Below are 72,089 nucleotides of genomic sequence, written 5' to 3' on the forward strand. Positions count from 1 at the left end.
TAAAACTTTGCTTGACATATAGGCCTCTTCATAACTATAAATCTTTTTTCAACTGTTTAGATAACTTATGCTTAAGTTCAAGGAAAGACCTCTACGAACAAATATTTAAAAAATCTATTTATTATGCAATAGTAATACATATGAACTACATGGGAAATACTGAGAAAAAAAAAAAAAAAAAAAAAGAACACAAACACAAAATAATCTACATTCAGATTACTTACCACTTCATGCTTTTATAGGGATACGGCTATTATGAAAATAAAATAAAAATTCTGTGTCAAGTATCTGCTTTATTAAAAGGTTTAAGAGGTCTAACTGAATAAAGCTGTTATTACAGTTAACATCAAACATATAAATGTTACTCTTCAGATCTGATTTGTCACTTGTAACCCGGAACCACTGTAAAGATTGTAAATGTACTTCATAAAAGTGAGCTCATCAGAGAGAAGACAAAAGTTTTCAGACTTTATAATTCCAAAATAAAGTACAGTCTGTAATACCGTGCTACAGAGCTTGATCTTGCTCTCATGAAGTCAATTTTAAAATCCCAGTGATGCTGAATCAGAGTCATATACAGAAATAATTTGGATGTTTCATTTATTTTACCTCAAAATAATAGTGTTGGCTTTGATAATGTTTGTTTGTTGTTTTTAAATTATTTTCTGTTGTTTCATATGAGAAAGTGTTCTTTCTCTTAGTGTATAGATATAAAAGTTTATTATATATATCAAATCAGCCTTCTACAGAATACTTTTTTTTTCCTTCACTATTTTTACCTTGACTGAAATTTAGGATGTGTTAGCATACAGAGTAAAACAACTGGTTTTAACAACAGTGCATATGCATATACTCAGCCAGCTTCTTTAGCAAGAAATTGATTTGTAGAAAAAAAATTTTGGATGTTTCATTAAAATACTGTTTTGCACTCCATGTTTCCAAGTTATTTTTTTCCCACAAATCAGTTTGCTTGCACATCAAAGGTCATTTTCATTTTTGAAACAAATTTCCATCTTAGTGCTGTCTTCATCACGTCAGTTTGGAAGGGGTTTGTGTATGCTCTGTGGCCTCAGGATTTTCTTGTAAATTGTTCAACTACAGAACTAAAGCTATGGTGAAAGGCCGGAATAGTACAGGAAGCACAAGTCTCGTTTGGGTATATCAAAGTCAGAAAAGAAGGATGTAAATCTGCAAATCTAGATGAAATGTTACTTTTTCAAGTCACCTTATTGTTTCCTTTTCATAGCAAAACAATCACAATTTCAAATCACAGCAGTTTGTGTATCTGAGAAAACCAGAAATACCACACCTTTAGCCTCCAAAAGAAAGCAAAGCAACTGATTTTTCCAAAATATTTCTTTCTTTTCCTTGTCCTTTTGAGGACCCTTTCCCCCATGCAGCACACGGAGGCAGCTCCAGCAGCCCCATGCAGCACCGTGTCACTTGGAGAATGGCAGATTCCAGCATTGATTGGGCTGCATGCACCCTGCTTTTACTCAGGTTCATATATTTTATTAATATAAAAATATTAATGGTTTGGGCCTCGCTGAGAGGAATAATAAGTCAATATACACCTCTCCAAGAAATAATGCCAGCAGTCAGTAAGCTTAAACAAACAAGTTATGTTTTGATTAAATTATCTATAGCAGGCTCATTTTAATATTACTTACAGACTTTGCGTGCCTTTGCAACAGGCTCCCAACACATCTCTAAATTCTCCAGTACCACAATAAATAATTTTTTATATTACTTCCTAAAAGTTGACCCAGATGGATTGTTTAATTACCTATATTGCTGATATCTGACAGAATAAGCAATTTTCCAAGTTATTTATGGTCTTATATTTCACCAAACTATGTAACACAATGTCTCTTTAAATGCTGTCAGGTGCTGTGAAAATTATCAGCCTCCAGCAGTGATGCCTTTGGAACAAGACGAGGTATAAAGCTGTCCCAAGAGTAAGTTTCAGTTACTGATAGCATCTTACCAAAATAAGAGATTTACCTTTAATAAATATATTCCAGGACATTCTGTGATGGGACTCAACAAGCCAATTAGCTGTTATATTCAGATGCTTTTTTTTTTTTTTTTTTTTTTTTTTTTTTTTTTTTAATCTGCAGAGAAACTCCTGGGCCAGGCTCCCTTCTGGCACAAGTCTGCTTAAGTCAACAAATGGAGTTACACCCGAGATGAATTTGCCATGCTATGTTTTTCTAAATAGATTAGGGGTCATTTGAAAAGCTGTAAATAAACCTTTCAAATTCTTTAAGGCAAAAAGAAACAAATCTCCAAGAGGAAGAGAAAGGGAAAAAAAAAAAAAAAAAGTAAGAAAGAAAGAAAAAAAGATTTATTCTGCTTTCCCAGAACTGCAAGTTTCCAGGTGTTCACCTTTTGATCTGGCTACAGGCAATGATTTTCTGAAGTGGTTTCTGATGGTGCCTGACATCATTTATGGCACTCTTGAACAATCTTGTAATGTGCTAAACTACACAAAATTAAGTGAGTTAGTGGCTAGCTAAGAGCAGCAAAAGGGCCGAGGGTATCGCAAGTGCTTTGCTACTTGCAACAGCATATGTTAGTTGCTTCGAAGCAGTGTTATTTCTTTGATTTGGTAACGGGAATAAGATAATGACTGTTCCTAATTGTTAATAGGACAGTAGGGTGAGAGGCCCTTGGAGTCTCGCTGTGCTTGATGCTGTACAAACACAGAGCAAAAAAACAGCCTGTCCTAATAACTTACAGCCCAACCGAAGTCAAAGCACGGTGATGCAGGCAGCAACCCATGGGGAGGAGAAGGAAAAGCAGGGTGAACTTGCATTAAGTCAGCACAGCTGTGTGTGTGGTTGTACAGCCCACGTTACTCGTGTTTGATCATTTTTTTAACATATTCTTCATAGTTTATAATTAAAAGACAGAACAAGCCTTCCTGTGAGATAGAGGCACATCAAAGCAGGACTAAGCTGAGCCAGTGGGAATATTGCTATTTATTTGCATGGTAAAAGGCCAGGCCCATGCAGTAGAAGCAATGTTGAGTTTCACTTTTCTCTTATCTTACAACACCCTTCAGATAGATACCTGTTAGATACTTTAAGAAGCACGATGACCTACAGCTTGAACAAGCCTAGAAAAATCTGGTCTTGACAATGTGTTCAAGATGCATGGTAAGCAACAATGCCTGGATTTTGGTGCCCAGGTCTGGGAGATCCCAAGTACCACTTTCTCATCATCCACTTCATGCATTTCAGTAACCCAGTGCTTCTCAGGATCAAACTCAAAGTGGCTCCAGGGTCAGAACTGGCACATCAGTCACCCGTGGCAAATCATACACATTCACTGAGCTTCACTGCCTTCCATGTGAATTGGAGTTCATGAGATTTTTCTTGGCTGAACTGCTGTCAGAAGTTCTCTACTGATCCCAAGGAGGGGATCTGTTGGTGGCAGTCTTCATCTCAAGTTCTCTTCAATTTTTTAACTCCACTGGGCTCAGCTTAGTGAACTCTTTAAATAAGGGAGCTGCACACCTGAACAGTGTTCTGCAATGAAGCAGAGGGCAGATCTGATGCGGGAAAAACAGGGCCTTGGGAAAACAGGAACTACAACATTTATTAGCTGGCATTTCCTAAGATCTAAAGGCTTCTTGTGAATATGAGCTCTACGTGCTGCTGTCTAGGAAAAAAATTTTATGGTCATTCAGAAATGGGATTATCGCATCATCACCCGGTGTGGTCACCAACACACCAGAGGTTCTTCTTGTGAATATTTTAGTGGGACAGAAATCCATGCAAGGTATAAGTTCCCAGTGCAGAAATGAGTGAAATGCTGCAGTTCTGTCATTTACAAAATATTTAATCTATAAATAAATAATTAGGAGCCTTGCAGAATTTGTCAGTAGAAATGTTGATTCCAGAGGTTGAATTTGTTAATAGCATTTTAAATTCTCATTTCCTATTAACAAAGACTGTGAATGCTTAGCCAAATTAATAGAATTTTGCATTGTCTGAAATCTCTTCTCCCACTGAAAAAGTATAAGAAGAGAAATATATCTTTGAGATTTTAAAGTGATTTTGGGAAGTCTTTTCCAAGTGCTTATTCTGCAAATCACTAGATTAATACCATTTAGAAAGATCAGGCAAATGAAGCTGCAATTAAAAGAATTAGTTAAATCCATTATAGGCTGCTGGCCTTACTCTCCAACTCAGGAAGGATTAAGCACCACACCCAAAGTCTGTTTGATCCTATCTTCAGGGCACTATTTATTAATTGCACTTAATTATTCATGGCAAACCCCAAAATGAAGCAGTTGAACATTAATCCAGCTGTTACCTTTCCCTTAATTCAGGGGCTACTTTGACATGCTTTTCTCATCTTATGTCTCTTCCACCCAGAACTTTGCAGCAGTTTTGCCTGAGAACTCCTTGCTGGTAAAGCAGCATTATTTTCTGAAAGATAATGGGTCACTTTTTGTCACTTATTGGTGTTAAATCATCATTCCCCATAAAGTGACTTGGAGCCAACGTTAATCATTACAGAATCCAAATATTTACGCCGATTAACAGGCTCTATGACCTGTGCAACTTTTTTTTTTTTTTTTTTTTTTTCCTGTGGACTGTTAGCATCTTAAAAAGAGGATTAACAGCAGCCAAAGTGAGCAAAAAGAGCAATTAGAAAATAAAACTGATAAGAAATTCCATTCTGTAGGTTTTATTTCTAACCCTACTTTTTATTTCAAAGAACAGCTCTTCTCCTTTCTCCCATAGTCCAATGGCCAGCATATTTAGCTGGTACCCATTTAACATAGGTAGACTGTGATTGAAATCCTCTGTCTTATTTTGAGCAGAATATGAAACCACTGATATCTCCAAGAACTAAATCTGAGATGCCCCACACGTAATTTTACCTCTCCTGGTCCTCCACAAGGCTTGTGTTACTCAAGTTCAAAGCAAACACAGGGTAGGTCACCCACTGCAACCATTACTTCGTTACCAATATTATATCCATTACAGTTATAGAGTAACTATAGTTAGACTCTATAACTACAGTTATATCATATAGAGTATATAATATATTTACATGGTGTTATGACTCAGATTCTTTTACCTTAAAGAGATAATTAACCACCCAGGTTTTGTAGGTTGTCCATAACAAGGATGGTTTAGTGGTTCATTTCTGCAGAGAGGGTCCTTCTGTACAAAGAACGGCGATGATAGAAACATTATACAAGTGTAACCAAAAAATTCAGCAAACAATGACTTAAAATTGCAGTGGTCCATGTCTGAGGGCAAAACAATAAAGGGAAATGCTACACATTTATCTGCTTCCTATTCTCACTCCATGATCAAAGCTTTTAACTTGAGTTTGTTCAATTCTTAAAGGTTTTAAGGCTGTTTGTGTAGTATGGAGTACCAACACAGAAGTGGCACAAAGTACCTGATGTTGAACGCCAAGTCTCCTTTTCAAAATTGAGTTCTTCTGCAATGAGATTTAGAGCTGATTTAAAAAAAAATAAAATAAAATAATGAAAAGAATAATAACATTCCTCCACCTAAAACCATAATAATCTCTATTCTTGCCTCTGGATTTGCTGATGTGCCATGGCTTTTAAGTATTTACCTTCTAGATATGAAGCTCCTTAGGACTACATAATGCCTTATTATTATTATTACCAGTCCCTGAAGTCATAATGAAGTCTGGATTATAGCATATTTTATCTTTAAGTTTCCAGGACCAACAATTATTATATTTTCCTCGTTCTGAAATTAAAAAAAAAAAAAAAAAAGTCATATAAAAAATAAAAAGTCACATAATTAGTTCTTTTCTGCACTACACACCAAGAATAGTTTAGCAATTTCATCACTGCAAATGCTTGGGGAAGCCTAAAAACTTTTTTTTTTCTTTCTTTCTTTTTCCTGTTGATGGTGGGAAAATAGTTATTTTGTTTTACTAATCCAGTGAACTGGTACAAGTTAAAACCATTAAATGGTGTGAGTGTGAATTTTAAAATGAGGGTGTGAAGGAAGGAAGGAAGGAAGGAAGGAAGGAAGGAAGGAAGGAAGGAAGGAAGGAAGGAAGGAAGGAAGGAAGGAAGGAAGGGAGAAGGAGAGAGAGAAGAAGAAAGAAAGAAGAAGAAAGAAAGAAAGAAAGAAAGAAAGAAAGAAAGAAAGAAAGAAAGAAAGAAAGAAAGAAAGAAAGAAAGAAAGAAAGAAAGAAAAGAAAGAAAGAAAGAAAGAAAGAGAAAGAAAGAAAGAAAGAAAGAAAGAAAGAAAGAAAGAAGAAAGAAGAAAAGAAAGAAAGAAAGAAAGAAAGAAAAGAAAGAAAGAAAGAAAGAAGAAAGAAAGAAAGAAAGAGAAAGAAAGAGAGAAAGAGAGAAAGAGAGAAGAGAGAAGAGAGAGAAAGAGAGAAAGAGAGAAAGAGAGAAAGAGAGAAAGAGAGAAAGAGAGAAAGGAGAAGGAAGGAAGGAAGGAAGGAAGGAAGGAAGGAAGGAAAGGGACTAGTAGCCACCCAGATTTCCAGCAACAGGGAAATGTTATCTGAATAGAAAGTTTTTAGTCATCTGCACAGATTTCTGTGTCCAGACATCCCAGACAAACTGTCCATGGGTGAAGGCACGATGCAGGACTTCAGCCACAGTCAAAAAGTGTCAGGCTTGTGTGGGGAACTGTGGACAAAAACATGCCAGCCCAACAAAGAACTGCCTAAATAAGAGCTGGGCTGCTTTGGTTCCACCTGGTCTTTGCTAGGCCAGAGATGCTGAAATTGCTTTTCATACAGAGGTTTGAGTCATTCTTGATAGAAATTTGGCAGCAGATGTTTCCTTGATGGTCTCTTTGAGCCAGTTTGTCAAGCCTGGTCAGCTCCCAAAGTTTTAACAATGTGAGTGGCTTACAATAGTTTTGCCGTTATGAGCACCTAGAAAAATATGTGTGATAAAATGGTATTTTTTACTCCTCAGCTGAATTTAATAAAGACATAAATTCAAATTATACCTTTGTATGCACCTGTTCAGCCCCAGTGCTATGAAAAAGTTCTACGCTGATGAAACAGCTTTTGGAATCAGCTAATGTGATTTGTGATGATCAGATAATGGCTATAACAAATTTTAAATAAATTTCAAAACCAGAAGGGTTTCTTTCGGACAAATACCATTATGGCATGCATTGTCATTGTCTTGTGTGCTGTTACCATTGCTTTTGCTAAACTCGTTTTTGCTACTTTCCTGTTTCTTGAAGTGCACCCTGATAGGGATTGAATCTTCCTTAGTACATAGTTTCTTACTAATAATGCACATTTATGTAAGCATACAAGGCTTCTGGCCAGTTTGTTCCCTTGATTCATATTTGGGTGGGTGGAGGTTTTGGTTTTTTTTTTTGCCTTTTTTTTTTTTTTTTTAATAATATTCCACAAACTTCCCATTATGTTTCTACAGCACAACATCTTTTCATGGCAGGCAGGAGTTGTTCACCAGTCTTTTGTTTTTCAGGAACTCGGCATTTGACACATATTGTGAAGGCTGACAAATATAAGTGGGTATAAGGAGGCATTTGGTTTCGGAGTTACAGTTCTAGTGTAAGTAAAATATACTCAGGGAAGAAGAAGCTAAGATTTTGTGTTCCATGCAAGTAAAAAGCCTGGTTTTCTCTTGAATATAAGAAATAGGAAGATTCTCATGTGTATATATTGCAAGAGCAGTTATCTTGCCAATGTAACTCCTAATAGAGTTTAAGTCTCCCTGACAGGAGCTGAACTATATGACATCCTTATACATCAAATTCAGGGAATATCGGGGGGAAATGCAATGAATTGAAATCCTCATCCCACATCCTCTTCTCCTCTTGCTCATCTCACCTCAAAGACAAACCACCAGCTTGTGGCTGTGCATACCTGGAAGCACAGAACACTCTCACCTGTCCTTCTGGGAGCCCGCTGTTCAGACAACATCAGATGTGCTCACCCCACTCATTTTCCAGTGAGCTGAAGCAGACTGAGGGCAGGGAGCGGAGCCACTTCTCTGGTGCTGGTACTAAAGTGCAGAGATGGGGTGAATGGATTTTGGGTAAGGATGCTCAAGGTTGACTTCTGCGCAGCAGTAGGCATGGCAGCGCTGCTCCGTCTGCAAGCAGCACGTGGGTCAGTAGGCATGGCAGCGCTGCTCCGTCTGCAAGCAGCACGTGGGTGTTCGCATAATAGCGTTCAGTCATCAGAGCTGAGCTACACACCTACACCAAAGGCTGTGTGATATAACAGATTATGCGGGGGTGGATTAGAGTATGGAGAATATGGGGAATTCGGAGCCAGGGTTTTAGGTTTGCTTGATGTTACAGCTAATTGTTGTCCAAAGAATCATTTAATGGAAGCACAAAGGAACTCCGCCTGAAATCACCTCATCCAGGTTTGCTGGATTTTAGGTGTTGAAAGCCAGGATCTGGGATGTAATTGTGTAACATTACATGACACATCAGGTGTCCTAAATCCCCTTGAATTACAGGCACGTAATTCAGGATGTGCCTCAGGTGCCCTGGGAGAAAAAGACGGAGACATCCAGGGAGCAGTTGGGCTCTCAGCGGCGATGCTGTGGGAACAGGCACAGCGGCCAGGTGCCTGTGAAGGCAAGGAAAGAGGGCCCGAGGTGCTCCAAAGCAGCAGGAGGTGTGAACCCAGCCATTCATCTGCACCAGAAAATGAAAGCCTGGGGCAGGGCTCACACGTAGAACTTGTCTCCATGAAAGCTTGTCCATTTTTTTCCAGTGATATCAGCTTTCCTTATAAAACGCACTACCTCTCCCTACAAAACCTTGCTCTCAAATAGGTGAGTAATCCTGCTGACTTCCAAGCTCATGACTTGGAAATGCTCATGAGCTTTTGCTGGTTGGAGTCCAAATGCCCTTCTAACCTGCACGCAACTATGGAAAAAAAGTGCTGGCTGAATGGGAAAAAACGTGGTCCTAAAATACATTTAAGTCCTCTCCTCTCCAAACCTCAGCTGGCAAACACAGTGAGGCAGATGCTCCATCCTGAACCACAGCTGTTCAGTCTCCCTGGTTTGTAGCCTCCATCAGCTGGTTTGTAGCCAGCTCTGAAGATGGGAGGAGGTCACTTGGGAGTGGACTTGTTAGCTATTAGAGCAAAGCTCCAGCACTAGCTAGTGCTCCAGCACGAGCAATGCCCTAAAAACCAGGCAGCTCTGCAGAATGAAATAGGGCATTTTTATATGTGGCTGTGGTACGGTTGGGTTATGGCAGGTCATACTTGTCATATCAGTCCGATATTCTCTCCTTCTAATAAACCCTATCTATCTGCAAAGTAATGGATTCTGCAACCCTTGTTCAGTCAATTACTTTTTAATTTTAGTTCTCAAGGATTTGTATTCAGACTTCTTGGGCAGATGCAGAGTCTGGCCTGCCTGTTCCTTGGAGGACATGTGTTTTGTCCCAGCCAGGTGTGTTCAGGGCCACTAATTTTCCCTCTGGGACTCTCTCATGGAAGTCTTCATTTCACTGTGGCAGGTCAAGTCACTTTAGATGCTTCTCAACAGGCAATTATGTACAACATCTCTGTTTCATAGAGAGCAAAGCACTTCCATTAGCAAGGGATAGCCTTTGGGAATCCACAGACCTTGACCTGCTGCAGCACAAGCTCATTTCTTTCTCCTTTCCCGTTTTCAGTGTATTGTATTCTAGACCCTGCCTAATGAAGTTTTCCTGCCTCAAAGTTGCTCTTTACAAAGGTGGGAGAGATATTGCTTTATTTTTCAGTTTCAGCACTTTCTACCTCCATGAGAAGAAAGGTTTGAGTTTCCCCTAGAGTTACCACGTACTGTTATTATGGTCTTTACTCAGGGTAACACCAGTCTGACAGCTTCCAGTGTATTAACATTGTTAAATACGTTAATAAACATGCCATTTATTATTAACATAACATTCTTCAATTACATTGGCGCAGTCTTATCCAGCAAAAGCAAACCTGGGCCAAATATACCTTTAAAACATCTGCACACATGGCAGTGCCAACCAAGGGTGTGACATTGTGGGTTTTTTTATTTTTACAGTTTTTAAGAACACTTCACACTGGCAAAAGCTTTCAGGGAAACACAGCTTATACTGGCATCAAGTGATTTTTGCTCATACTGGTCGCCTTGTTTGCAGAACCGTTTTAGGCTGTAGCAGAAAAGAGCACTCTGGCCAGCACAAGCTGAGCCTGTGCCAGGGCATACACAGCCCAGCCTTGCTGGGCAGCTGCAACTGTGTCACACTGTGTACAAACCAGGACTTCATTGAGTAGTGCTAATGGGGAACCTTTGTCCCTTTGTCTGACCCTTATTTACCCCCACTAAACCCTTTCTTGCTTCTCATTAGGAAGGTTCACTGGTGTAGCGAGGTATTGGCATGCTTTTGCTGCCTTCAGTTTTTAAAATTTTTATAAAGTTCAGGTCCCCAAAATATGGGCCAGCATATGCTCTCCCTGATAGAGAGAATGCACAGAAACGAAAACAATTGCTTATACACCAGGTTGGATTGCATGATCTGGTCCTAGCTTCATAAATAAGGAAACTCCTTGCTTTTCTTGGTATTCACTTGGTGCCACCTGACAAGCCCAGAGTAAACAGAGGAGACCAAAGGCTTTAGATCCAGAAGAAAAGTCTTTGGGTTGGGAGGAGACCAAAAGTACCTAAACAAGGATTTTCCTTTTGATGTGGGTTACTGGATAAATTCCTTCTTTTGGATTTGTAGCAAGACTTTCTTTGTGTAATATTTCTACCTGTTGTGATGGAGAAGGATTACCATATTCTCAGTCTTGAAAATGTGCCATTTTTTCTTTTGTGTGAAAACATTTTTTCCCCATTTTCTGCACGGTTTGGGGGTGAAAGGTCAGCTGATAGAAGGATCATCCCTTTTCTGAAACCCTTTACAAATTGGTAAATATTCTAACTAAAACAAACAAACAAACAAACAAACAAAAAACTAACTCTGAAGTATACCTGAAACAATTTCTTTTTAATCCAAGAATGTTGTGTTAAGTCTCTGCACAAGTATTGGACAAGGAGGCTGTGAGGGCTTGCCAATGGTAAGAATTGCATCTTTCTAAAAACATGTAAATCTGTGCCTCCTGTCCTACTGTAACCAGCTGTGGTGCTGCCCACACGTTCCTATGGGAAGCTACCAACCCATGTCATAGGCCCCAGAAAGAACCTGCCTAAACTTTTGTGTTTCACATACCCATCTTTCATGGTGAGGTACTGAGTCGTGACATCAAGGAGTTAATGTGGACAAAAACGTTTGATCTCATTCTACTTGAACTGATTACATTTTGAATTCTGATACTGCTACAGCAAAGCTGTAGATTTATCTTGAAGTAATCCAGCAGAAAGGCACTATTTTCCTGTAACTAGCAGCCATTCTGTTCCTTAAAAGAAATTTGGGACAGATGTGTGTGTCTTCTTATTTCAGTGAACGCAGGGAGAAAATGTATTTTATTTCTTATTAAATAAATTTGCCCTGTTCATCTCAGTATGTGGGACTGTCAAAGTTTATAAATTTGGCAGTATTTTAACATGATCATTCTGTTTTTCTTTAAACCGAGTTATTAATTTGATACCTTTTTTATAAAAAGCAGAGCCTGATGGAAATTTATTTTCTCATCTTTTGACATTTAGCTGACTGTTAAGGGGTTTTAAGTAACACTGTATCTTAAATCAGAGTGGCGGGAAGATAAAAGGACTCCCAAAGCCTGTTGAAAACCACCCAAATGGTAGGGATGCACTGGGAAACTGCATATTTTGTTGAAACATTGGTAAAGTACTTTTTTATTATTTATTTTATTATTTTTTATTATTTTATTTTTTTTATTTGCCAATGCTTCTCTCCCATCTCCTTTCCCCTGATTATGGGTAACTAGAGACAAACAATTCAGGTCAGATTTGATGTGAATGCAACTCAGGTGAAGGCCAGACCATGCAATGCTGACTCTGGAAAGCTCTCTTACCTTTCTTTTGAAGAAAACACTTGTTTTTTAGTTGTATCATGAGAAGCTGCTATGACTGGTTGAGTAGGTACTAAAGCAAAATTCCAGACCAAGAGTTTAAGAAGAAATTGAGTTTTTTTCTAGTCTTTGCAATCCCTATGAAAACCATTTACTTCCTAACAAACAAAATCAGGCATTTCTATGGCAAAGGGGGAAAAGTGAAAGCAAAGAAACATTAAGACACAGAAACAATGAAGTCAGTTTGCACTCAGGAATAGGTCAACCTTTACTTAAGGAAAAGTGATTGCTACTTACTTTTTTGTGCAGTACTGTGCACACTACCTGAAGAAGAATGGAAACAACATTCAGAAGTTAAACCAGTGTACCAAGATTTACATTTGTTCCACTGCCAGATGACAAAGCTCTTTCATTATACCCTGAACTACGTTGTGTGCTTTGTTCTCCTCTAGCTTATTGTGGTTCTACCCATAGCAAAGACTGCTCATATCAGTGGAATTACTTAATGTCTCCATTTGCATGACTGGGAACGGAGTCAGAGCCACAATTCACTCATTTTTAGAATTACATGTTGCTAAGAGCTTGCTCGAAAGAGGTCTCTCTTCCCATTTCTCAAAGCTGAGCAAGTTGGAGCTTAGATAAAATTTTGGAAGGAATTTCAATCTGATGGGCAAGTTTGATGTTCCAGGAATCGCTATAATCCCCAAACAGGACATTGTTTGCAAGTGTAGAAACATTCCATGGAACAAAATGCTTCAAGATTTATTGATCCTCAGGGTCAGGAAAATGCTTCTTTGGACATCTTTAATCAAAGAAAGGTATTTTGTATGGAGAGAAAGAAAGTTCTCCTTGCATTGTGGGAGACATAGTCTGGGCAAAGAACAGATACCTCAGTTACAGCTGGGCACAAAAGGGAAGTGCAGTTCTGTTTCTTGAGTAGTAACTCGGGAAAATATAAATTAATGTTAACTTGGTCCAAAACAAAGCTTCACAGCCAGACTCCAGAAATAACCATGAGGTTGCTTCCCACTCAAAGTCCACCACTGATTTGCTCTGTGGCTGGATACAATTTAGGATCAAGTATAAAATCTAGTATTGGGAAGAACACGATAACGGTATGGACAAGTGCTGGGGTCATGCAAATCAGCGTTACCTGTGAAAGTCAATGTGTTTGAGAGCAAATCTCTGATCAGGTTTTAGCCACTAAATGCCTTTTCCTCTCTTTGCTGTCTTGCAATGGAAAAACATCTTCCAGGAGTCACTGGTCAAAGTTAATCCCAACACAGGTCGTGCTTTTTAAATATTTATCCCATACTAATCCTCCGTTTATTCAGATTTGGCATCCTAACGTGAAAGATTTCATGGAAAGTACACTTTCTTGTAGCAAAGCATTTGCCTTTTTTTATTTTTATTTTTTATTTTTATTTTTTATTGTAAATGAGATGTCTCATTTGCTTTGTTTCTCTTTCTTTCCTGCAGCAGAGCAGGAAGCAAACACAAAAAAAAAAAAAAAAAAAAAAAAAAAAAGCAAGGACATTCATGCATCTGCCTCAGCTGAATGCCTCATGTCCTCCTGGGCCAGAAAAGGGGAACTAAGTATCAGGTCTATAAAGTATGAAATGGAGAATTTATGAGCTTCCTCATGCCATGTGCGGTAATGATCGTTAACCGCTGTCCTGAGCAGGAAAGTGGTGTAAAGCACGGTGGCTGCTGACTTCCAGCTCAGTATAAATGCAGCACCTTGTTGATGGGTGATACCCAGCGCAAAACGGAGAAGCAGCAATCCCTGCCTTCAGCTTTGATCCTTGCTAGGAAGGTAGAGAAGGGAACAAAACCTCCTTCACAAGGTGTTGAGTTGAAGTCCTCACCAGGAAGCTGGCTGCGGGTGCTGAGGAGTGTTTATTGAGCCAGGGCTTCAGGAGCCCCTTCCCCTCGGTGCTCCATGGAGCAGGGAGCTCGGGTCAGGCCAGGAGGAGCTCCTGCAGAGCTGAGGCACCCTGCCACATTCACTTCATGCCACATGTATCTGCAACCAGCTTTTGTTCAACCAACAAAAGCAGACAGCATCTCAGTGAAGAAGAGCCCCAACTACTACAGGCGCACTTCACTCTTGAGTGGCTGGCCATTAAATGTGGCTGGCAAATTAAACAGAGAAAAAGCGATAATGGTTTAGCAGGGAGAAGAACAGTTTTTCCACCTCTTATCTGGAGATAATGGTGGAACGTTGCAGGGTGGGTTTTATATATATTTTTTTAGCCTCTTCCCAGCACCTGTGCTTATTTGTTGAACAATTTATAGCTCCATCTGAAGTATTATCCAACTGACGGTAGGAGGCATTTGCAGCGCAGCACAACATAATCCTCCCCTCGGAGATTAAGACTATTACCTCATTGATGCTCCCAGTCCCTGCCAGCCTTGGCATACCAACGTACGGCGTGAATGCAGGTCTGCAGCACAATAGCTCACTATGCTACCAGCTAAGCCACTGAATACTTCTACAGTCATGCCTTTTATTGCCGGAGTGACATGACAGTAATAATGGATAATGAATTCTGTTAATGAGATGACTTATTTCAAAAGTAAATAAAGCTCAGGTGTCACGTGGATGAAAAATCTGAAATATCTGCAAATGTGATTTAGACGAATGTTCCAGGAAATAAAATAATAATAATAATAATAAAACCCAACCCTGTTCTGAGGCAGCTGTGTGGGTAAGTAGCAAGAAGTGGAACAGGGCTGGTGAGGAGGGATGTGTCCTGGTGTGGATGGCTGCTGGCACTGACCTTCCCAGAGCCCTGCACAAGCACTTGTTGCATGGTGCTGAGCACCACCTCTGCTCTCTGCCTGCTGCTCCGCTCCTCAGGGCAGTGATGGCATTGGCCGGTAACAAGAGGCTCTCAGCCTGCTTGCACCAACACTGAGGGAAACACAATTGTCCACCAGCACCTCCGCTAAATGATACTTGTTCCTTTACCACTTTATAATGGTTTTCCCAGAGTCACTTCCTGTGAAGAAACAACTTCTGCATCTTTTCGCTTTGCAGAAATGTTGCCGTCTTTTTCCTCCCCTCACACTCTCATGTGACCGAGCCGTGTCTTGCTTCATTTTCACAAGCCAGTTCACTGACAGGCACAAACCGAGTTTATAGCGGCTCGGTTTATCAGACGTAAAAACTCTATCAGCAGCATCAGCACCACACAGAGATGTAAACACGCATTGCCCGTGAGGAGCATCAACGGTGTGGATGCTAATATTAGAACTGCCAGACAGCCTTTGTACAACTCAAGGTTTCTTTATTGACCATAAAAGCATTAAAGCATCAAAGAAAGAGACTACTTGGTGTCTACAGGCATATTTATCTTCCCTAAGACTCCTTGCCCCGATGTGGACTCTGACTACTGCACATCTTTAATACATTTATCCTCACAGTATGCCTGGAGGATGCAGAGGAGCTACTATTTGTATTTTACAAACAGAAAACTGAAGCACCAAGGGAGAATGCAGGCAGGCCTGTGAAGTGAGAATTCAGTGAGAATTTTACCCTAAATAACCACAAAACACAGGCTATCCTCCAACTTCCAGTGCCGCTCCTTTGCAATCCAAGGAGAAAAGGGTCCCGAGGAGAGAGCAGGGGGGGATGAGGAACCCCAAAGAGGAGTCCATTATGAGCTTGCCCCATCACAGGGGAGCTGCCCACGCTGTGGCAGCACAGCGGGATGCGGCCTGCCCCAGGCTGAGCAGGGCCGTGGCCCCGCGCCATCCTTTGCAGAGCTCTCAGTATGACTTCGGGCTGCTGCGAAGCTGCCCCGCTGTTTGGTTGTTTAAGCTGCGGCTGCAGTAGAAAAAGAAAAGCAAAACCAGGGCTTGATTTATATCTCGTGGTTGCTGGAAGTCGTTCCCAAAAGAAACAAACAAACAACCCCAAACAGTTTTAAACTTAATCATTTAAAAAAAAAAAAAAAAAAAAAGGCAAAGAGCTTCTATCATTTTCAGTAATTAAAGCATGAGCAAAAATTAAAAACTCCTCTGGCTCTGTTCATTTGATGACTTCAAGCCTATTTTTTCCCCTCGCATACTCCTTGCACATTTCATTCCTCACAGCCCCGTCCCCATTAGTGGTGATGACAAAGCTCCCAGCGCTCCCCGTGTGTGGGAGAATCACACTGTAAGTATGGATTTAATCACCAACCTTCAAAGTGACTAAGAAGGCAGATAGATGGGATTCCTGGGGAGACTTTCAAACGTGAAGTTTGACATCCTAGCTCTTTTGAAAATGGTGCTGTTCTTTCCTAACCACAGTGGAAAGCCTGCCCTGCTGGGGCTAATTGCAGGTGTCCCAAGGTGCAGGCACCCAACTGGTGCCAGTGGCAGGGAAGCAAGGATGGGGTGGGCAGGGCTGCCAGCTCAGATCCTGTCTCCGGCACTGCTTTCCAGCCCAGGACTTGTGCAGGATGGGCAAGAAAGGGTCATTCTGTTGCTGGCTATTTCCCACGTCAACAGTGTACATGAAATGCATCCACTCTCTGGCAATGCTGGCTCATCATTTTTGGGGGGGGAAATGACTAAAAGCCCTTCAGATGCCACCACCCCTTCAGAAAGAGCAGATCTAAACTCAGGGGTTATTCTCTTAAGCATCTCTAGTTAAAGCAAGTAATGGGGTTAATTAAAAGACATGCCGAGCGGGGCACTCAGCCCTGAGCCAGCCTTTCTCCCTCAGCCTGTGCTGTGTAGGTGAGCCCCATCCTCAGCCCATGGCCCAGCCTGCCAAACAAGCAACCAGTAACAACCAAATCCAACTTGCAAGGTACATTGGTGTGTGCTCAGAGAAAAAAAATATGTCATCACAACTAGTACGTTCTTGATATTAGGTTTAAAAAACAACAACAATACAGCAGGTAGTTTCAATATTCTTTTTTCATGCATAGGAAGGGAAAGCTGTGAACAACGTTCACACTAAAGAACAGAAAACAATTCTCTTGCACTTATAAAAAATTGATTTTTATTTTACCTTACACATTTAAGAAGGTTATCTCTGAATACCAAATGAATTCACTTTCTTTAGTGTGCTCATTAACTATGATTTTGTATGCATGGAATGATATCATTGGGGCACTGTTAATATAAGCAGTTGGGTTCTGGATCCATATCTTTACCTAGTGAAGTCAATGGGAAAATGCTCATTTATTTCAGTGAAGGTAAGGCTGGACCTTAATGAATAGTTATCTATTAGCACATGGAAAAGAGAGCAGTGCATGTAAGGAGATGTACAGATACCCGTCTGCTCACACTTTTAGGCAACCTGAAAATGCACAGTGTGCTTCCAAGCAAAATATAGGAACACCTTACCTGGCATTAAATAACTTTCCAGAACAAATACAATAAAAGAACGAACATATACAATAAAACTATTAAGGCATGAATGCATCTGCTTATTAAGCAAAATAGCATTTCATGAAAACAACCATTGCATATTGAGAGGTGAATTTTGTTATGTGGACCATGTGCAGCCCTAGGGTGTAAAAACTGAGGGCTTGTGCTGGTTTCTGTGCTGTCAGGGCTGGAAAAAGGAGAGCTCGAATTGCTGTAGAGCTGTGCTGGCAGAAGTCCTGACCACTGATGCGAGTTTAGTGGTCAGGCTGTGCTTTTATCAGCATACCTTTTATTCCACTTGGTGGTAGTTTTAGTCCGCTGGTCAAAAGTAAAGCAGGGCCTTTGTGTATATTAGCAGGGCTAATTATCAAGGCTAGACTGAAGGAAGTACCGGAAAGTTAATGTATGAATACAGAAGTGATTATGTGTTTCTTGTACGGATTCCAGTGCCCCAGTTCAGCCCACATCAGAAGAAAATGGGAGCTGCCCACAGGCTGCAGCCTTCCCAGTGCATCGTGCAGCAGCTTCCAGTGCAGATTCAGCCTGAGTCAAGTCTGCAGCATCAACACTCCTAGAATTAGAGACAGCTGCACATTCCTCAGTTATTGTGAGTTATCTTCATTTATTAGCTGCTTCCATGTGCCACAGTAGCGCCTGCATATGAAAACGAACCAAGCCTGTATTTGTGAAGATGACTGCATGCAAAAGTCAGTCTCCTTTCATTTACAGGGTGTTTCATAAACAGTTTGGAAGTTGCTTCATATGTGTTTTGCTGTTTTGTTTTCTTATTATTTTTTTCAAGCAATGGCTCAATGCTGATTGTATCAGCAAAGCTATTATGCAGAGTCCCTGCAGTAATTTGTCAAATAATCATCTCCTGGCACATAGCTTTTTCTACAAAGGCACTAATGATTACAAGTATGATTAATAACTGAACTAAACTGTTATTGCTGGGAAGTTCTCAGTCAATTCAAGGAATCGTGACCTGTGTAAAAAACAATGCTAAGAACAACAGAAGCTGATCGTGTCTCACGGAAGGAATGCACAACCCGCAGTCCTGTTTCCTTTTCCCCTGCCATGCTTTTTTATTAGATCTCTGGATAGAAACCTTGCGTGGGTCATTCCCCGGTCAGCTGCTCATCTCCACTGTTGTTCCAAGCTTCCCAAGCCACTGCAGGAAGGACAGGAGGATTTCTTTAAGGATTGGCACTATTTATAAAATAAATATAAAACCAGGCCTCCATTTTGCACAAGTGACGAGCCATGAGAACTCCAGCAGCTGTATATTTGTTGAACACCCGCCTCCTGTGAGTATAAATTGCACCTTACTGAGTAGAAATAAAATACAGTCCACCAGAGACTTTGCTGCAAGGTGTAGCTGCTTGTCTGTGGGCAAGTAATGACTTGCGTTTTCAGCTGCTCCTTAGTAAGAGCCTTAGTAATTGGAATCAGTTATTCAAAACATCTCTAAATGTGATTTAAATGGCAAGGATTTAATAACATAGAAAGAAGTCATTACAGAGGTTCAAGCAGGGGAGAAGGGAATTCCGTTTTTCAGAGCAGAGGGAGAAAAATAAAGCAATTACTTGATGTAAAGGCCAGAAACAGGACTCCTGCTGTCACGGAGAAATCAAATCTGTCAGCAATTAGTGGGATCTTAGGAGGCAAAGAACCCTTCAGTGTTGAACAGTGAATAAGGGGTTAGCAATTATATGAACTGATAAAAGTGTTCTGGTTTTCAAACAGCAGGTTAACAAGGCTTACTTTTTTCATAACTTCATGCAGATGTGATGAGTCACACTTTGTGACATTTTTCAGGAGAGCTGCATGCAAAGGTAAGAGAATAACAAAGCACACTGCGTTGCCGTTGCATCCAAGATGCTGCTGACTTTGTTACCCCAAAATGACACACAGCCCAGTGACCTGACCAGCCTCGCTGGCTGGCACTTCTCACCGAGGCCAGGCAGCTCTCTCTAGCTTACTTAGATCCACAAAGGCTCTGTCTTTAGAAGTACTGCCATAAGTGAGCACTAGTGGGACCAAAAATATAAAAATAAAAATTGGGTCTGATTCTGTCTTATGCCTTTGGCTGTCAAGGATGGGGCATGCTCTGAAATCCCAGCAGAAGGTATTTATACCCTAAAAGACTGATCCTGGAATAGAGGAATTCATTCAAGGACACAGAAAACATCGTCTTTTAGTCTGTACTCTTGCTAACACTATATACACTGCATAGATGCTATGTGATTCATTTGTACAATACAAATAATATTTGCAGCAAACAGAGATGAGGGCACTTTCTCGGTACGTCAGAGGCAGAGCTAGAGCTCAGGGTCCTGTCCTTTTATTTATTTTCATAGGGAACGTTTTAAGCAACAAGAAGCAGAAAGAGCCTAGGAACTCAGGTCATACAGCATGTCCTGTGGCAGACGTGCAGGGTAATGGTGAGCCTGGAAGACTTCACCTTCTCCTTGCCTCTCCTACTGCGTTTGCAAGCACCAGAGCCTTTCAGAGCAGCAAAGGAGCTCTGGCAGTTTCAAAAGGCTTTCTCTCTGGAAACAGTGGGATGAAGTGTGTCTAGACTGAGATGCAAAATCCTCCTGGAATGCCTAAAGAAATTAGGCCTATTGAGATTAGCAGAGAAGGCCTTTCAGAGGGATCAGCATACACAGAGAAGACTGCTTTATAATAACTTTTCTCTAAGTGTGGGCTCCATACCCTGAAGCAAAAACCTCCATTTCAGCCTGCAGCAGGCAAGGACTGGGGGCTGCTGAGCATTTCCAGCAAGGAGAAGGAATAGGATCAGCGTCTGCCACCCCCAATGGGACACATTGTGGCTCATTCCGACTCCAAGGCAGAAGGGGACCTGAACGCTGGCTGTGAAAAACTGTGGTGTGATGCTCCAAGGAGGAAAGGTGCAGCTGGGCTAGGCTACAGTACCGAGCATCACCTCATTTTGTATGCCTGGGAGTGAGGTATCAGCCCATCTTCTTGTGATTTTTTGAAAAGCTCCCTGATGTAGAGCTATGATGGCATTGCAGAGTGTAGTAGCATACTGTTGGGTGGTGTTGCAAAGGTAAATTAGAAGTTGAGAAAAACCAACTCAACCAAAAAGACAATCCAGGTCAAGATTTCTCTTATCTAAAAGTCTTACAAAGACATCCTGGGCAGAAGGGAGACAATAAAATAAAATAAAATAAAATAAAATAAAATAAAATAAAATAAAATAAAATATAAAATAAAATCTATTGAAACATGGTATTAACCTCCAAAAGCCATGCATATCAACCCGTGAGCAGTATTTAAGGGAAGCATTAGATCACCTCTGTAACCTAAATATCTTGGAAAATCTTTAAAGCAAATTCAGATCTACACATTCAGAATACCTAAAATTCTCTTAAACTTCATTCATTCCCTAAATGATTTTAAATTTAATGCTTTCTTTAACATGTATTTTAAGTCCTTGGAAGGCTTGGAAACCACCTAAAAATATTAAAAGAAAAACTCATACATGGGTACATTTGGGGGTGAGCCTGAATCATCAGGTGATTTGGGGAGCAATAAAATGCATGTTTATTTTTAAAAACAATATAAATTCTTTTAAAGAAAATGCAAGTTTCAGGGGTTCTTGTCCCATGCACTGTTCTGAAAATAACTGATTTTAGAATTGCATTGCAGATGAATCTATGTGAGCACATCTGTTTGTGTATGGAAAGATAGTGGATGTACAGGGGAGAGAAGCCTGAGCCCATCACCCTCTTTTCCTCTCCTGTGTGCTTATAGGACTGCGTGAGCTGAATATCACACTCTCTATGAAGAATGGCATTTCTGATCCCTCCTGCTTTCTCTAGGATGAAGGAATACTTCCAGAGAGATTCACTTTCAAGTGAATTCATCAGGTTGCTCTGACCCAGGTAAATCCTTTGGATGTCATATCAAATGCTTGAGATAGCTTCCTTTTTAAGCACCTTTTGAACCCAGTCTTGAGTTTCTTCCCGAGCCATGATTTTTGGCTCAGAACGTGTGCATTAACACACAATTACCTCTGCTCTCAAGAGCAATTCAGGTGCTCATTATCTTTCCAAAGCAGTCCTTGTTTTAGGTATTTTACAATCTCACATTAAGGAAGTGCCAAGCAGTCAGTGCCTATTGAAAACCAGAGGTGTAAATCCTACATACATGGGTTTTACACTGGTCCTTTAACTGGGAAAGCACTGAGATGTAAGGAAAGATTGCTTACCAAAAAGAGAGGTAGGAAAAAAAGAGGCAAACTCCCGGCCTGTGTGACAGACCTAGTTAGGGTATAATGATAAGTGTTGCACATTCAACACCTCCTGTTTTGCTTCCAGGAACTGGCAGCAAAATGTCTCTTCTAAATCCAAGTGTGTGGAAATCATGCATCCCAAGAAAAGTCCACACAGTGCTGAGAGATGCTTGTGGGTGTGCAAGCAGAAGAATGGCTCCACACCTGCCGTCCAGTAGGGCAGGAGCTGATGTCCATGAGTTTGGTTTCCTCATTTCTAGTCCAACACATCAATTTCTAGGAGATCTCCCACCTTATTTTGGGAGAGTTGTATCCAAATTTATCAAGAACAAGATGCAAATTCCAGTCTGAAGTTTTGAGTTCCCTGCTTCTCTCAGAGTAGAGATCCACAGGATTTATTTAAGAAGGAGCTGCCAGGAGCTGGTAATCTTGCTGTCAGTCCAGCTGTCTCTGAGGCCTTCTTGTCTGGGGAAAATTAGTAGCTTTTAGGGAAAAGCTTTGATGTAAAACAGCATAACTTCATATTTCTTTGAACTACTTCAGTTTGGCTTCAGGACTGAATGTGGCACGAAGACCACACTTGTTGCGTGGCTCACTGATACCTCCTTGGTCATGGACAATTTCCAGATTTTTCTGGCGGTCCGTTCAGATATGACAGCAGCTGCTGTGGAGCAGTTAACTCCTCAGGAGGTCACGTGTTGCCCCTTTACGTTTCAGAGAGTGCCTGTGAACACCTCCTGGATCATCCCTCACCCAAAATCCCTTCTTGAAGGAGCTCACTGGAGACCCAGCTCACAGGTTTTTACAGCAGAGTGCCTGGGGACCTGGAAGCACGGAGAAGACAGTGAGGCAGAAGCTAGCATCTACAAGTGGCCATGCCAGGACAGGCTGTCCCTTGATGAACAGCTCCCTGGAGGTGGTGATGGTGCTGCACGTCTGCAGGGTTGCCCTGCTTCCTCTGGGGAAACCACCCCGACATCCCTGTTGAGCTATTTTCTCAATTGCTCTTGAGGTTTCCATAATTAAGATCTTATCTTTGGCAACGTTCATCCGAGGATATCCACAAACACTTTGCAAAGCAGCACGTGAGGTGTCCACAGCTACTTGCCACTCGGTAAACTGATTGCATCAGGCCGGAGAAGAAATGTATTTCCTCCTGAAACACGACCTCGCAAAACCCCTCAGACAGCAGGCTCTGCCACCAGCTTATTGTTGCATTGCAACCTCCATCGGAGGCTGGGGGTTTTGGTCAATTATATTGCAGTGTACCCATCATAAACGGGATTTTTCATGGACTCAGGCTTAAATGCAGTAGGTTGGGAGAGCACCACATCCCTTTCCCCCTTCCTGCCCCTGCTGTGAGCTTTGGCATGGGGGTTCCCTGATGGGGAAGCTGCAGGGGCAATACTTTTCAGGTACGTCAGAAGCAGAGTTGCAAAACAAGCTGTGCTGTCCAGGCAGACAGAGGCCTCTGCATTTCCAGAATTATTATTTCAGCACTAACTGACTGCCTCTTTCAAAAAAAATACAAACAAACAGTAATTTTCTACCTAAATGTGGTCTAAACCAGAGGTATATTGCCTTTTAAAAAATGAAACAAAAAGCAGTGTTGTAATTGTTTTGAGCATGCTAGGTTTAAAAGGGTCAGGTATTTCTGTATTTTTAGATGAACGTTGGAACAATTTGAATTATCTTAACGTGACACTGAGAAAGCCCTTCTTCACCTGAAAAACAGAAGGTGAACAAAATAGTTTCAAAAACTATTCCAGATTTACATGTCTTTTTTTTTTTTTTTTAAATCAAAGGAAAAACAAAAATATTTCTAATATAAAGGGCTAATTTGTCCCAGAGTGCCCATTCTCACCAAAATGCCAGCAGCCATCCTGAGACGCAGCCATCCTGAGACACAGCCACCCCCATGTAGAGCCCCCGGCACTGGGGCCAGGCACGCGCCCACCGGGTCAGGGCAAACACAGCTGCCTCCAGAGCCGAGGCAGAAAGGCCTTACAGAAGCAGCCATTATCCTATATACCGCTCATTAACGAGTCAAGTATTTTAAATTAATGCTTTGCCAGCTCATTTGTTTTCATGCGGGAAGAAAATCTTCCAGGGCTGTATTCACATAAATCACTTCTTTTGACGGGCTCCTGATGCTACAGGGCTGGTGGTGGTGGGGAAGAATCCCCTTCGGCTGCAGCAAGCTCTGGTCAGGGCTTGGTGTTTTTTTTAGGTGCTCCAAGATTAAAAATCAGAGCCTATCCATCATAATAAGACTTTGTTCTGAGGGTACCTGCTGTGGACACATCAGCGGCAGCAGCCGAGATAATAGCTGAGCAGGTGGTAATTATCATGATTAACTGCTGCTGCGTACCTTCAAATTTCAGGCAATTGCTGTGCTTTAGCACCCACCTTTATTGGGGGCTTCCCTGCGCTTTCAATGTGAGCCTGTCTGCTTTATGGGATTTTGCAGACTGTAAACTCTCTCTGGGCACTGGACTCTATTATTTGCATATAGATACTAAATAATACTAGCAACAATGTTTAGAGAAATTTGGCATTTTCCAAGCCGTACCTGCAGTCACGTTTCCCAGCAGTTCAGCCACTTGTTGCATGAGCAGAGAGAAAATGAACCACAAGCGCTGATCTTTCTCTCTCTTAACCTCAGGGCTCCCAGCTTCGCTCCTCCCTGCTTCTAAATCACAGCTTATTGCTATTTTTACAAGAGATGATTAATGGACTTAAATGGGCACAGGTAATTCTGCATTGTTCGAAGTCTCTTCAAATAGCACCTGCTGTAAATTCTTCTGTGTTCATTATCTCGGCAACACATCTCAGCCTTTACACAGTTTGTTCGGTGGAGGAGGGGTGTGAAGGGTCACAGTGCCCCAGGAGTGCTGCGAAACATCCCTGAGGTTTTATGGGTGTTTCTGGGGAGGGTTTGCTTTTGTGGGTTCCCAGCAGGCCCGGACCCTGAGCATCTCCAAGGGGACACATGTAGCTGCATCAGTGCTTTCTGAGGCTGTGGGAGAAATGCCCGCACTGATGGTCTTATGAACTTTTTGCTTTTGTAATTTCCTCTTGTTCGGTGTGCTCAGCGCTCAGCTGAGCTTTGTTCCAATAGCTGGGGGGCGTGTGACTTCACCAAAATACAAAACGCACTCACACAAAAAAAAAAAAGAAAATGCTTGAAAAATCGCAATGACATGGTTGTGTTGGTAGCTTGTGAGTTTTTGAAACGAAATGTGCCTAGACAATGAAAACTGAGCCAAGACACTATATTTTGCAAGCAACCTCTTTACCCTCCAAAGAGGTTCCTTGGCAGGACTGAACACCAGTGAGCTACCTGCCCTGTGCAATCCCATTTTTTTCACTCCTAGAAGGAGAAACACACAGTACACGGGACAACATGGAGTTGGGCAGGCTGGCTCACATCACAGTGACATGCAGCAGGTTGAACTGGATGGGTGTAAAGAAACAGCAGGTGCAAAAACCAAATGGCACGCAGGCAGGAGGCAATGCAGCAGTGTATGCACAGAGCATGGCTGCAACAAAGGGGCTGCAACTGCAGCACGGTGCAGGGTCTGGCCTGAGACCTGTGCCCACACAGGGACCAGTGCCTCTGCAAACCAGCTGGGTAGGAGGGATGCAAATGAGCTGTGCCAGTGGGGGAAGTACAGGGCTCGTGTGCCTAACTAGTTGCAGGTGGGAAACTGCGGGCAATGTTTCAAGAAGTGGCTTTGAAAGTTGGCCCGTTGTGACCATAAACAAGAAACTAAAGAGCTTTACAGTATGTACTTACAGCTTTTAATTTTCTCTCCCTGTTCGCAGATATCTGAGTATCTCACACACTGGCGGACAAGTATTTTGATTGTTCAGCCCTGGTTTTACATTTAATAGCCCCGCTACCTTCTCCCGACAGCGCCTGCACTCTGCTCCCACATGTGGAACAGTTTACATTGCCCTTTTGCACAGTGGTGGAAGAGTTGGGCTCGGCTTGTGCTGCAAGCATCAGCTCAGGCTGCTTCTGAAGCCCATCAGGAGCCCGCTCTCGCTGCCACAACTATCACAAAACAGGAGACACAGCACAGAAAAAGGACCGGGATCTGGCAGTGCTGCCTGAAAGCAGGATTTTCACCTATTCTGCAGTTATTCTGCAGCCCCGTGGCACCAAACATTCATTAGCAACCAGTGCAATTTTGGAGCAAGTTGTATTTACGTGTAGGAACAAGGACTCATAATCGTTGTCATCTACATAGTGTTGTTTTACATAACAGCTGCAGTAGAGCAAGTGCACTTTGGTCAATAGTTTCATTTATAATAAAGTAATAAATTAGGAATATTTTTCCCTTGACAATAAGTTTTATGCCAAGATTTTATGTAGCTTAAAGCAAGTTGTCAATTAGGCTACTTAAATTAATTTTTGGCAGCAGTTAATTGGAGCCTAGAGTCTTTTGTCTTTAAACAGCTAATCCTAAACAAGAAAATACAATGATTAAATGTTTCTTAAACAATATTATTCACAGAATTTAAAATATAGCATTTAATTAAGATTTGGACTTGTTAATCTCTCTCTCTCTCTCTTTTTTTTTCTTTTTTTTTTTTTTTTTGAGAGAGAGAGAGATTAATTTAAATTTCTTGAAATAAAAATGCTACCACGACTCTGATTAAACTGGCTTACCACAGGGCTATGGTCTGAGACCTTGCAACACTTCTACAGCTCTTATGCCCAGCGGCAAAGGATTTTGGATTCATTTCTAAAGAGACATATTTTGTCCTTTCAGTGAAGCAGGACATTCACCTCTGGAGCTCCGGATGTCTGAGTTGTGTTCACAGGATAAAAATGTTGTATTATTGCATTCATGTTCTGGTAAATGCTCTAAATAAATACAAGACTTCAGTGAGCAACCCCAACATGGCTGGCTTCTGGGCAGAAAACCAAGACTTCTTAAAACCAGAAATCATGGAGGTTTACTTCAAAAAGACCAGTAACCAACAATTAAGTCCAAGGCTCTGATTACTCTAATGTGTTTCCTATCAATGAAAGTAGGGCAGCTAGAGAGAGGTCTCCCAGTCTTGATTTTATTTTTTTTCTAGTTCTGGAAATTTGCTATATTCCTGGTTAAATGTAACATATGGTATCATGATTTGCACAGAAATGAGTTCTGATAAAACAGTAGTCCTGACTGAATCTCTCATTTATATCCACAATCGCTTCTGAAACAGAGAGTGAGTTATGACACAGATCTTTGGTATGTTACACTGGAGTTAAGATTAGGTAATTATAAAGCTTCCTACTATGAAATCCCTGAAGATAATTTGTAATTAATGAATTAATTAAAGAATAAAAAAGATGCATTCTCAGTGATCAGTGTATCAAGTCACCTTCTTCCTCATAATTCTGGCCGTCAGTGCCTCCTTCCAACAGAGAATCTACATGTGCAGATTCTACAAGTCTCAAACATGACTGCACATGTTTGAGACTTTCTGGAGCAAGAGCCCATTAGCTCAAGTACCCTGCATGGACATAATCACAGAAAGGCAATCACAGAAAACCAGACACTTGGAAAGAAGGAGGTACAGACACATAGAAAGAACATTGCCAGCTTTGGGGCAGCTGGCATATTTCCATATTTCCCTATCTCCTTTCAAGAAGTGTCTGGAACTCCACACAAAATGCAGGATCTGAACTACCATTCCACCCAGCCCTTTCATTACCACTGTGACAGTCTGTGTGAGGGGAAAACCCATTACTACTGTTTTCTGGTGGAAAACTCATTGCTACAGAACTCATGGACAAGGACAGCAGGTGGAAGCAGCTAGGGGGTATCCAAGCTTAAAACCAGGATATTGCTATCAGTAAACAATGTTAATGATTTCTTTCACAAGAGATTCACAGTACCACTAGTTTGATGTATTCAGAAAGTCTCTCCTCATTTATAGGGTTTTACAGATAAACAGATGCTGGGTTCCTTAAATTAATGTCTTCATGTGTTTGAGCCTTTCAGCTTTGCGTTCTTGACCACCGCTTTGCAGACGAGTGGCTAGAAAATTCTTCTCTTCTTTGCTTTAAAATAATTAAAAAATAATAAAAAATAAAGAATAAAATGCATTCACAAGACTCTAGCAATTGAATCTTCAAGGAAACCATCCAAAGTCATGATTCATCCTAAAACCACAAGGAAAGCTAAGTATGCTGCTCAAGGCCATATGTCTCACAAAGAAAGAGCATTGCTTCTTAACTGGAAGCACTTTGCCTGGTTGTTATTCGAAAATTAATAGGACAGCTTCTCTGTTATGGTTGTGTTCTCTTATATCTTGATATCATCCAGCACAGCAGCACTGCAGCAGTCCACAAATATAAATAAATAAATGTATAGGCAAATAAATAAATAAAATAAAGTGGGAATGTCTGAAATCAAATGTGAAATAGACTAGGCTCCTCTCATTGCTCAATCTGATTGAAATGCAGAACAGTCTTTTCAGTTATTTAAAAACAATTTCACTTCACTTGTGAAAAGCTGCTTTTTGGTTTGAGACACAATGATTTAACTTTTAATGAAAACCCACACATTGGAAAGATAGTCATCAAATATGGAATCAAAATATAGTATCAAGATCAAATACTTACTCATGGGCAATTGCTGAAAAAACCTTGAACTATATAAATTAAAAACAGATGCTTTAAATTAAAACACATAAATTACTGATGCTGATATTACTATAAATTTCAGTGATGAAAATACATCACTCAAGACTTTAAGGGAGACTGTAAAGGTTACATATAGGAGTACTTTGCATTATTAAACAGAGTGTCACCTGAAGAAGTTCCCTGAAAAAATGTAGGAGGTAAAGTATCTCAGATTATTGTGACATGATTCAACTACTAGTGCTGCTTTCATTTTGAATAGATGTTGTATATCTTGGACATTTATTTGTTTGTTCAATTTCTGGTGCGTATTTAGTGTTTGAACATAGAACTCTGTGTAGCTTGTTCTGTTTCCAGCTGGACATATATCTTCTCCCTATCCCCTATACAGAGAATGCAGCTGGAACCAGTAACATCTCTGCAAATGAACTGAATATTTAAGTTCAACCATTGTATCATGCTTCAGGCTGCTTAGTGTCTTTCAAACTCTAGTGTAATTTGGTATTATTTCCACTAAATAATGGCCAAATCTTGCATGGAAAGCTTCCATGTCCTCAGGACAGTGGGCTAGTTAAAAAAAAAATATCCAGTGTAAACATTTAAAAAAAAAAAAAAAAAAACAAAACAAAGTTTTATTTATAGCTCATTATTTTAGAAGGGTGACATTTACCTCAGGCTGGAGTATTAGAATTTTGCATTTAGCAGTTTTGGTTTTGAACCGTCTGAAACATCTCAATAGTGTTGAAAACCATATATCAGTACAATAAACAGATGTTATAAATATTTAAAATGTGTATACATGTACAGCTGAACTATGTGAGTTCACATGCATGTGAAAATAGACATTTTCTTAACTACACACATATGAAGTACATTTTATTAAGAAAATTCAAATTTTCATATATTTATTCATAGCTTTTTATATGAAGACTTTTTTAGTTCCTTTTAAACCATTTTCAGACTTTTCTATTATGACCACCCAATATTTATTTAGTATTCTATATCTAGTAAACTGTTTCTCTTCTAGGACTTTACTAGATACAGACAAAGTAATGCTTAAAGAGAAGAAAAATCAACTCATAAAAAATGCACCTTGTAAATAACATAAAATATTTGTTCATGAGTTTTTCTGAATTCTGTATGTATTATTATTTGTAACAATTATACAGTCAGTGGGAATGTAGTATTGACAACTGATGTAACCAGAATTTGAAGAGAGAACAATGACGGAAATTCCATGATATTTTTTCCATTCTGCAATATTTGGAGAACATCTGTGGTACTTGCAGTCCTTGACTTATCAAGTGACAGCACAAGGTTTTCTAAACTCCCTTTCTAACATACCAATTTGTATTTTTGTGCAAAGGAAGAGATTTATTGATTTATTTATTTATTTTTACTGTAAATTGACTTTAGATTCTTGATCGTTGAACTGCCTGAAGATAATTTGTTGGTTTTGGACATCCAGCTATCATTAATTTATCAAGAGCTCAGGCATCAGACCATTCAGGCATCTATGTTATTATTAGAACATCAAGTTACAGAAACAGGAATTTATATGTTTTTGTTTTGTTTTGTTTTGTTTGTTTGTTTTTGTTGTTGTTCATTTAAAATACTAATTGTAAACAGTAAAATTGGTCTCTTCAGTAGTGAAAATTATTCATTCACTTCTAACTCAGTCAGCTACACTGTCTCTAAAACCAGAACTCAAGTGACCTAGCATAGTTGGCAAAACCCAACTGATTTCCCATGATACTTTTCTTCACATGTAAAAATAGCTTATAAACAGATTCTTATGTCAGGAAGCTCTACCAGATTATCTTCAATAACCTGCTGAGAGGATTTCACCAACCTGCCATATATTACACCCAATTACTTTTCTGTAATTAAATCATATCTTCCAGAGAACAACCAAGCTAGAGAGTCCCCAATTTCCCTGACAGATTTTTCCCATGGATAATCAGTAGCACTGTTAGAAGCATTCACCTTACTTGTAACTGAAGATCACAAAGTTATAATATCAAAATCTTTAAATCTTTTTTTTTTTTTTTTTTTTTTTTTTTTTTAACAGAAAAATGCTCAAGGTACAGTGTCAAGCACTGCCCCCACTCTGCCTACACTTCACCCTCCTGGTGACCACCACCCTCCACCATTTCAGCAGAACAACCTTTTAAAAATGAGACCATGTATTTTCCTAATCCACATTTTGTCATTCTTCCTTTCAAGCTTATGCAGCAATTTGAAGCTGCGCTAACCTTCCTATGACCTTGAAAAGGTAAGGGAAAACCCTGTGTTAACAATTCTTCTCTCTCCTTATTTGGGTAAACTAGAAGCCATGAGAGCCTTTAATTGACTTTCACTATAGTTTTCACCCTTGGCAGTACAACTGAACCTGCCCTGACCTCTTTTGACCAAGCGCCTTTGTCCAACAAACTGTTCAAAGCATCTTGCAGCCAGATGTGAGCCCCCACACCCTTGGTGTATAGGCTTGACTGTACAGATCTCCTGCTACCTCCCCTGACTGCTTGTACCGCCAGCAATTGCCTTCAGCTTGCTGCCAGCTGGCCTGATTCTGAGATAAGACCCACTGGCCGGGTTAAGAAAATGACACCTGATCGTGGGGTTGGTCTTGTTCCCATGAGCTGTACCCTCTCAGAAGGCTCAGTTGTGTCTTGAAAAACCACTCCATGCTGGAGAAAATAAAAGCAGCACCTTCCTCAGGCTGTGTGAGGAAGGCTTTCAGCCTCGTTTCTTCTTCCAGCAGGGTTTGCTCTGCATGTTCCCCAAAAGGAGCAGAAGACTGCGTTTGCAACCCCACCAGCTACAAAAGGGGAACACTGAGGATGGGAAGAGACTCAAGAAAGCACTAATCTGTGTCATGTAGTATGCTTATCACTGAATAAAAAACATTCTCAGTGGACAATCTCTCAGCCTGCTTGGCAAGAGCTCACAAAGATCTCATGCATCGTTCTTTATTTGTCTATCTCAAAGACCATTCATACAAACTCTTTGTATCTTACAATTGATGTGCATAGGATGTGCAAACTCCTTGTATCTTACAATACATTGGTATGCTCAGAGCTTGGGTACTTGTTTAGGCAACTAATTTTGATCTCGTGGAAGTCAGGGTGTAGACAAACCCATCTGAGCAGAGGTACACAGAAAGAATCAACAACAATCTCTTACTTAAATCTTACAGAGCTTACACTGACTTCTGTAGACTTTGGATTAGATGTAGGCTTCGGGGTTGTTATCAGCTTTTATAATATGAAAACTTCTTTGAATCACACTTTATTTCTTGTGTTCTTTGTGTTATTTTGTCCTAGAATTCTATGAGCAAATGTGTTGTGTTTTTTGTTTTTCTTATTGTTTTCTTTTCTTGTTCACCAGCCATTTTGACCACTTTCCAGTCTTTTGCACTTGAACGGACAAACAGAAAAAAGTATTTCTTTTAGTCCTATTTTGGTCTTATTTTGACTCATTTCTCAATACACTTTGACATTCCCATGTCTCTCAGAAACAATTACTTGTTTCTCAGCTTTATCCCTGACTCACACAGTATTGAAAACCCCAACACTATTCATGCAAAGAGCACTTCTGACTTCTTGCTTATTCTAAGAGTCTCCTTATACTTAGCTGCCATCTCTGTTTCCCTGCTCCACTTGACTATATCCAACATCTGGAAAGCAGATCAATCCCTGAAGTCAATCTGACTCACATTATCTGGAAATAGCCTTGTTCCATTATAACAAGACCTTCACTGCCCCATTGCCTTCATGGCTGAAAGACATCTCAGCCAATGGGGGCATGGATTAATGTCCTGAAGGGAAAATGTGCAAACTTTCTAACGAGTTTTTTCTTCTCTATAAAAAGAACCATCAGCAATGAAGCTTCCTTGTAAATCTTCAGTTAAGCACTCAAAATTATTAGTAGTAGTACTTTTTTGGGGGCAAAAATGAGACCCATGTAGGAAAAAAAAATGTGCTCTAAAAATACCCGTTTAGTAACAAATTCTCTAAAAGAGAATGGGTTGCTACCAGGTCTGATCTACAAGTCAACCAAACCCCTGCCAGTAAATAGTGACATATTCCCACCTGGCAAAAATAAAAATGGGTATTTGAAAGTTTAAATATTCACATGCCTATGAGATTTTCAGCCAACCCTACAGGATGTAATATTGCTGATAGTCCTTTAAAAAAGGCAACCAAAATATGAAACCTTCTTTCTCACCCCTTCGACCCCCGTCAACACTGTTCATTTGGATCAGGTGTTTTTGAAGTTTGCACATGGCAGTCTCATTTGCATTTAATGTCCTTCAGATTACTTCCTTTTTGTTGTGCTAAACACCTCTCTCAGTTGAGTCTAATTTGATGAGGTCATGCTGTGACTTCTGACCCTGTGAGTTCTAAATGAAACCATCTGACAAAAAAGTGAGTAGAGAAAGTCTTTTGCCTGTTCATGGACATTTGATATTTGCAGATGTGCAGCAAGTTTTACAGATTTTTTTTTATTATTATATATATATATATATATATATATATATATATATATTTTTTTTTTTTTGCCAGGCTAACACTTGATTGGAAAGGTGGAAATAAGCAAATTCCTAGAGAGAGTAAAATATTCCAAAAATAAACAGGTTGTGATAGTCCAGTCTCCACAACTCCATTAGGTAAAATAAAAATAAATCATAAGAAGTTAACTATGGCCCATTATCTAAGTCAAGGGAATCCTAAATTCTAGCAAAGTTTTTCTACCCCAATAATGACTTAATATCTTAGGGCTTCCTTCCAACGTCTGGGAATGGACACAGCTGCATGTCTTGGCATGGGGACACTGGGACTGTCTGATGGCTCAGGGGTAGCTCTTTGTGCACACAGGAACTCTCCACCTGCTTGGGCTGATGTGCCCATAAGGAAAGGCTGAGGAGGTGCATATTTATCTCCAGTTGTCTACAGCCTGTGTTACGCAGAAGGTCAGTATTGATGGTCTTGCAGTCCTCATTTGGCCTTAAAAGTCTGGATCTGTTACTACAGCTTTGAAATTCTCTCATGTACTGATCACTTCATTCCAGGCTAATTTTATGTAGAGAGAGTCACTGGAACACTAAAGCATAGTCAAAAAAGTGCCAAAATATTATTCCAGACTCTTCTGGCCTCAAAATAGATCTAAGTTTTACCAGAATTTTATGATATAAAACTGGAAAAGGAAATCAATAAACTCAGAAATTTCTTCAGAATATTTTTTCAGTGTTCTCCGCTCATCACCCATTACTTTGCTAGGCTGGAAGTGAGACTGTGCTTAAATAGTATTTGGGTTTTAGCCAAAATACACTGAAACTGTCAGAAAGACCTCATCAGTGAATGTTAGATGAGGCCATATATTCCTTTTTTATTTGTAACTCTTCCCATGCCAACGCTCCCTGCTTCCAAATACACATAATTTTCCCTATGAACTGTGTGGCTAATTGTTCAGCTGCCTGTGGTATTGCATGGCCTCTGTAGCAAGACTATTTCAGACTTATCTGACTGTAGTAAATCATCTTGAGATATACTGTAATTAAGTAGGAATATGCAAAGCATCAGGCAGATTATCTTTGAAATGCATCAAAGTACATTATATTATAAAAAAATTAGGAAAATCTGTAGGTCATATATTCACTAAACTCCTCTACCTTATATGAAAATGAGTCATTTTCTGTTGTACCCTGAGGGTGAGGAGGCAATCAAATGAAGAAATAAAAGACACTGCTAGTTAAGAAGAGCAGACCATGCCAAATCACTAATTAAAATTTAGATTTATTTTTTGTGTGTGTGTGTAGAGAGCAGGTGCATATGCTAAAAGCTCTTCCAGAAATGGACTAACTTTTACCTCACGTTTTATTAAACAATTTTGCAGACCTGTGTAAGAGCCTCAAAAACTGAATATATTATTGAACCCAAGTCTTAGAGATACACATGTAAAGAAGGAGTGTTGAGAAGTACATCTTAATTTTCAAAGAGTATTTTCAATTAATCTGACATCTTCTGAAAGAACTGGTTAAAAACCAATTTAAAAATCATTTTAAAATACTATTTTTGATAAAATTCTGTTTATATTATTCAGGAATTAGATATGTAAATAGACTTAGCTACATCTTTACACAGCTTTAATTCCTGCAGTTTCAAGACCTCGTGTCTTTTTAGTTGTCTACTAAATTATCTGTGTAGCTTATAACAAGACAGAAGAATGTTATCTTTGCCCTGTTCATTATGATAGTCCTATGAAACTTTAACTACCTGAATCCAAGCTGATAGATAGATAGATAGATAGTTTGTGTAGACAAAATGGTTGAAATAGTTTTTTAGAAGTAAATGTCTGAGATTTTGTAATATTTTGATGCATCCATTTCCATTTATGTATCTCCAAATCCTTAAAATTACTTGGCAAAAACTGCAATCCCGCTGCCTTCAACAGGAATCACAGAACAAATTGCAGGAGGAACAGTACCAGGTCCTCATCTGAGAGAGGCTGCAAACCCTTAACTCCACAGGAAGACAACATAATCTAAAGAACTCACCAGCTACAATGTCCACCCCTTTGGTACCCACAGTTTTATGGCCCAAACTGAGGAACAGAGTTTTAAGCAGCAGCTTAATATTGGGGACAATTTGGAAAGATGAGATTCTGCTAGGGGTAAAAAATGCATACATGTGTATGTATAGTGGAAGATATTTTAAAATAACTGTTTCAACTTAGAAAAAAAAGAATCTAAACTTGCATCTGAGCACATTCTGGATTATAAACAAAATGCATATTCATCAGGATTATAGCAAATTTGGGCCTAGAGAAAGACTGGGATTTTCCTTGTGTTTTGTACACTGCAAGAGAGGTGGGCCAGAAGCACATGCATGCCTGCTAGCAAGTGAAAGCCTGCTGATACCTAAACCATTGGGGGCTCTTTCCAAAATCATTTATCCTTATATTACTTGAAGATTACTCATGTAATCCTGTTTGTAAAGCTGAATGAAATTGTAACATACTTCCTACAAATACTCATCTGAATCCTTAAATGATATTTTCTGACTGTGTTCACATGCCCTTGGTGTTTACTTTTCCAAGGAATTCTTGCAGATGAATTGACAGGCTCAGAAAGAACCATTTTTCAGCAAACATTCTTGAATACTACTCTTTGTCTGAGTTTTTATAATTATTATTCATATTACAGAGTTATTCAGAGATGCCAATCAGGCTACGAGCCCTATCATGACAGATCAAATTAAAATGACAAGAATTTTACCAGAAACCTGATCCTATGTATAACACTCTCAATTACATGCATGGCTCTTCCCCATGGAGGCAGAAATCAGCTGCTTCTGTAACAGTCTCAGCTGGGTTGGAAGAGACATTAGACAGTAAAGATTTCAAGTGAACAAACAATGCACAACATTAATCTTCCTTTAAATCACGAATTTAGCTATGAAGTAATGCTGGTTAAAATGATCTCAATAGGTCTTCTGTGAGGCTCCCCTTCGTCTGAAATATTCTGGTTTTCACGGTGACAGCAGATGTAAGAAATTATGTAGCCAGTGTATTATGCCACCATGTGAAAATACAATAAAATAAAATTATATTTAAAAAAATCTCGCAGAGTAGAGAGCCAGGGAATTTAATGAAACCTGTTCAAATCAAGGCATGCATTAGGTGGACAAGATCTGGCATCATTTTCTTGAAGCCAGGCTCTCTCAGTTAATAAATTGGGAAAACTCTAATACAGAGCTTTACTAAGGCACTCCTCTCCATACCTCCTGTCCTGAAAGGGGGCTGCCTGGCAAAGCAAATAAAACCAAGTCACATGACATGCATTTTCCTAATAAAAATTTCAAATAAAGATAAAATATCAAACAGCAAAGTTGAAGTCCTGAGTAAAATAAGTTTGGAAGCCATATCCATTTCAAAAATCCACCTCAAAATTCAATATAGTTGGCAGCTAGGAATAATAAAACAAGACCATATGGACTTGAACCAACCTATTAAAAGTATGCTATTCTGAAGGGCTGAGTCCAGCTTCTTGGATATTATCTGCCTTTAGTGACCCTGAGATGTGACCATTTGATTTCACCAAAGTCAAATTTACCAGGTTCACTTCTTCACTTGTTTGAACTGGTAATCTTGGAGTATCCCTACAGTACTAATTTCAGCTAGGATATTTACTAGGAAGCTGTACTAGTGCACTGTCCCACCATGGCAGAAATACTACAGCAAACAAATTCTCACAATGAACTTTCAACACAACTAAGAGAGGAGGTATGCTGAGGAGGGAGAGGTTCATTAATATTGCAAATCTTATTTAAGCTGTTCATTTTTATCAGAGTAACTAGACTTTTTATTGTCTTCTGACAGCATTTTAGAAGTGATTTCATTTCTCACGGGATTGTTGTAAATATTTTCTTTGTCTAAAACTGTCTTAGAAAGCCACCCTCCCCTCCAAGAAATTACTGCACTTGGAATCACATCTTGCTTAGATCACAACTAAAACCATCAACAGCCTGGTCTGCTTCCCTATGGGCAGTCAGAACTACTGATGATGTGGAAAAAAAATGCTTGTCTGAAAGAAAGAAAAAAAAAAGAGCCTAAAGACCCCATTCAATTTGCACTAGAGTGAATTTCCCACCTGGCAGAGCAGGAGCCCCCAACCCCAGAGGCAGCCCCTGCCCTACTCTTGTTCCACCTTTCCTCACCTCATCCCCAGGTCTGTGACATTGTGGACACCCATGGGGCCAGCTGGTAGCTAATGGTGGCCCATGGAGAGGTGGAGAAAAGGCTTCCCTGCATGCCCCCCACCTGTGTCTGTGTCAGCCCAGGCATGTGGTCCATGGGCATTCGGTGGAGGCCCCACAGCAGGACCTCGTGCTCAGAATTCATCTCCCTTGTTGGTCTGAAACAGCCCTGGTTTGTCAACCCCCAGGACATGTTGCAAAGCACATTTGTTTTCCCAAACTGAGAAAAACTGGGAGAACTCTGGCAAGAGATCACAAAGAATGGAAATTTCTTTTCATCTGCTAGGTTATGATTTATGTTAATGATTGGGCAAAGGAAGGAGGGGGACTGGAGAGCAGGCTGTCTGTAGGGCTAGGAAATCTCTCCAGGCAGCACTCAGCACTGATGACGAGGGAATGTACCTTCCCTGAAAATAAATAAACCACAAAGGAGCAGGTGGGTGCATGGCAGATCTGGTGGAGAAAATCCTCTCTCTACAGAGAGCACAGGAGGAGCAATTGTTGCTTCTCATTGAAAATTGTAGCCAGAGCCATGGCAGGGCCTGGCGAGAGAATTCCTGTCTCTGCAGAGATCCCCTGTGCAAAATATGTTTCTTCTAGTTGTGGTGGTTTTACCATGCTGGGCAGCTAAACACCACAACCACTCTCTCACTCCCCCTCCTTAGATGAGGAGAGGAAGAAGTAAAGCAAAGAACAACTCATGAGTTGAGAGAAGGATAATTTAATTAAAGGGAAATAATAATAATAATAATAATTAAAGAAAGATTATTATGAACTAAACAAATCAACTAAAGGGAAAAAAAAAAAAAAGGAAAGGGAAAAGGGAGGAGGAAAGAAAAGAAAGGGAGGAAAACAAACAAATAAAACAAATGAAAGCTATGTGGAAGTGCAGAGGAAAGAAATTACTCTCTACTTCCCACAAATGAGTGATGCTTGACCACGTCGTTGAAGCAGGGCCTCAAAGCACGTAGCTGGTGTTTGGGAGGAGGACCGACGTTTTCCCAACGAGAGCCCACCCCTCCCTTCTTCTTCCTGTTTCCACCTTTTACTGCTGAGTGTGACATTATATGGTATGGAATATCCCTTTGGTTGGTTTAGGTCAGCTGCCCTGGTGATGTTTGTCTTCTCGCTTTTTGCCCACCCCCTAGGAGGGATGGAGAGAGGCCCGATGCTGTGCCACTGCTGCTCAGCAGTAGACACAACACTGGTGTGATACCACTGCTGTTCCAGCTACAAGTGCAGAGCACAGCACTGTATGGGCTGCTGCAGGAAAAGTTGACATTCCAGCCAGACCCAGTACACTAGTTTTGCTCAGGAGATCAGGCTTTGGCTACAAGACACAGGCAAAAGTAAAAGTTCAAATGTAGTGACTGTTACGTATGATAGTAAAGCTCCTCTTTTCCTCTGCCTTGGAGTGAATTTCTTTCTGCAATTATTACAGATTTTATTACTCCAATGTCAAGTTCTTTAGTACTGTAAATTTCAAGACAGACCCAAATAAGCATCTCCTAGACTTACACACACACATATTTTTCATTCCCACAGAACTTATCCACACAACTTCAGCTGCAGCTTCTTTTCCAGTTCCTTGCTATCTAGGAGATGGTGGAGGGAGTGGGGAGGTGAAGGAGGGAGCAGAAATGGCAGGAGAAAGACCTGAAAATGTCAGGAGAAAGACCATTGATACACTGCAGGCCAGATCTTCCAGGGAATTCATGGATAACACAAATCTCAGTGACAAGCCTTTTACTTATGAACTACCTCTGAACATCTTGAGTCAACCAAATGTGAGCACTGCTCACCAGGCACTCTGGAGCATTGCAGACAGGTAGATCTGGGCCACTCTATCTTAAACTTCAGTTTGCTCTCAAAACTCTTCAGTTTGATGCTTTGCCATACAAACAAAGCCTCTACATCACAAGTGCTGAGGATTTGTCTCTGCTTGGACTGACAGTGCCATTTCTGCAGGCTACCTGCTCGTGGCCCTCTCACCTTCCATGAAGATCAACCACACTGCAATCAACCTCACTGCCGTCATCTCCACTGCTGCGTCTTTGCTTCCCCAATGTCACACTTTTCTCTGTTCCTGCACAGCTGTGTACTCCAAGTGTCTGCAGCCCTGTTTCACCAGCTTCAGCTCAGAGGCACAGGACTTCCAATGTGGGGCATCAGAGAAGATTACTCACAGCAGATGAAAAGGGTCTACTACCCTATGAAAAGCACACATTCCTACTGAAATAGGAATAGGTCCAAACTGACCTATTGATGGATGATGCTGCTCACCCCAGACCCATGTCAACAGAAGTTGTTGTAGCAGAGGTGATCTTCCACTTAGCAAACCTTAAGGCTTTACCTTGGTATGAATGTTCCTTTCTAAAACCACCATGAAAACATCAAAAAGAAAACTTACATCCGAGAATCTTAAGGACTTTCTGCACATTAATTAACCCTGCAGCACCCAGAGTGAGGCAGGGAAGTGTGATTAAACCAATTACATGGAAGATGAAGAGGAGGAACTGGGGGTTAAATGCCTTGCAGATGTGGGGAGTGCAACCCAGGCTTTCTGGCTCTCGGTCTCAGATTGGCTTCCCGGGAGAACTGGAAGTGAAACTTTCCCTGTAGAGCTGTCGCTCTATAAAATCAGCTTGGCAGTGTGTGACAGACATAATCCTTTTCCCATATGTTTTATTTTCTATAAATAGCAAGACATCTCATTAGCATTCAGTAACTTTGTAAGATAAGGAGAATGAACAAACAGACAAACAAATATCCAAACTATTTCCAGAGAATTGTTTAAAATCCCGTGCAGCCCAGGAGGACAACACAGGATTTAGCCTTCTCGCTTCTGATTTTCCATCACCTGCATCACCTGTGACTGGGAAAACACTTCTGCAAACTGCAAAAAGCAGTCAAGCCCCTCAATACCCTGCACCACTGTTGGTGAAACAAGCCCTGTAACACACACAGACAGTATTTTGGTTGGGTCATATCACAGAAGTTGTGTAATCCCACCTCAATCTTTGGCAAACCACAGCCACAAGACAGAGAGATGAAATATTTTTCACATTTCTGACATTCATGCTCCACACCATAACAATCATAACCTTCTCTATACTCCTGTGAAACCACAATGGTTTTGTTACCATCATTATGGAAATGTTACAGGAGATTTGCGTGAACCTCCCATGTTTCTGAAGATACAATACTGCTGGGATTGTTCTGAACAGTTTATCATAGTATAGCTTTGCAAATTAGAGAATGATATAGTCTGTCCTTGACATTAAACTTGTAATATGCACACTCTCAATTATTTTAGTGCCAATTAAAATAATCTTTCAGACAATTAGACTAGAAAAAAAAAAAAAAAAAAAAGAAAGAAAGAAAGAAAAAAAGAGACTATTTTGTATTTGATAATTGGCTGAAGGTTTCTTAAACAGAATAAAACATGCAAGAACTGCCACGCTAAATTGGATGTGGAATCATTTCCAGCACCTTTCCCAATATTAGATATCAAGAAAAAATTTACAGAATCATGAAGAGAAGCTTGCATAATGAATAGTAAGAACTAGAAAGCAGCAATTCAGTTTCATCTGGAAATCTGAATTTTCAAAGATAGATTTTTTTCCTATTCAAAATGAAAATAAAACTTACGAAGGAACTGCAGAATAAAGAAAGGAGACAAAAATTCCTAATGAAACAGACATCTAAGGTGGAAGAGACTACCCAGGATGAATGAATTGGTACTACAACATTGTGAGTGCAGATCAGTCAGTCTCTTACCCTCTTTAGCTCAGAAATCTTCCTCAAAATATATGCAAATATATTTCAGATATGACAAAATGGTATTTCTCCCCACAGAAACAACAAATTCATTTTTTTTCTAACCAGTTTTGAGCAGTTATGCAAAATTTTAAGACCATTTCCTTCCTCATCTGATTAACATCTCCATTTATTGCCTTTAAGTATCATTGAACACCTTGTTTTTTGTATTATACAAGTTGGTAAAAGCACCGCTGAATGTGCCTTTCAAACATATTGATTTTAGGTCACTTGCTTTTTATGTTTTCTCTCTCAAGAATAAACCATCCCATTCTGCATCACACTGAAAGCTCACAGTGGCTCCAGCTACTGCAGTTTCCAGTCTCCAAAGTACTCCTACACCTGCTGCAGAGCCAGGCTGCTACAGGACATGGGTTAGCCATTGAACCAACAAACAAGGACCATCAGGTGTAGAAAGAAACCAGGGCACACACACTTACATGGTTCTTTCTCATAGGAATTTCTGGACATTTAAAGAATTTTCAAGAGTATGAGGTCTCACAAAAACTTATTTCCATTCTAATGCATTAACGATTAATTCCATCAATGATTAAAAATAAAAGGCTGGGGATAGGGTATAAATATTCCAAGGCTATTTTCTTGATAAGAACTACCAAAATCATGGGGAAAGGGGAGGGGTGGGGGAGGTATCTAGCATGCTGTCATACCAAAATTATATGAATGCCTAACTCCAGGAGGATAATTACAGTATAACACAACTTGAAATCTTTTTCATCTGTCTGTCAGGATCTTTTTCCTGTAGCAATGTTTTGCCAGAGGCCAGCAAACAGCTTTAAAAAACAAGCATTTTTTCTTCAAAGAGGATATCCATGATTACTGTATGATCTTAGGAACAACTGTAAAGCTCTGGGTAAGATTTATCTTTGTCATTTGCCACAAGTGTGCAGCACTCACATTCACAGCCACCCTGATCTGTTCCTGCATCCCCATCACCCAGTTCCAGGTGTGGTTTTTCGGGAGGGCTCCGTCACCAGGGTGGGCTTTTGGGCTGCAGCATCCGCAGTCTCATCCATGGGCCCCTGGGGGCTTTCTCTCTATTCTTGTCCTTTCTCCCTCCTTTGAGGTTTTAGGAACAATTTATTTCACCATCTCTCTCATCCCAGGTCTATGGGTTTCTCTGGTTAAAAGTTTTCTTAGGGGAATTGACAATTAAAGTCTTCAGAGCTCATTTTACAATGCACAATGTGAAACACATAGCTATATACATATTATTCTCCTCTGTTCTCAAGCTATGGTTAGTTTGAGCAGTGAATCACAGCCTCCTAGAAGATAGATAGAAAAAAAAAGAAAAGGTAGGAAAGTATGTAGGAGTGTAGGCAGGTATGAGCTGAAGCACACACAAGTGTCTTAAAATATCACAATATTCTCCATGGGAGCCAACACAAAACTGTGCTCACAACACCAACAGAATATTTTCCAGAAATGGTAAGATAATTAAGTATAAAAGGACTCTTTTGGAAACAGCTAAGTTTTGAAATTAAGCCATAGAATATCTCTACATAGAAGCACAGTTATGATTTGTATTAATAGTTTTCACAATAGAAAATTCTACCATCAACTAAGCTCTCAGAAATTTAGCTCTCACAGATAGATATTCCCATACTTGAAATGAGTTTTGTGAGAGAAAATCTTTACTTTGGCTAGTAAATAGATCAGAGGTAATCAAACTAAGAAAAATAATAATAAACTAATAAAAAATAATATTTTTAAAAGGAAATAAAACACAAAAAATTCACAACTTGTTCCTAAAAAATTGTACAGCTGACAGAACATCTTTCATCAGATTTCAGAACTTTTATTGAAACAATTTCAGAGAAAATCAGTTTTTCTTCTTCATTTAGCATTGTCCTTTCTTCTCTTTTGCTTTATTGAGCTCAAACCATCAGCAGCCTTTGAGAGTAGATTGTAACTGAGAGGAGGTTGTTTGTATGAAATTACAAACTCTGGTTCATATTACGTGTTTGACTCATGCCTAAACTTGCCCAAGATAAGCCTATTAAATAGCATTCCAGACAGCAGCTCTGCCCAAGGGAGACACTTGTCACTCTCTTGGAGGACTACCCCTGGGACACCATCAGGTCTGTCACCCCATGCCACCTTATGAAGAAAATGGTCTCGAATAGAAGGTATGAAAAATTCTGAGCAGTTGAGCGAGATGTCGTTGTTGGAGCAGATGACAAGAAGGCAGGTTGAGTTATGACCATCAGACTTCACTACATCTGTCCTTCCTGGAGTACAGGGGGGTATACTCGGATTAATTTTGGATACACAGGGTCTGCTAAGTGTAGGAGACAGAGTCTGCCAGGACATCGCTGTGTTCTCTAATACGATTGCTACTGTTTGATATTTGAATGATTTCAAAGAATCCTGCTGTTAAAATAATCATGTGCTAAGCTCATTGTTTAAAAAATAAATAAATAAAATCAAACCAAAACCAAAAACATTAAATTCATTGTTTTCCTGTCACATCAAACCATAATCAAACAGAAGATCTGATCCTGTGGAGCCTTGGGAAAACATGTGTAAATGACTGGTGGGAGTTCATGTGGTCTTAGAGGTCACGTCTTGGGAGGACCCAAGTGTGCCTTCAGACCTCAACCTAGAAACAACCACTAAATTGTAGCCAGACAAAGAAGCCAGGATCACATAGGACCACCTGGTGGATCAAATTGTGCATTTAGTGGCAATTAGACATTGTCAGGACAAGAGCAGCCCACGGGTGAATCCCCAGTATGGCTGGGCCCAGTGTACAAATGCCACAGCAGAGCCTGCCCTGCAGAAGATGTGGTGGAAGAGGCACTGGCTCTGCAGCACGCAGGACTCGGGCAAAATGCAGGACTTCAAAGGGAGTTTTGACTTTGATAGAGAGTGAGTAGGGGCTGCTGAAGAGGGACCTGTGCTACAGAAGAACCCAGCATGTGCTTCACATTTCAGAAATTATATGCAGAAAAAAAAAGACTTCAGAGATGAAGAAAAAAAGAAAAAAAAAAAAAAAGAAGAAGAAGAAAAAAAAAAAAAAAAAAAAACAGTCTGCAAAGATCCTGGGCATCTCAACTTTTCTTAAGGTAGTGTTTCAGAACCCCACATTGGCTAGGACCTTGTAGCCGAAAACTGCAGTGTTTGCACTTAAATAGAAATATACTTTTTATCCCATTTGGGCTTATTTAGCAGCACCTCTCCTGAGACATGAAAGAATGCAAATAAAACATCCAACATGATCTTTACCAAATACAAATTAGATTAATTTGTCCTTTGGAGAATAACCTTTAAACATTACAAAATACGCAGTACTGGCTTCCTTGCCTATTTTTCTCTCTTTCACTATTTTCTTGGACTTTTGAAGCAGATTTTTGTTGAATAGATCATGCAGGATTATATAGTTATAGCTCTCTTTCATATATTTCAAAAAGAAAATCATAAATATGACCTCATATGTTAATAAATCAATTATGGAATGCTGTTTTACACATATGCTCAAAACATGACCTCTTCCAAGTTCTCCTAGAGCAGAAAGTTGGAGTTTAGATTTAAGGCACATTAGCTTTAAAGACACAGGGAATAACATTATCTGGTAAATATTAAGTAAAACAGTTTTTCTGTTAAGTTTTATCTTGCCTTCAGTGCTTTATTAAAGCTTGTTCAAGAACACCATCTTAGTTTCTCATGAATAAGACTTGACCTTATTTTTCTTCTAAAACTAAAAATGGTGTTTATTATCTGTACTGTACTTAACCACTTTTGAGTCATGAAGGGGTAAAGCAGAAGCAGCTTGCATTTTATGTATGCTCTTTTGCACTCTCAGAGGCAATTCAGTGCTAAAACGTTTTCATTTCATAAAACAAAACAACACTGGTGACTCATTTGTAATGAGGACTTGCATAATTGCTTTTTTGGGAGTTTGACAAGAAAAAATGTGCTGCAGCCAATCCACACAACTTTTAAAACTGTGTAACAAAAGATGCACAGAGCACTTTCTTATTCTATTTTGGTTTTAATTTTCTACTAAATTTCCTCCTGGGACTAATGTAAAATTGTTAGCTGTATTGTTATCTACCTGAAGGAGGTGAAATAATGCTGAATAACATTTGATATAAAATCACAACACCAACAAAATGCCCCCCATTGTTTTCTGTAGTCCCTTTATGGCTTCCACAGCCGTGATATCTGAGCGTGCCAACATTTTTGCACAGCAACCTCCTCTCCTAGCCCGTGCTTTTCTCCTGTTTTGAGGAACCAATGCAGAAACCCAAAGCCAGATGCAGGAAGGGAACATGGTCCATTGTTGGGCTTGGGCAAACAAAGGCACTGAAGGCAGTTTGCTTCCTGAAACTTGGAGATATCTTGAGATCAAAGGAGTTCAGCAACTGAGTTGCTCTTCCTAAAATCTACAGATATTTTTCTTTTCAGCCTCAAAATTTCAGGTGTCTACAGCAGGGTACGCACTTGTGCTGAGACCTGCATCAGTTATACAACCCATGGGTTGTAAGCTTGCACCTTTTCCACACTGTGCCTGCATTCCCCAAGGTGACAACGGCTCCCTCCAAGGGCTGGCCTGGCAGAAGTGTGTCCTCATAGCCCAGGGATGTGCCAGACAATTCCCTCACGGGGAAGGGCTCAGCGAGCAGGGAGCAGAAGTTTAACAAAACCTCTGATCACACCTAAAGCCCAGCTAAGTCTGCTTGTCTCTACCTTTCCTGCTTTAGAAGTAATCCCCAAGCAATCAACACGGCTGTATTACAGAGCCTGCATTCAGCACACCAGAATTATTCTTTCTGGTAGGAGCCACGCCAGTCTGCATCAGCCAAGAGTTCTGCTTCTGTATCTAATCACACCTAACGTCAACACGCAGCCCAATCACATATAGTGACAAAACACCTTCTTCTACTTGAATTGCTCAGAACCTGGCAGGATATATGTCTAGGCACTTAGAAACCCTCTTGCCCTCAGAGCTGGATGCCTGGGAAATTAAAATGAGCGTGAGCGTATTGCTATCAGGACACTTGTGAGAAGTAGAGAGCCTGTTCCTGTATATTTCAGAGAAAACAGCGCTATTAAAGGACACAAATGTGATACTCAATTTGGATGTTTTCCCATGCGGATGAAAGGAATCACTCCTCATGCAATTCTGAAAGGAACTGATTAGATTTATGCAGGCAAGTATCAGCTTGTGATTAGCATTTAGGTGAGGATGCAGTTATGTGCTACAGGAAATATTGGTGTGTGCATTTTCTGTTTACTTTCATTATCTAATGTGCTCTGCACTAGGCTGGGGAAGACAGAAGTGGTTATTTGGGAGATTTTTGAGCACTTGTAAATTTATTAGCCTTTCCTGACAGAGGAACTGGACATAGAGTGTGTTCATAACACAGTCTTTTTGGATGCACTTGTATAAAATGTCTTCCAAGCAGTTTCAAGGAGAGAATCAGGCTGTTGTTATTCTGCCCCAGACAGGTAAGAAAACGTTTGAAGAACCAGTTTTTCCAATGAAAATTCCATTTCACAATAATATTTATTTTAAGAAGTAATATTGCCTTTGATGAAAAGTTCAATCAAAAAAGTCCATGGGGGGTCGAGGGGAGGGGGGGTTATTTATACATTCCTATATATATATATATATGCACATACACGTGTCTATTTTTTGCAACTGATTTGGGATAAAACAAATCTGAGATGTTATATTTTTCATTTATCAAGAAAACCTGTTACCAAAAGCCTAACTTCTGGCAACATTTGTGCTGAATCCCACAGGGACATTTACCTTCATGTAACCTCCCAGTGTAATTCATGTCTTCATTACAGCTAATGGGGAGCTAGACTAGTTAGTCACTACCTCGAGAAAAAAAAAAAAAAAAAAGCAGCCAAGATTGTTGTATAAAAGCTCAGAAATCCTTTCATGCACTGTCTAGGCTTGGAATATAGAAGGAAATTTCTGCCAAGACGCAAAGGATGTTGAAACAGAATCATGCAATGTGTTAATGCCGCAGGGCATTGGAAGTAAGATGCCAGGGACTTCAATCAGAAATTGAATGATCTTTGTGATATAGCAAAGAAGATGGAATAACATCAGAGAACTGTGCACACAATGGAAAGAAACAGCATAATCATTTGTCATCACTCCAAGCAAACGAGTGCTGGCAATGACGTTTTCTGCACCAACCTATTCATGTCATAGTTTGAGGTTCAAATACCTTTCAGTAGCAGATCCCACCAGCAACATCCTCTGATGGCATAGAAATGTGCAGCAATATCCACCTCATCTGACACTTCAAAGGACTTGTGCTCTGGTCCTCAGACAGTTAAGTGTGGATACGCTAAGGTGGCTATGAAATCAGATTAACTTAAAGAGCTTGTATAATTCACAGCCTATTAAGTTAACCCAATTTCAAAACTGGTTCCACTTTGCATGAGAATGGACATCTGTGGCCTTCAAAATCCTCTACTATTTTTCATTCTTTAGTAAGTATTCTTCCTTCCTTCATACTGCTGCTGATCTCTAGCTGTCTCTTATAAAGACACAGCTGAGACTGGTCAGATATTTAAAACTGGCCCTGGCCTGTTATATGCAAAATATATAATTACACTGAAATCTTATAGAAAGGTGTCAAAACGTCTTGCATTGGACAGAACTTGAACTGGAAGCAATCGCTTTAATGCAGATAGACCATTTGGTTGCCAGTGTTGGTCATCTTTGTGCATATTTTAGCAACAAAGTGTACCAGTTCTCTGGTGTTGAGCAGATAGTTTTTAAAGATGTTGTTTGTAAAGATGTTGTCTGATAGTATGTAAAGATGTTGCCCAGCTCTATTGTATAGGGCTCTACACATGTATTTGAAAAACTAACTTCAGGCCCCCGTTTCTTAAAATCTTGCATTTCATTTAACATTCAGCCTTCTTTTGCCTAAAAATAAAGATAGACAAATAAAATAAAATATTGCATACTAGAAACCTTGCCTATAAACACATGGAGTTTCAAGATGTACAGATTTACTCAGGGATGTACATTAAGCAGAGAGCAGTACTTCCAGAATGAAAAGCAGTCAACACATCCACTTAAATGGTGAAACCAAACTCTAATTACAAGATATCATCTAGCCAATATACCTTCACATTTCCACCTTCAATACAATACAATACAGTCTAATTTATAAAGTGCCTTATCATGGAAGCTTCCATAGGCACAGTAATTTAAAAGGGATTATATATAAGCCCCTCTAAAAGCAAATAAAAATAAATAAAATAACAATAATAATTAAAAAAAAGATTCTGGTCTTGCAATATTTCAAAAACATATATTGTAGGATCTTCTCTGCTTCTGGAGCAGTATGGAAGTCCGAAGTGAAGAAAATGTATGCCATTTAAAATTTTTAAAGTTGGATGCCTTTCCTGTTTTTTATTTCTAGTACTCAATGGAAGGGTATGAATTCACTTTTTCTAAAGGCTCTACCCTAGGTCTAGGTAAATCAGTGTCATTCTACCAACTTACAGAAGCTGAAGACAAACCATTGGCTTGAGAGGTGCTGTGGGGATGCTTGCTTTGATTCTTCATCGATCCATATTCCTGAAATAGAGAGGATTCTTTCTCCTGCACAATTTTTCATTCCAGTTTCCAGACACCATGATCCTGTCATTTCTCTCTCATGGATTTTCCAAATGCAGTGTCCCTAATTTCCATTGCTACAAGGCATATGTTGTGGATGTGAAGGGAAGGAGGATTTAGCTGTCCATGATCTATACAGCTAAAGGTCTACAGGCAGTTTTGACAAGAATAAATGACATGAAGATTTTTCATGTAATAGACATGTAAGGATATAGCACTTCAATGGCTCACTATCCAACTTCTCTTCACAAACATCTTTTTCCCATTCTTCTAATAAACAGGGTTTGTGGATGAATTTCAGCTGATTGCAGTGCCCTGAACAAAGCAAGTGCAATGAAAATGCTGGCAAGCACATTCTCACCAAGATTTGCATAAGTTTTCATTCAGGATTACAGGCTTCATCCTACACAGATGATGACATTTAACATTTTCTTTGACTTTGTCAGCAATTGGAGCAGAAGTAGGATAGTTAAAAGACTGCCCTAGGAAGACAAAGCTCCCCCTTTTTTTTTAAAGGGAAGTTAGCCGTTTTTAAAGATTTTGTTTTATGAATGTTGCCTGCTGCTTATACAAGTGTGGATATCCTACATGATCAAACTGATATCCTTGGATGTTTTATTGTTGGGTACAAATGAGATGTTTTGACCAAAGATTCATTGCTTGAGGAGCTAGATATATAGATAGCCCAGAGACAAATCTGGTTACAAAAAAGGATTACCAAAGAATTTGGAAGGGCTGTTATCTTGTAAAGTTATACATACATAATAGGTCTAGCTACTTTGAACACTCTCAAGCACTGTGTGGGACAAATAAAGATCATTCTGTTATCATGTGGATGTCTGCCCACACCTCCTCAGAGAAGGGAGGTGAACAGCCAACATGACACTGACAAAGCATATCCAGTGTTTTCTCCAATATCTTCATTATTACTGCAAATGCATCTCAGGATTGGTTTCTCCACACCAAACTTAAGTTCTTAGAAAGGCATAAAAAGAAATTATTATGTGCAATCACAAGATAAAAAGCTAGACACATCCATACAAACAACTGAACTAACAGATGTTATAATTGGGTAGTATTCAATCTTTAACTATAGCTTTAAAAATACTTTCTCCAAGCAGTTAATACTGCCTATCTCAAGTGTACCACAACCTGCCTGATGCTTTTTATGTGGCAACAATCAAGCAATTAATATTAAGTAATTTAAATGACCTTTACTGTGCACTGAGCTATTGTAACTGATAGTACAGAAATGTACCAACATGTCATGACATCAGCTTCATTGAGCTCACTGAATCCATCAATTACATTGAAGAGATTCCTTGTAAAATGAATGGAATTTTGTTATTATGAGAAAACAAGGCAAAAGTACTCAATAACATTAATCAAATAAAAATAATGTGGAAATTTAGAGTTGCAAAAACGAAAACAGTGAATCATCCATGAACTTGGCACTGCATCAAGCATACACTATTCATCTTCACTCTAAAGGCCCTTCATGACCTATCCACACTCCACCTATCATTTTTTTTCTGTGCTATCAACATGTCATCTCCCTCTGCTGATCAGCCAGCAATGCCTGCCGTCATCACCCATTTGTAATGTTTACCGATGAGCACCTTTGCCCTTCCTCCCATGCCAGCCTTCATGCATGGAAGAAGCTCTCATAAATATCAGCAAACCCACCTCATTGTTCTCTCTCAAATGCCTCCAGAAATGTCTCCTTTCCTGCAATAGCTACAGGAAAACACTTGATAGCAAGTATAATGACTTTTTCTTTACTCTCACTACTCTTACCTAATTATTTCCTTGTGCTTCCCTGTCTGTCTGGTAAGACTATCTGCTATTTCTTGCCTTAGACTAGAAGCAGCTAAGGGCAGGAATTGAATCTTTGTTCTATATTTGCACAGTGCAGAGCATAATAGGTTTCTGTCTATAACAGGACTTCTTTACCATTACTGCAGTATTAATGATAACTTCTGAACACAGCTGTACATTTTCATTTGATTTATTGGAAACCTAGTGGCAACACCTAACCATATGGACCTAATCATTTTGCTATTTAAAAATGAATCACCTTAAAAATTAGATTTTTTTTTTCCACTATAAATAGCCTATTTACTAGGCAATAGTCTACCAATCAGTCTAAAATTAGTCACAATCTTTTCAAATCTTTTTGAGAGGAAAAATTTAACAAGAACAGAGGATAGTAAAGACTCCAATCTACCCAACCATCCACATCCTTGTGACCTCAGTTTGTAGGGTGTGTGTTTGGCGAGCTGGACTGTTTCAAAGGCAGAAAACATTATTGTCTCATCATTTGGAGAAAGATGTATAAGTCTAGGACTTTTGTTTACATTGTTTTACTTTCATTATACAGGACCATCATGGAAGGAAACTAATTTGTTACTAGCTCAGTAAAAAGTTTACTTTGACCAGTATTGGTAGTACTTGGTTTTCATTTAAATGTTTTTGGTTCTATATAAACCATATTTTCAGACATTTTTTCCCCTCACAGCCTTAATCTCAAGTAATAACTTAAGAAAAGCAGCAGAATTTAATATAAACCATTACTGGTAAGACAGGTAATAATAATAACAGTAAAAAGTGATTTCCCCACCACCACCACCACAGTTATTCGTCATTCTCCAATGCCTGGGGGAGAAAAGGTGAACTTTCTGCATGTCTGAATGTCATGAAATTCAGGCAGTTTCAGACCAAGAAAGAATGAATTCCAAAGCTGTGAATCTGTTCTTTCCATTATAGCTCTAAAAGAAATACAAGACCTTCCACAACATGTAGGGAAATAAAAATGTCTCATGGATATAGAGTTTACAGTGGTTAAATCCCAGACATTTGATATTTCTATTGCATAGGTTACTGTATAGTGTGTGGCACAGTTGATGTCAGGTAAATATTTATTATTGTATATAAAAAGAAAGACTCTAGAACTAATCGGTGGTAACTACTAAAAATAGTAATAAAGAAACAGAATTTAATTTCTTAAAAAACAACAACAACAACAGAAAATCATCCTGCATTTTGAGGTTGCTTTTCATCACTTCTCTCATGAGTTTGTAACTGAGACAGTTTTTGGTATATATACGTGACTAAACACATATGTATATGATGAAAAAGAAGGAATAGTGGTACCTTTCTCATCAAAGCCAGTGGCAAACACCCCATTGACAAACCAGGCATGTAAGGGTAGCCCCAGAATAAATGAAACAGCCCCATGTGTTGTGTCAAGGAAGGACACTGATGGGTTGACTGTTAGCTGATGTTTCTAATAAGACTTTAAAGTGCACTCAGATACCCCACAAAATCACTTTCCATAAAAACAAAATAAATAATAATAATAATAAAATTTATCAAGCAAGTAGATAGGAACACTCTTAAACAATAAAGAACAAGAATCTCATTGCTGGTTTCTGCTTTTCTCCTCCCTGCAGGAAAGGAGCACAGGTTTATCTGTGGGTGTGCATAGACCTCCCAGTTGGAAATTCACATCAGTCCAAACTCACAGCTTCTCCTTGTACACAAGCAGGCAAATCCAAATGTGCTGTGGTTAAAATCACTTGTCTTCGGTGTCAAGTGATAAGAGATGCACGTGGTGTAACCATTCAGTCTAAGAAGAAAAACAAAACAAAACAAAACAACAACAAAAAAAAAACAGCAAGGTTTCAAGACCAAGCAATTTTAACATAGTGTGATGGCTGTGAAAGAGTCCTCATCTGAGATTTAGTTTCCATCATCCCATTGCACAGATTTGTATATTTGAGGTATGGATGAAAAATTATTATCTAATCAGCAGAAATCAAAGGCATTGATCTTGGAGTGATGGCCCAAAGTGCAAAATTTAACAAACGCTTTTTCTTGCTTATAAAAATACAAGCTAATGCAGACATTTTATCGGCATCACATAACGATGCCTAACATGCAAAACAGCTTTTACATCCCAGTGAGATGTAAGAGCCTCATGCTAAGCGTCTCACTGCTGCCTCAGCCAACTGCTCCCACAGCCAGGCAGGTGCAGCCCTGGCCACAACACATACTCAGCAACAAGCTCTTGCTGCAGGGCTTCAACCCCATTCTACTCAGGCTTCCAGCTTTATTTTGTCCCAGAACAAAATGCATAAAATGAATTCACCTCATCAACCACATCCCCTTTCCCCTATTTGCCAGGGACTTTGCAGTCCCTCCAGTGTAACACCTGACAAATGACATTCCTGCCAAGCTTTCAACACCACTTTCCCCATAATTTTCAGCCTCCAACATCCAGCTATTTTTCTAAAGAGATGGCAACCTTCACAACCAAATGAGGAGTCTGAGAGACCAGCAGAACCATCTAGATCCAGCTGCGATGCTTTAACTAATTGACTCTGGGAGCAGGATCTCATCCTTTTGTAAATGAGAGACTTCATCTGAGGAGGGAACCACAAAGATATTCTCTTGGCCTGGCCAAAAGTCACATTTTTGCAGAAGGTGAATTTGATCTAAATTCACCTCCCAGCTGAGTGACAGTTGCAAGGGAAGGGAAGAGGGAGAGAGCAGCAACACCTGGATTCACTTCTTTCCTCTGTTCCAGATTCCAGTAAATAACTTAGTCTCTCTGTACCTCTCCTCCCCAATCTGTAAATTCATCATCTGAGAACCTTTTTCCCCCTTGTCCTCATCTGGAGATAGCAATGCTTTCCCACTCCATTGAAATACTAAATATATAGAAGATGATGAGGTTCTCAGATGATGCTTGAGCATGAGGATATGGAAAACACTTATGACAGGCTAGTTATGTGTCTATTACTAAGTTTATTTTTCACATAATCAGGCATGGAACAACTTGAGTTCCTAACCTCTCCTCTAGAATAAACCCTGAAGTCACAGCACTAGCTGGTGCTTCTTTCTCTCTCCTGTGAAATCCCTGGACTTTTCCACCATCTTCTAAATCCACTGTGTCCAGCCTCAGTAAAATTAGGTGCACTTTTGGATGGCATGCTACATTTTGGTAGGTTATATTAACAATTAAAATTTAGGGAGACTGAATCAATGGCTTGGCAGTGTGTTTTAGATCAGTTCAGGGATAATTTTTTCTGCTTTTTCCAATTTTAAAGGAAACACCACTTTTATAACTATTACTATCACTGAATACAGAGATCAGTGTAAACCTCTTTCAAGTCTTTCCAATGACCTCTAAAGAATGTTTTCATAGAATAGTAGAATCATCTAGGTCGGAAAAGACCTTCAAGATCACCAGGCACAACCACTGTTGTGTAACAGTCTTTCATGAATTCTCTCGTAAGACATTAAGCAAAGGGCTGTAGAGTTTGGGGAGCACTATGACAGCCATGGGGATTTACTCACCTATAAGAAATCCCACTGAAATGGATGGGACTTCTGACTGTAAACACGAACCATAATTCTATGGTGTCGCGCAGTCATTTCCAGAGAAGAACAGCTTACAAACAGAGAAATCCTTTCCAAAAGAGATGGATGAAATAAACACCTCCAAACATGAGGCTCACACCAATCCCAAATCATGTTTTTGCTGCAGGTGTCCACTCCTTGCAACACTGAGCCTAATCCCGCTCCATTAAATTTAACACAAGAAATTTCCTATCATCCACTTCCTAAGAGTAGCATAGTTGTCATTACAATGTTGAAATGATATTGCAAAATACCTGGTGCATTTCAAAAAGACTGCCTTTTTTTTTTTTCTTTTTTTTTTTTTTTGTAATTGCCAGCAATTAAACATGTTTATCAGATTTTAGCCTCTCTCCATCATTCAGAGAGGTAATTAAAGGTTTAGTCATTGCATGCTGGGCTGTTTTTCTGTTTCATTACCTGTGGTGAGTCTCTGAGAATCAGGCTGATTCTGCTCTTGCAGTGTTGCAATACCAAGGAACTTCCCGTAAGCTGGCCAGGAACCACAAACACTAACTTCTCTTTTCAGAACCCACCTCCTTCAAAATTCATTTCACCACCAGCGTTTCTGGGTCAGGGCGTACCTGCCAGGGCACAAACTGCCTGTGACACCGTCTCTGTCCCCTGTGCAAGGTGGATGTTCCTGGGGCTGCAGCATGGCTCGTCCAGATGCTGGGAGGTCTTCAGCCAGCAGTTTTGCTCTCGCCCAGTGACCCGAGATAAAAGTACAGGAAAGAAGTTGCAGAAAAAGAGAGTGGCCAAAATTTGGTGTTCTACCATCTTGGAAAATTAAGGCATTTAGCCAAGTGCCAAAAATGAGTTTTAGTGACTTAAAATAGAATTTTATTCCTTCTGATTCTGAAAGAGGATTTTTTTTTTAAATTTTTTTTTTTTTTAAACACTAAATGTAATATCACTTTTGTTCTGGGTTTAATTTAATCCCAAAGTCCTTCAGCTCAGATAACTGCTGGGTGAACATCTGTCCTGCTCTAGGCAGACAAACATCTGCTTCACAAAACCTAACTTTTTGTAGGCAAATGTGTGACACTCGTACTGGAGAGGCTAGCATCTCTGTTAGGGCTGCAGTATGCGAGCTCTGCGCCAAGGGAAGACAGCCTCATGTTGCCTCTGGTTTCTGCTTATCCAGGGCTGTCAAACCAAAATTGCAGTGACTAGAAAAACCCAAAGCACTTTAGGTTTCACTATTTACTTTTGATTTGGCACTGCACAGTCTGACTTCAAAGGAAAGGCATGCCGTTTGGATATCACAATTACAATTTCTGAAGCTATTTACCTTGAAAAGTTTGTATTACAGTGCTGGTGGTGATATATGAAAATAAAATATTTACTCAGTTGTGGGATTCGCTCCTCATCTTGGAGAAGAGGTTTGTCTGAAAAGAGTCTGAGAGTTTTTTACTGACCTAGTAGAGTGTCATTATAGCTAGGGGAAATAAATATGAATCCATCGCTTATATGAAACTATTCTGCACTGCTTAAGAGCTTTCCCATTGACTCTCTATAAAGGTAATGTTGTCATGCTTTAAGTAAACAATCAAATCATAAAATAATTGTATGGGACTGTTGGGAGTCATTATAAATAATTTTATTTTGCTATTGTTTGGAATATTTATATTAAATTGACAACTTAGAAAACTGGGCTATGGAATAGCAATAAATACATATGAATGTCAGCAATGAACATGCTCCAAATATTGGTGTCATATAAAATAATAACATAAAACCTTAATGTATGGGTTTAGCGCAGCCACAGCCTCACATTTACCCTGTTTCTCTGACCTGATTCCATTTAAAGCATTCGTACCATGATACTATAGTATACTAAAGAGTCCATTTCTCAAAACGTGTAAAATAAAATATTTTTTATCTTATAAAAATTGTGAGCATGTTGTAAAAAGTAATGAAAGATTTTGTGTAAATTATAATTGCATTTTATTTTATACTTTAAAATTGGTTTAAAAATAATAATTTAAGAGTGCTTGTACCCTTATTTAATTGAAAAACAGTTTCAGTTGATAATACATCTAAACATGAATTTCGTGTGCAAGTATATTGTTCATAGTAATTATTATCATCATTACTTAAAAAATTGCATATTAAATCTAGTATGAATTTGTCCAGCAACATCTTATAAGTTTTAGAAGTCATTTAATTTTTTTCTGCTAAAATAGTGGTTTTCAAGAGCAGCTATTTCCTGCTCTTTAAAACAGGAAATATCATCCTACCTATATAAATAGTATGATATTTTTAAATTGTTTGATATAAATTATATTTTCCAGACTGCAGCATCCAGTCAGGTATATCTAGAGCACTGCCCTGTAACATTTTCACCCTTAACTTATAGGTACAATTTCCAGGCAGGTTTTCATTTTTATTTAAACAAACTCAAGTTTTCTCTAGATTCAGGTCATCCCAGCCCTGCAAATGTGTGTTCTTTATTAAGCAGATAAGTTAAGGTTAGTGCTTCTGAGATGGAAAAGCCCAGTTACTTAGTTTTACCTTATTACTGGATTAAAACTGGATAAACTCATTATAACTGATTTTGGATTTATTTCCCATGACCATCTTCCAAAGTCTGTTCAGAGTCTTCTCCACCTATCAAAACCATCAGTAAAATCAAATCATATTTTTTCTTTCACTGACCCTGTGAGGAGGGACTGCACCTGCTGCCAGCTTAGGAACAATTTAGCTGTTGTAATTAGGAGTGTCTCTTCTTCAGTATGTATTTGGGTTAAACATTCTCACAGTTGTCACTTCTGATAGCATACATATTTTCAGTATGATAAAGAATTTTCTCCATACTCAGATACAAAGTGGAGATCTAAAGTCAGTCTCCATTGTATTGCCAATATAACATTTTTACAACAGATGAGGAAAGTGATTTGAACACAATCCAATTCTATCCACAGTTTTTCTCCTGATTTCTTTGCACTGTTTCATAGCTTTAATGTACATCTCAACTCAGGCGCATTCATCTTTAGTCCTCTTTCTTGGCAGCTCTAACCCTTCAGCTCTTTTGTTCGGGTCATGATTTCTGTTTCGCTCTGATAGCTTCTCAACCTCATCCATTTTGTTTGTTTCTAGTAGGGGTAAGACCAACATTACAGTTGTTTCTTACTGCCCAAACCTAGGTCTTTAGCCATATATTCTAGACTTCTACACCAGTCTGCTTGAAGCAATCGATAAACCCTTATGTAATATAGTTATCCATGTTTTCTTTTCCAGCTTTTAATTTAAAGATCTCATCAGTTAGGTCAAACTTTGTCCTCGAAGACCTGTACTCCAAGACAGTTAATCAGGTTGGATCATCTCTCTATCTCTCTGCAAGTGCCTTTCAAAGACATAAAGTGATACAAATCATTCCTCAAGGGACTAATATTAGCCTCTTTTTTTTTTTTTTTTTTTTTTTTTCTCATTCCATCTTTCTATCAATATCTTTTGCATTTATTTGGTTTCACCTCAGCATTCCTTCACTTCTAGGTACTGGTCTTATCTTGCTTCCTTTTTTTGTAACACCGTTTCATTACTCCTTCTTTTGTTTCTGTCCATTTCTCTTACCTCTTTCTAGCAAAGAAACCTGATCATCAATACATTTCCCAATCAGCAGCCAGTTTTTGTTTTACCTTACTTTTTGGCTTATGTGCTTCCTTGCACCTTCAACCTTCTCACAGTTGTTTGCAAAGGTAGCATTACACAAGGATCTTCTCCTTTTTTCTTTCTCCACCATGCTGTTGACTACTCGCTTGAGCTCCATCACTGCACCTTACTTCAGCCCTGCTCCTAGAGAAGAGATCTACTGTTTAATCATTTCCCTCAAGTGACACTTATGCAGAACTAGCTTTTCCCAGACATAGCCACCCAAAGGCTATCACCCAGCTTGTGCATCCAGACTCTGACCTTGGGATTCACCTCTCAGTAACCGTTATCAGTTCTCCCAGAACTGTTTTTAAGGAAGATAACAGCATTTCCCTCTCTCCCTCACAAGTTTTCCCAGATACTTTCCTGCTTATTTATTTGGTTCTTTGTGCTCCTTAAATTTTAAACTAATCAGCCTGTCTCCTCACTTAAACTTAATGGATAACTGGTGACAAGCTATCAACTATCACTCCTTCTCCAGCCAAGAATATTTGTCCCTTCCACAACTGGGACATCCCAGCCAGACAGCAGTCTTCAGCTGAGCCCCATTTCCCACAGGCTGCAATCTCTTTCCTGCACACCAAACAATAAATGCATGTGATTACTTCTCTCTTTTTCCCATGGAATATTCCACATGGAAAACTTCTAGCACAAAATCTCATTTGTTCACCTCTCGCATCAGTTGGGATGAGCAGAGCTGTAAGCAGCTACCTGATGCTGCTGAGGGAGAAATGTGGGTATATTAGAAAATAATGTTTTGTGTTACTTTTGCTTGGTCTTTAACAACTTCTGAAAAATGTCTAAAGGAATTGTAATTTTATTGCTAAATTAATTTTAGTGAAATGCCTCTGGACAGCATGCTTCAGGAATTTCTATAAGTTATATTTATCCTACCAGTGAGGATTATCTGACTTTTTATAAGCTAATCCTCTTGAGTGGTGTGTCTTAGTCCTATGAGAAGGCATGTAATATTTTACATTACAAGTATTTTAATTTTATCTTCATTAATTTTCAGCACAACACTTTAAAGACACATAAATTCCACACAAGGACAGGCAGCAATTCAGATGCAACGTTTGTAGGTTTTGATAATTATTTTTCTTTATCATGTAATAACATCTAGTACTTTTTAACAATCCCTTTGTTTTCACTCTTATTCCCATTGCCTCATTTTACAGGCCATCCCCATTTTTTCATGTCTTGGCACGTATCAGCTGCAAGAGTGATTCACCTTCTGATGATTTTCTGTCTCAGTAGAACAATCAAAGTAAGAGAAAGCCGTGCTTTCTTATTTATATTGAATTGTGTTTATGCGGGGTGGCCAAATTCTGCTTTTATGTGGGTGCTCTGTCCTGCTTGTGAATACAGGAGACTCTGGGTTTCTTGTGAAGGTGTTCTGACATTAACAAAGTGACCTTTTTTGCCTTGCATGAGGATATAGATACTTTATGCCCACAAAAAGGAGGAGACAGTTCTTCCATAATTTCAGTGAAGTCAGAATTGCAGCAGCTACAAATCTGCTGTAAATATGTAGCTGATGCTCATTCAAAAACCATGACTGGGACCTGATACAATTTGGAATAATCACAGTACCTTTATAAGGATATATACACATACTATGTGTTAATTTTCCCAATATATACATTAGCAAACAGGAAATATTGCAACTTTTAAAATACAATGTATGTAAAATGCCTATATGTAGAATAGCCAGTGCTAATATAGCCCACTAATTTTCCTTGGATAAGCTGAAAGTATTTTTATTATTATAAGTTTGCAAACGTAAGTAAGCAGTAAGCAGACTGTGAGGCAGTCACTAAATTCCAGAAAGGATCAATATTTCATGCTGGATGTTTGCACGAAGACAAGACACAGCCACAAACTGGCATCCCCCCAAAGTTATCCGTCTTGAATCAATAGGAAGTTTACACAGGTGAGAAAAAAATGACAAGTCTCACAGGTTCTTCAGGGTAAAGCAGAAGAGGTGTGGCATTGCACTTGGTGAACATCCACCACTTCTGCTGTGCCTCTTGTTGCATCTCTACTACTTCTATACTGTCATGGTTTAACCCGGCCGGCAGCTAAACACCACACATCCTAAGCCAAAACATAGCATTCCACCAGCTACTAGGAAGAAAATTAACTCTGTCCTAACTGAAACCAGGACATATACCCACATCTTCTTGACGTGTTGCATCTTGTACCAGCTCCCCAAGGAGGGGACTGCTCTCTGACCTATTTTTCTTTCTGAAACTGTATTGTGGCACTTGAAGCAGAGAGGCAACTTTATGCAGCTGGCCAGAGTAAGGTTTTTGTGCTCTGCTTAAATCTCACTAACACCATCGCAAGGCTTAAGGGACATTTAAATCACACAGACTTCCGTCAGCTTTCCACAGACATGTGGCTTTGTAGAGAGAGAACATCTGTGTTTGGAAAGATATACATCTCATTATATGCCCTTTCTACTAATTATGATATGTTCTAGAGTTTCTGTGGTTCCTGTGCATCCAGGTGCCAAGCTCAGCAATGAAAGCCAATGTAGCCATGTGAAGATTCCATTTGGGTTGCAGTTTTGAAAGCCACAGATGAGGACATTGCAAGCCACAGAGAAGGCTTTCAGCACTGGCACGTGCATCAGTCAGTAGAAACACTACAGAATTTTATACACAGGTGTTTCTGTGTATACATAATACTGCAAAGGCCATTTTATCTACCTGGTTTACAAGACAATACCATTAACCATTTATATCACACAATAGCATCATGTATTTTTGCTGAACTCCTTTGTTCTGGATAAAAACTCAAGCATTTCCTATAGAAGCTTCTCAGTGTATTTCTCTTTCGAGATATTTCCCTTCTTGTGAATTTGCAGATGCGGGTCCAAGAGAAATAGAGCAATTTTCTTTTCCCTGACTTGAGCAGCATTGCAGAGAGACTGTCCTCATCAGGATATGAAAATGTTCCAATTGCTTTGTCTCTTGCTGCTCTCCACACCACTGTTCTTCAGAAACACAAATCCTCCCAGTGTTCCTGAGCAATACATTTTGCACTTGGAGCTCTGACTTGGCTGACACTTTTTAAATATATATATATATATATTCGGAGTCAGACAACTCCCTAGTGACTATTACACATCTGCAGATGCTGAAGGGCACAAATTATTCCTGCTAAGGTCAACATTACCTTACACTAAAAAATTGTCTTCCTGATCATGACTTGCACACCGTGAACAAGTGATGAATTTTTATGATTTCACCACCAACTCTTGGTCATAATATGTACCTCTTGGGGATGAGAAGTGAGGAGGTGGAAAGAGGTCCCAGCCCACATATAGACACCTAAAAATCTGTCCTTTTTTGTTTCATAAGATGCCATTAAGCCAGATGAGCCAAAATTTCACTTGGAAGCTGTTACAGGACTTAATAATGGTCAATGTAAGTGAGCCACAAAATGAGTCTCATGAAAGGGATGGAAGGATGTATGCAGACAGTCCAAATTTCAGCTCATATTCAAAGTCTACTGTTTCCTACTGGCTAGCCAGTTTGAAAGGCATAGAGCCAAACAACAAATCCGAGACCTATGTGGAAGTTAGTTAGGCAATTTTAATATCACACAGAGCTGCTTAGCAGTAAGTGAAATTCCCCAAGCTGAACCTGTGTGGAGGATAGACATTCTGTTTCATGAAGCACTACACTACGCTAAAATATGATTGAATTCATATGTGGAATGAAAGACATAAAACTAGAAGTTCCCCATGACTTTCCTTCAACCAACTGAAATATTATATTCACCTACACTGAAAAATTTCAGTTTGGTCATTGCAATACTTAAAGCAGCATAAATTTAAAAGATCTCTACTTCAAAAATGAAAGCTTACATCTTGCAAGCTTTGGAAGAATCACATTCTACTTTTCCCTTCTGATCCATATTATCCTTAAAGTTGATACCATTGTGTTAAATATTTTTATTTCAAGCAAAGTGCATTTTGCAGGAAAAAAAAAAAAAAAAAGTTCCCTCAAAAATTTTCCCATTATCTTTACCCACTTACTAGCAGATTTACTTCTTTCTCTAGCAAGGAATTGGCAGTTTTTTAATACTTTATGAAAAGCGTTCAGATATTGAAATACCACAATGCAAGAAGAGACACAGAGTGGAACAGGATTCACAGGCTGCAGGCAAGAACTTTCTCCTGTTTTGTCAGGGCAGGCAGCATGTAGAGTCTGGCCCTAATCAGATTAGGTTGTGCATATTTATAAACATCTGAAGACCATAAAGAAAGGCTTCCAATTAAAAGATACTCTGGATTTACTTCTGCAAGAGCTGCAGAAAAACACGGTGATTAGCAATTCCATTAGAAACTGCTATTTTGCATAAACCAGGCTTGTAGAAATTTAGAGGGTCCTCTCTAAATGTCTTTTCTACCAGAATGAATTCCTGCATTCTGTTCTGATACATTAAAAAAACATGTCCCATTTTATCTGGTTGTATGAAGTTACACAATGCCATGTCACCACATGGGATGTAACCTCGTGTAATATAATGCACATTTGAGCAAAACTCTCTTTTCCATTATGGGCAGGAGTAAATTACAGATAGCAGTTTACCATAATTAACCACAAACTGGCAAGAAGGCCTATTTTCTGTCTTTCTAGATTACTATCAAGTTGACTAAGCCCTTCCCAAGACTACTTTTAAAAACAGTTAAAAGTACAATGAAAGATATTTAATATGAATAATTCTGTGGACAAATACGCTGTGTAAACCATCCCCATTTGGAACAGTGAAACCAAGATCCTCCATAGGTCTGGCCTGTTTGGTGAGCAGTCTGTACCTGACTGCTGTTTCTCATAAAACTGTTTAACTCCTTTTTTTTTTTTTTTTTTTTTTTTTTTTTTTTTTCTTCAGACCAGTTATACTTCAATTAAAATCTGTGCTATTGTTACCTCTTAACAATAATATGTCTGAACTCATGAGAAGCAGCTGTCCACAATGTGTCTCTTACAGCTGAAATCACTTCATCATTTATTATTCCAAAAGACTAAATAAGGGCAAGCATTTTCCTAAAGAATTGATTTTTGAGGGCTCAGTATCAATCAGTTCTTTTTGCCTTTGATCCTCCATAATCAGAGAGCCCAATATTTATAGAATTCAATATGTAGCCCATTTAAAGATATTCTAGACTTTCTGCTGCTCGTATCAACAACCTACTTGCTGTAGACAACCATCAACTTTTTATTAACAGGGTGCTTTACCAGTACAAAAGACAAATTCACACTAGTGCTTCTCTGAGATTCAGGAAGAGCAGATCTAGAAAAGTAAACTCTCTAATAGGGCCATTTGCATTTTAATATTCCTGCAGTAGCTCTGACTAGCTACACTTTGTTAAAGCACAGGCACTGAGCCTTGACTGTGCTACAGCCTCCACTCTCTCTTATGAGCCCTGGCCCCGTCCCTGGTGCCACAGTGGTCCAGTGCCTTGTGGCGGTCTGGGAGCATACAGAAGGTCTGCCTAGGTCCAGAGGCACCAAACTGGTTGCTGTACAGGGCACCCACACATGTCCACAGTTTGTTTTTCACCTGTTGGAACAGAACAGAGACCTGAAACATCTGCAGATCATATCCATACGTTTCTCGGTTTGAGCACTGGAGAAACTCCAATCAATATTTTTTGTAATATATTTTGTGTGCAAGTTCAGCAATCGAATCCTTTAAAGCTGCACTTTTCCAAATCCATTAAGATAGTATCTTCCCTGTTGTAAAGTGTACCTCTTCTATTTCTCAGTTTCTTTTACTCTAATTATCCTAATGACAATTGTTTTTTATCTTTCCCTAATAAATGAAGTAATCTCCAACCACTATAAAATATTGCATATGTTATTCAAATGCAACCCGCCCTATGAGCAAGAACTAGAATTTCACAAAAGCTGATGCATCTGTACTAATGTTTCACTTTGGAAGATGCTGCTTGACTGCCCTAGGATATACTCAACTAGAGAGAGGAGGAATTTAGGTGTTTTAACTGTCAGAAGAGAGAGTACAATCCTACAGATAAAAGGTCCTGCAGAATTTTTTTTTATTAAAGTCTTTTTCAAATAAATGCATAATTAAATAAGGAGTCTTAAACTGGGGACTTTCCCATTATTATTATTATTTATTATTATTATTGTTATTAATTATTACCAGAACTGCAGGACACACCTATGCAGGAAGTGTGTGATCACATAGGAAACTTGCAGACTGTTGTTTTGAACAGGGTGGGAAGACTTTGCTATTGTACGTAGTAAAACAAGATGCTGTAAATACCGTGGAGGATCCGTCTTTCCAATGTTTAGTTCCTGCTATAACACTGTTCCCCATGTAATTTGCACTCAGGTTAATAAGATATGATTTCGAGTCATATCCAGTCCGTAATGAAGTTGGGAAAAGAACCTGAAGTGGTGCCATAAGGTTCCTGCAGTTTTGCAAACCGCAAGCCCCATGACTAGCTGTGTCATGGAGCAGCACAACTCAGAATGCAATAAATTAACTAAACCAATATTTATTCTGGTTGCTTTCAATACAGGAATTAAGCACAGCCACATGCATTAAAATACTTAAATTTTGAATATGAATACTGACACAAAATAAAATATTTGAAACACCCACCAAATGTAAATTTCCATTTACATTACTAATGCATTAAAAAAAAAAAAATCCTGCTACTTTTTAAAAATGGAAGAAAAGAAACACTGACTTTCTAAGAACTTCACAGAAAAAGAGCAAAAAACAGGTATCCAGATGGACTCTGCCCCAACTTGCTGTCAGCAGAAGACCAAGAGCATAAATCAACACTATAAGCCTCCCCCCTTCCTGAGTTCAACCTGATCGATAATAAAAATACAGCTTTAGACTAGGTTTTCAGCCCCATGAACATCGCCAGTGTCTCTCCATAACCTGTGTATTCATGAATATAACTCTTCTTTCTTTTATATTCATTTTGAATAAATAGGCCAAGGCAAGCCTGATAGCTTTTGCAGGGTTCCCAAGGCTGTGACACGATAGGTTTGTCATGTGTTTGCTTTCTGCATTAGGTGTGTTTATGTACTGTGCACATTTCATAAATATCTAGCTACCTCAGAGTAAAGGCACATCCATCTGATAATGAATCCTCCCAGAAGAGGCTAGTTTGGGGGTTTATAAGGAAATTTTTATGACTGAATCATCGTCATTCCATTATTCTCTTTTAAAAATAATTTCATTATGTAAACAATTAAGTACGATTATATGGATTTAGAAAGCTTTTCCTCCAACTTGCTCTTGCAGTGACAAGTTATAACATAAGCCTTAACACCACTTCTGACAAGACTGTGCCTAGACAAATGCTTTCCTTTGGTTACCAACAGTGCCATGTGTCCTTACCTCTGGTGTCACCATGCCATTGGAAGTGTAATTAAATCTGGTGGGATACATGAGCACAGAGTACAGATGAGACAGAAACATCACCTCTTCCCTGACCTGATTCCAGTCCTACAACTGAAAGAGCGACATTGAACATGTGCGACTCCTTTGGAGCAGAAGTCCTCTAGAAAACAGGCTGAAGGCAGCATCTTCATGCTCATGGCCACGAGTCTTCATGCAGAGAGAAAGAGCAAGGTCCAGAAAACCCCACACTGCTCAGCCTGATCAGTCTTCATCAGGCAAAGACCAGAACAAACAAGTAATATAGTCATTGAGTTAGATGTTTTGTAACAGGCACACTGGGAGCAGACTCGATGTACACGTGCCCAGGAACTCAGTTATCACATTTATGGAGGGCTAGGAACTGCTCCCACTTGCCAGTTTGACCGCTGTGCCTTTCACCTCTTCCAGTCTGAAGAACTTGCTAAAAATTAATTCAAAGGGTTCTATGTCTGCACAAGCACTTATGTGACTAAAGTAAAGTGTTTTCATAAATGCTTCCAGACTGGAGGCTTGTTGGCCCTCTGACTTCAGCTAAAAGTCCTTTTTTTTTCCTTTAAAAAAAAAAAAAGGAAGAAAAAAAAAAAAAAAAAAAAAAAGCTTTACCAAACTTAATTTCAGTAGTTTCCTTCTGAAGAAAGAAAATAATAATAATAATAAAAAAAAAAAAGACACATCTGTGTAAACTAACTAATAAACTAACTTTGAGAGCAGTCCTCCAGTGGACAACAACTTCTTTCTCTCCCCTCTTTATATTTTTAATATTATTTTATGTAATCTTAACAGCTGTATTTACTGCAAATTCCATGTGAGTTTTTTTGGGTCATTCCCTTTCCGAAAGCATAACCCTGAAATGCACACTGAGGGCGTTAATTCTCTGTGCAGTCACACTGGCTTGACTCACATGCCTAATGGCTCCTTGGGTGATTAACACTTTCCATCACCAGGCCCTACAAGATTAAAAAAAATAATAGAAAAAAAAAAAGAAAGAAAAGGAAACTTTAATGGCACTAAAAACATTAGGAGTCAGCTATTTCATAGCAATGACTTGCTAATGTAACATTATTGCTTGTGCTTTAACTACTGTTGTCCTTAACGCTGCTATCATGAAGGACTTCGGGAAAAGGAGAGTATGGTGCTGAGACTTATTGCATTAAGAGATCGGTTTAACAGATTGTTTAGTTTTGGTAATATAATTTGACATCTAAACATAAGCTGAGAGGGATCTCCCACAAAACCTTTGATAATATGATTCATTGTCAAATGTTTGTTTTGCCTATCTGGTACTCATTAATTAATTCTTTTTAATATATCTTGGATTTACTGATTTGGAAAAAGAGAATTATTCTTATTGATGTTGCTAAAATATCCAGGTGGCTTGAATTTCACCAACTAGATGGTATAATCTAGCACATTTGTGTAGACCTAATCAAATCTCTACTAACAGATGTGAAGAGCCCAGCATGGGAGCAAATGTTTGTGTCTATATGATAATTAAATTACCTCAATAAAGAGAATAAATGAACAATGATGACTATAGTTTTTTTAAACCTAGGTTATCTTCCTCATGCACAGCCTCTGTTAACCCCTTTAGCAATTGGCAAAACTTGAAGTTTTTCAGAAGGACCAATGTCTTTCAGGTAGTGCATTGGATTAAAGCTAACGACCAGGCAATACAACTACCTTTCTTCAGAATTCCTATTCATCCCCATTAATGGAAATCAGATAAATAAATAACTGCATTAAAGGTATGCTGTGTATGGTGTATTTCATGGCACGTAAAAAGTTCAGTCACATCACCCTGTGTTTTAAATCCTCATTTAGTTCTCTCGGTCTTGGGGAATTGCATTTATTATTATCACAGCACTCTCAAAGATCTCTGTCCAGATTTTAAAGGTGCTCAGATGCCTCTGCAGTCAAGCAGATGTCCTTCAGATGAGCTCAATGTAGGTGTATGGGCAATTCAGAGAGCCCCACTAAGCACTGAAGTGAACCATGTGCTGCGAAGTGTCTTCAAAATCTCTCCCTCTAACTTCAGTCTGCCACACAGCCTGGTAACTTCATCCTAATGCCTGCAAAGTGTAACAGAAACTCGATTGTAACCCATCACTGAATAATCATGTTGCTGTGGTTCACTTCAGGGAAACCTACAAAAACAAACTTTGTGAGATAAAAAGATGTTTTAAATGTATCTTTGTTTTAAAGGTGGCCTTGTGGAAGTGAGATGCTTCGACAAGAAAGGGAAGCTGGCCCTTAGCGGTGGTATTGCTTGGATATCATTAAGCAGGCCAAGTTGCAGCTGGAGTTCAAATCGCTTCTGACCATGTTTTTGCTACAAACAGGGGAACAGTTCTTCCTCTGTTCACTCCACCGCCTGCTCTGACCTTGCTGGAGGCTAAGTAATGTCACCAGCTGCATGTGTAACATGGCCACTGGTGATGAAAAGTGAACCAGCACGGTTCGCCTAGGGATGCAACCCCTTTTAACATATCTAACATTCCTGCAGGTGTGGTGGCTTTATTTGTGTGTTTTACTGTGTTTGTTTATTTGCCTGACTAACTAACTCATGTCCTCTTGCCCACTGCAGATAGAGCCTCCTGATTTAACATTCCTGAAACGTCGACTGTTTAGGATATAGATTGTTTCCAGTCTCAGGATGTAAAAGACATGGGATTGAAGCAAGAGAGATTAGGGCTCTTTTCCTAAAAGTTAAACAACTGTATTGGTTTTCAGGCAGTGGGCCCCTGAAAGAGCTAAATAAAAATAGTCTTGCACTTACAAGGAATTCACAGATTGTATTTCTAGAAGGTCTGACCGAGAAGCTGATATGAGCAGCAGCACTTGGGAATAGCCCAAACACACAAAGCAGTTACCTGCTGGTGTCATAAAGAGACCCTCAGCCAGCCAAAGGGATGCAGCGGCAGGGCTGGAGTCATTTGGGAGGCTAATTACATCCTCTCGGTATCTAAATGAATCTTTCCACTGAGCCCTCTGTACTGTGGGAGAGAAACAAAGCCAGGAAATGGGATGATCACTCCCAGCTCAGTAACTCCCAAACTGTTTCTAAGAAGACCTGCAGACAAAGAAAAGTTGGCTTTTACTCGACTTTGCTGGGGGTGCACAACAACGGCACGGCTGGAGCTTGGGGCTACTGGTCCACGCTGGTCACCATGGAAAAGGAAAGGGGCAAAAGCAGTGAAAAAAGCAGAAGCTGGAACAAATGAGTTTCCTTTCAGGAACTGCAGTAGTGATTGCTACATCTTTGATTGCTCAAGGGGGGTTTTATTTACAAAGTCTTGAAAAGTATCAGTGAGCACCAATATTTTTCAGTGCCCTTTCCTAGCTCTCTGTCCAGCCTTGACTATTGGTCTGGCAGGATGGAGACCTCTCCTGAATCCTCATAGCTGTTACAAATTCACATCTTCAGCAGGTATCCACAGTGCGGAGTTGCTGCTGTGCACTACCATAAACAACTGGTTGCATCCATTCAATGCTGTTTTCCTAAATAATATATTTTCCTTTGCCATGCAAGGTCCAGCTGTGTGGGTTGTTTCTGGTGGAACTGGCTTTCTCCCTTTTTATGGTTTTCCCAGACTGTGCACATCCCACCAACACACTGCTGCGTAAATGCTTCTGCTTCCTCCTTCACGTGTTAGGTGTTGAACAGCTGAGCTCTTACCCACCCTCCAGACAGCCAGGTATTGCCTATGCCCACAGCTTACACCAGCTCCATCTTCTCAAGGGACTGTACTGCACCTTTCATCCGCAGAAGATCCAAGGTAGGCTGAATGTGAGCTCGAGTCTCAACTTTCTCTGCCTGGGAGCTGTGAGCTCCACTTCTGCAAATATCAAAAGTAGCACTGACGTCCCCTTCAAAGCAATTTTCTAGCCATTCTTGTTCACAGGAAGGTCAGTCTCAGCTGCTATACGCATACAAACTCTACCAACCAAGTACAACAGTAGCATTTCCCTGACTTTCCAATCTTACTACTTCCTCCATGTCTACGTATTCAAAGCTGACCTTTGGAAATATTCCCTTCAAGGAAGTATTTGGGGAACTTTATCCTTGTTAGATTTGGATGCCAGCCCACTGGAAACAAGTAGAGAGAAGGATTTTTTTGCTGCACCATAAACTTCCCAGGCTTCATGGTGAGAGGCATGGCTAAACATCACCAATGACCTGTGAAAATGTAGCATAAAACAAATAATCTTGTAGCAGGGATCAGGAAGGAAAGGTACTTTTGTGCTTATGTCACCGACACAACTATAAGCACTACTTGTTCGTTTAGGAGCACAGGAGGAAAAGTGATAACATGATTTTTTTATTTTTTTTTCCCCTCCTCCTTCTTGGTAGAAAAAGCCATTTTGGGTTGTCTGGGTGTTACACACCACTGCCAGCTAGGCACCAGGCTGCTCTTTGTACTCAAGCATCTCGTGCACTGTGTGGGGTCACCAGCTCACCAGCTGCAGTGGCATTAAGACCACAGGGTCTGGAATTTCTCTGGTATTTGAAAATACCAGAGAAATGGGATTTGTGGGGCTCTGTTTGGAGTGGAAGTTTGCTGAGAGAGGGCCTATACGATCTTCACTCCTGTTCATAGCCTTGTTCACTAGCACTAAGTCCTAGTGCCGTGGGGACCCTCAGCAGCCCTTTCCTAGAGGACCACGTTGTTGAAGAGCAGTGCTGAGCAATCAGCATCACCGAGGCTAGAAGAACACAAGGAATTGCTGAACCCGGGAACAGCACCCACTTCATCCAGTAGGTATGCTCAGATCCCAGCCACGTCCCAAACAAAGCTCACAGCAAGATCTGGGGCTGGAAGGAAACCCATCCAGGTTTTTGTCATCACGAAAACTCTGAGAAATGTGTCAAAGTGAAAGGGCTAGCTTCTTCATTTCACTTTTATTATGGTAAAAGTTGGTTATGAATCGCTGTGTGTTTTCCTAAACCACCCTTCACAGTCCTTCATTGTGCATCGTAGTTTTAGCCCAGTTTTTCATAAATAGGTTATGCATTGCAAACGTGTAATTTTATTTAAAGTGGAAACAGGCTCGGGAGTTTGTAAATACACTTCGGTTGAAAAGGAGTTAAAACTACAGTCAAAGAGATTTGCTTCCCTTGTTTCTCCCATGGTTCATGACCTTTGCTTTTTTCAACTTCCTCAATTTAGTTTCAGTAAATTGTCACAGAATGGCACAACACCTGCCTTGGGTACTTGAGAAATTGACTTTTCCTGCAAATTACCCTGATCAGTGACCTTGTCTGGCTACTAAAGGGGTTTGCAGAAGCAGCATAGCTTTATGTGTGGCCATCTTCCATCTTCTGATTGGTATTTAGCCCTTTGAAGTCCACTTATCTACTTACCGTGCAGCTACTTTTTGAAAAATATAAAATAAAAAAATGCCACGGTATCCTTGTCATCTGTGAAACCAAAATACCAGCAGAAAGAGAAACTATGCTCCATCTCACAAGGTGCCCAAAACGCTGAATGCTTACAGTGATCCCACTTCCCAGAAGAATGTTGAGTATTTCATTTTCTCTTTGGCTGTAAAATGTTCAGGCACTGGCCGATATCATTGCAGTGAAGTGGTGTTTATTAGAAAGGATGTAACAAAGTTGACTCTTTTCCCCCTTCCCTTCCCTTCCCTTCCCTTCCCTTCCCTTCCCTTCCCTTCCCTTCCCTTCCCTTCCCTTCCCTTCCCTTCCCTTCCCTTCCCTTCCCTTCCCTTCCCTTCCCTTCCCTTCCCTTCCCTTCCCTTCCCTTCCCTTCCCTTCCCTTCCCTTCCCTTCCCTTCCCTTCCCTTCCTTTTCCATATATCTTTTTATAAAAAGTCACTACTCCTTTTTTTTTTTGTTCTCTAAATGCAAAAATCTGCCCCTCCACCTCCCACACCAGTGCTGGGGCAGAGGTTACCTCTGGAAACCTACAAGATAAAATTCTATTTTACGCTGAGGCTTTGATTTCACAGGGCCACGTAAAGGGGGCTATTTGTTTAATTAATTATTAATTGCTCTGGCCGCTAACAGGTGCCAGGTCTCAAGTGCAGTCCCCGGGGCAAGCAGCCCAAGGGAAGCGTGATTCACCGCAACCTTGAGCAAATTGGCTCAGGAGAAAGTTCTGGAGCTACTTCCCACGTCCTTGTCAAATATCAAAGAAAAACAGTTAAAATGTAAACTTATATTAAGCATTGTACTTAATTCTGACAAGCTTTTAGGATCGAATTGCAGGCTTTGGTCAACAAAGGGGAATTAGCCCTGGCTCTTCAACGGGGGCAGTGGGGGAGCTGTTTGAGCGCTGTATGCGTGGCTCTCATCTTATTTTTCACATCTGTTCTGTTTAATTTAGCTAAGCACGTTGAGTCGCAACCTGTGGCTGAAAACTAGAATCCTATTTTACCTGGGACTCCGACTGATATTCTAGATCTTAGAAGGAAATTAAAAAATGCCTGAAAGATTACATTATCTAATAAATTTCCCCCACCCCACTCTCTTTATTTTTGCAACTGGGGAAGATTTATTGCTTAATTGCAATTTAAGAAAAAAAAAAAATTAATGCGGTAGGATGCAAATTCTGTTTGAATGCGTGGGAGGGTTTTCCTTCCTTCCCTTCTTTTTCCCTTATCTTGAAAAAGAAGCCTAACTGAGAAAATCCCACAAATAAGTTTTGTGTAAGGAAAAAACAGCTGAGAATTCTCTCCTTTCTTTTTATCGCTGTCCTTGCTATGTGCTGCCTGATCCCCTCCCAAAATTTGTGACTTCCAAATTTGCACAGCATCCCGAACTGCGGAGCCATTACCCTGGTTTCAGAGAGAAGAAAGTCAAGACAGAGGGCAGGTGGTGTGAGATGCCCACGATCGTGGACATAACGCATGTTTGGATCAGAGATGATCCCCAAGCTGCTCAGGCACAGAAGGTCCCCCAACCCTTAGCCCATTCTCCCCTGGATTTGCTCTAAGAACTGCCCCTCACCGCAGTCTTGGGGCGCACCTTGTCCCTGCAAGGGCTGTCCAGAGGCTCTGCCTGCACTGGAAGAAGCCCCTGGTGTTAGGGCTAATGGGAACTAATGAGAATAACAAACTGCTGTGACACCCTGCTCCTCTGCTATTAGAGAGGGCAGGCAGATGGAA

This window comes from Netta rufina, assembly GCF_964035555.1.
Source record: "Netta rufina genome assembly, chromosome: 7".
NCBI lineage: Eukaryota > Metazoa > Chordata > Aves > Anseriformes > Anatidae > Netta > Netta rufina.